We start from the raw sequence: 70,830 nt of genomic DNA on the forward strand, positions 1-70,830 counted from the left end.
ACTTATGTTACATATCCTTCCTACCTTGGGATTATTTTTGCTTAAGTACTAAAGTATCTTTTAAAGATATTTAAAGGATAAGAAAAAATTTCATAATTTAACCCATGGAGTTGCCATTTCTTGTGCTCTTTCTTCCTTGATTTTTTCAACTTGTACCATTTTTCTTCAGCCTAAAAGACTTCTGCATTCGTTTCCTAGGGCTGCCGTCACAAAGTACCACAAACTCAGTGGCTTAACGCGAGAGAAACGTGTCCTCTCGCAATTCTGGAAGCTGGAAGTCTGAAATCAGGGTGTCAGCAGGTGCTTTCTCTGAAGGCTAAGAGGAAGACCCTGTCTCGCCCTTCCTAACTTATGACTGTCGCTGGCAATCCCGGGCAGTCCTTGCCCACGGCATCGTGACCCCAATCTCTTCCCTATCGATGTCATAGGGAAAGGCTCTGTAGTCCTGTGATTAGGGCTCAGTCTCTTTTTTTTTTTTTTTTTTTTTTTGAGACACAGTCTCACTGTGTTGCCCGGGCTAGAGTGAGTGCCGTGGCATCAGCCTAGCTCACAGCAACCTCAAACTCCTGGGCTCAAGCGATTCTACTGCCTCAGCCTCCCGAGTAGCTGGGACTACAGGCATGCGCCACCATGCCCGGCTAATTTTTTCTATATATTTTTAGTTGTCCAATTAATTTCTTTCTAATTTTAGTAAAGACAGAGTCTCGCTCTTGCTCAGGCTGGTTTCGAACTCCTGAGCTCAAACAATCCACCCGCCTCGGCCTCCCAGAGTGCTAGGATTACAGGCGTGAGCCACCGCGCCCAGGGGGCTCAGTCTCTTAATGTGACCTTCACAAGTGCTTCTTGGCCGCCTCCCAAGGAGAAGGGCAGAGGGGCTGGAGTTGCCCCTCGTCCGACCGCGTGGACGGCTGTGGCGGGTGGGAGCTGGGAGCCTCCCTCCCGGGCTGGGCAGGCACCTGCCGGCAAAATCCAGCTAGTTGGGAAAGTCCTTCCCCCAGGGCAGGCCCTGCTAACGAGAACAGAGTGCTCTTGGCAGATCTCAAAATGGTTTCTTTTTTCCTCCCCCTGCTGAAAGCGCTAGGGGATTTCTCTCTCTCTTCCCTGCGAGGTCCTTGGTGAGCTCTGGAGGTAAAACCTACGGACCTGTGGGGACCCCCGAGATTGGGCCCCCCCCGGGGTTCTGTCTCTCAGCTGTGCCCGCACCGAGCCAGCCGGTGAGTTTACGTTTTCCTGCCCGAGCCTGGCTCCAGAGGCGGGTCTTGCTCCCGGCCTCTGTTCCAGGAAGTCGTGATCTGTCTGTGGGCACCTGTCACCTGTCACTCCCCTCACAGGAGGGCACTTTGCCCGTGATCTCACTTCTCCCACAGGTCTAAGGAGAGCTGTTGATTTTTTAGTTTATTCGAGTTTACTGAATTGGTGAGGAGGAGGGCACGCTGGGGCAAGCACAGCCCTCGTGTGGACGGCGCTGACGGTAACCCATGATTTGGCTGAAAGAATTCCGGCAGGTAAAACCCAGAACCAGCTCAAGACAGCCCTGGTAACGTATCAGAAACGGCGTGTTTCCTGCAAGCTGCGCCAGCTTCATGTTCTCAACAGAATTCTGCATTCGAGTCTTCAGTAAACTTTAGGAATATGCTAATTTCAGTTATTGAGAATAAAAGATTAGCATCTCTTAATATCTTGCTTAATATTAATAGAATACTAGTAAGTCGGTCACTATAGAAACTTCAGGAGGGTTCTCCCGACCCTCCACTGTGGGCTCAGGACCCTTCCCTGAGAATCATGAGTGAGACCAGCAATATTCAAATATTTTGGTCTCAGGACCTCTTTTTTTTTTAAATTGAGGTGAATTCATACACAATTAACCATTATGAAGTATGCAGTTGAGTGGCTTTTAGCACATACACAACCTTGTATAACTGCCGCCTCTCTCTGGTGTCAATACTTTTTTATCACCCCAGAAAAACACCCTGTACCGTTAGGTAATCACTCCCCTCATTCCCTGGCAGCCACTGATCTGCTTCCTGTCTCTGTGGGGTAGCCTGTTCTAGGTGTTTTCATGTAAAAGAAACCACACAATGTGTGACCCTTGGTGTCTGGCCTGTCCCGCTTAGCGTAATGTGTCTGAGGCGTGTCCACGCGGTAGCACGTATCAGTGCTTCATTCTTTCCCACGGTTAGCGTCTCACTGTGTGAATACAGCACGGTTGGCTTATCCGTCCATTTGCTGATGAATATTTGGGTCGTTTCTGCCTTCTAGCAATTACGAATCATGCTGCTATAAACCTGTGTTCAAGGTTCTGCGTGGCCATCTGTTTCATCTGCATATACCTAGGGGCAGAATGGCCGCGTCACACGGTAACTTGTTTATCTTTTCGAGGAACTGCCAATCTCTGTGTTGCATAACAGCGGCATTATTTTACATCCTCCCCAACAACGTACGAGGGTTTCTTAAAGTCGTCTTAGTGCGTATGAAATGATACCTAATCGTGGCTTTGACTTGCATTTCCGAAACGACCGTGGTGTTGCTGTGCTGATTGGCCACGCCTCGGGACCGCTTTACATTATTAAAAACGATTAAAACCGTTAAAGACCGTTGAGGATCCCACAGGGCTTTTGTTTATGCAGATTATTATCTAGCAATATTTACCATATTTAGAAATTAAGGCCAAGAAATTTAAAAAATATCATTTATTAATTCTGTTATAAACAATAGTCATAAATTCGTTATATGTTAACTGCAGAGTGATGATATCACATATCAAATAGCTTCTGGAAAATTCCACCATACACTTGAGAGAGAAGGAGAGAGAAAAAGGTAAATAACATCTTAGTATTATCATGAAAAAAAAAAAATGTGATCTCCTAAACCCCCCACCCACCCAAAGTGAGTAATGGTAATTCAATTCCATGTTACTCAAGTAAGAATTAAAAATATATTTTTTTCTAGTCTGAGATTCTTCTCGACTTTATTCAGAAAACACATACTTGAGGGGGTAGGGGAAGCCTGGTTTGTACTCGGGTGGTCACAGAAAAGACAGAAAGTGGCTCTTTTATCTGAATCTTGACCCTGCTGAAAACTGCCCGTGATTTCTCGTAACGCTTTCCTGCCCTTTCAGAAACGAACAGGCTGCTAGCGTAAACTTCTCGTTCATCTCCTTAATCACGTGATGTTGTTAAACAGGAACATCTGAGATAACTGGTTTCGGAGGGGAGATCGTACGCGGGATGTTGAACAAGGACGTTCACTGAAGTCGCAGCTCGTGATGTGAGTTTTTGGCAGGAGTTGGGGGGTTGCGCAGAGCGATGACACAGCCGTTCTCAGAGTAGGGTCCTTGCGACAGCACCATCAGCATCACCTGGGAACTTGCTAGAATGGTGGATTCTCTGGCTCCTTCCCACACCTGCGGACTCAAACTCTGGCGGGCCCAGCAGTCATGATTTAACAAGGCACCCGGGGGAGTCCGACCCGCTGAACCTTTGGTGCTGCTGGAGCAGCACCGGTCTGTGCGCCTTTCCAAGGTGACGTCCTGCCCGTGTGATCTCCCTCCAGCCTCCCTCTTCTTCTTTCTTTTCTTCCATAAACATTGAGTGTATGAATTCGTTTTCAGGGGTTTTAGGCACTTCTTGGGACACGCACACATTTGCACATTGTGTGTCTACCTGTGAACACCAAATTAGTGCGGGCCAAATTCAGAGCATCATTTATAGCGATCCCAAAGAAACGGACTCTTCAAGAGGCCTATCGGTAACGTACAGGTAAACTTTTTGATTGAGTAAAAGTCGTCACCTGGGACCTAGTTTATCTTTCTGTTCCCGACACTGACTCAAGGGCTCGGCTGCCCCGTTTCGGTGTCACCCACAGATCATTCTGCCATGGCCTCTGTTCTTCCTTGGAAATTCAAAACTGGAAGCTCAGTAGAGAGGGCTCGCGTGGAGGATTGAGCCAAAGACGGAAAGGTATCTAGTTACCAGCCCAGAGTTCTCTAAGGAGGTGCATTAAGCAATGTGATCGGGAGAGTGGGCTGTCAGCTGTCGGCTGGGAAAGGCTCCACCTGGACGAGGCCCAGCTCTTACCTTATAAGGTAGAGAGTGAGTGTCCACATGTGGGTCTGTGTGCACCCGTGTGTGTATCTGTTTACATTAGTGCTAGGGTTTTACTCGAGATTTCTAAATGGGGAAGTTGGGATGAAATTAATATAAAGCTACTTTCTTTATACTGTGTAAAGTATGGAGAGTTCCATACCATTCAAGCTTTCATGAACACATCTACATGAAAATAAGGCAGAGTTCTGACTGTTTCACCCTTTTCCTTCAAAGACCTTGGGACTGCTGTTTAGAAGCAGGTAGAGCTCATTCTCTGATGGCACAGAGGTGGCTTAGTGACGGGGTTGCCGTTGCTGGTGTCCTGTGAGGTGACGTCAGAGCATTCTACAACCCAAGAGGTCACAAGAGATGCCTCTTGGGCGAGTGTTGAGCTTTGTTGATTTTGCTTGTGCTTCCTGACTTCTGTTGGTTGGCTGTTCTTGGCTTCTTAGCAGGAAGTTCTTGTTCTCTTGGTTTTCTAGATTGTTCTTCTACTCTTCCTCCTGTCGGTGACATAACAACACCAAGTGTAATACAACACCAAGAAAAATATGGTCCCCACCTAAATCAACTCGAATAGAGCACTCAACTTGCGTCCCAAATGATCCCCTAATTCTTAATTCTACCCCAGGCTACTGGTACCTTCCCACATGCTGAAATCTGACCGCAAGGTCTCTCCGTCCCTCCAGAGGCCAAGACTGGCCGCCCAAGCCCAGCCTCAGCTCTGTGGTTCTTAGCCGAAGGAAGCCCTCCCACCTCCCTGCTGGCCCCAAGGCTAGGTGGTTAGGGGTGGGTAGTGAACTACAGGATGGGCTGTGCTGTGGCTAATCCCCAACGGGGTGTATCACTGGAGAGCCTCACTTTATTGATTTATTTATTTTTGAGGCAGAGTCTCACTCTGTCACCCAGGTTTAAGTGCAGTGGCATCAACCTAGCTCACAGCAACCTCAAAGTCCTGGGCTCCAGTGATCCTCCTGCCTCAGCCTCCCGAGTAGCTGGGACTATAGGCATGTGCCCCGGCTAATTTTTCTTTTTTTTTGTAGAGACAGGGTCTCACTCTTGCTTAGGCTGGTCTTGAACGCCTGACCTCAAGTAATCCTCCCACCTCGGCCTCCCAGAGTGCTAGGATTGCAGGCGTGAGCCACCACACCAGGCTGAGATCCTTACTTTAAATTCCATTCTAGGATATAGTGACTACAGGGTCCCACTATCAACACACATTGAAGGCTGGGAATTGTAAAAGAAAATAAACATCTCAGGACTCCTAAACTTCATGCCAAAGGGAAAGTTAAGCCTGGAGGCTGAGTCACAGGAACACCCTCTTCCAGATGAATATCTATGACTTCACAACCTTGTGTCAAAGTTCCTACATTAGCCAGACCCCTGTCCCGACCAGGCAAAAGTCCTCAGGCATCTTGGAATGGCTGCCGCCTCCACATTGTTCGCAAGTAAACTCTTTCCTGGCCTGGAAACCTTTCTAGACACGCACCCTGTTGTAGACAGGGACATGCCAATTGTAACTCTAGGTGTGGAATCTAAGTCTAGCTCCTAAAACTAAAGTCTGTTTGATTCCACACTGATAATGTCGATTACAAGCTTATCTCCCCAGGTGCAGGACAAAGAAGAGACCCTCTTTCTACACGCCCTCCCCCTTTCGGGAAACGTGTAAGTGCTAAACCTCCTGAAAACCTCTTCAGAAAACAAAAAACAAAACAAGGAAGAAGGCCGGGCGCGGTGGCTCACGCCTGTAATCCTAGCACTCTGGGAGGCCCAGGCGAGTGGATCGCTCAAGGTCAGGAGTTCGAGACCAGCCTGAGCAAGAGCGAGACTCTGTCTCTACTAAAAAAATAGAAAGAAATGATCTGGACAACTAAAAATATATATACATAAAATTAGCCGGGCATGATGCTGTAGTCCGAGCTACTTGGGAGGCTGAGGCAGGAGGATCGCTTGAGCCCAGGAGTTTGAGGTTGCTGTGAGCTAGGCTGACGCCACGGCACTCTAGCCAGGGCAACAGAGTAAGACTCTGTCTCAAACAAAAAAAAAAAAAAAGGGAAGAAAGAAAACCGATGCCTCTGTGGCTTGAGTTTTCCCAGACGTGCCCTAAAACTGGCTTAACAAACCTCGAGTGATTGGGACTCTTGTCTCAGTCACTCTTTTGGTATCAGAGTCATCCCTGACTCACCGTCTTCCTTATCCCTCACTTCTGCTCAGCCAACAAATCTTGCTAATTTGACCTCCTTTATGTCTTTCTTGATTCTTTTTCTCCTTTTTAACTTACATCCCCTGACCTACTTCAAGCTATCATCGTCTCCTCTGTGGATTTGTTCCATCGTAATGCGGTCAAACTGCCACCACTATTTACCCAGTTTACACCCGGCTTCGACGCTGTAGCCCAACCATTGAAGTGGTTGCGCCGCCATCTGCCTCCTAAGGAAAGCGTTCTGCGGTTCTCAGTGGCCCTCAGGACAAGGTCCCACTCCCCAGCCTGGCCCAGTCTTCTAGATCTTCCATGACTATGACATGACGTTGGTGTCACCGTTGCGCCGGGCACTTCACACCCAGTTGTTGAGAACGGCTTGGCTTCTTCCAAACGCAGGTGATCATGCCACGTCACACCCTGTACCTTCCTCCACCTGGCCTTACGCGCTCAGTCACCATCGACTCTAAGGCCGTCTTTGAACCCCCATGTAGGGTCTTCTCTCTTTGCTCTTCTCACACCTCAGTCTTAGGCTTTAACAAATTTTATTTAAAGTTAGAATTTTTTTCTCTTCTCCACCATTAGTCTGCAGGCTCCTGAGAGCAAGACCATGATGTAGTCATCCTTGGGCACCTGGCACAGTGCCTGGCACTTAGAAAATGTTCTATAATTTTTTTTTAAAACTACATGGAAGACAATAGCTGTGGAACAGAAATAATAATAGCAACTAATGTGCTAAGTGATTTGCATGAACTGAAACTCCTAATTTCTATAGAACTTTCTGAGATGATGGAAATTTTTGTACCTGTGGTTTCTAGTAAGGTGATCATATGTGGATATGCAAGCAGGGAACTGAATTTTTAGTTGTATTAAATTTATTTAAATTTCTACTTAAACAGCCACAGGTGGCTAGTGGCCACTGTGTTGGGTAGTGTGGTTTTAGACCCTGCTCCGTCCTTATTTCACTCCTGGGAACATCTGGTTCCTTCCTATTAATACTTTGCTCAGCGCTCCCCCACAGCAAGGTGTGCTGGTAACGTTTAACAAGCAGCTCTCTGAAGATGCCTATTTCTGTGGTATATTCTCCCAGCTGCCCAGTTTCCAACATGACATCACGGAACACTAAGCTGGGGAGGGATGTGTGGTAGCATCAATAGGATTTCCACTACACAGACACAAGAGATGGAAATAACCCTGAGAACTAAGATAGTAGTAAAATGTCGCAAAATAATTATGAAGTGATTAGTTTTAAGTATTTATTGCCCTTGCTTTTAATATAATTTATTGAATTGTAAGTTTATATGCTTTAATTTTTAATAATGGCTGTGCTTAAAACATCAGTTTGCAAAATTCCTGAAAATTTAGCCATCGTCTGTCACCGGCCAGTGTGAGTCTGTTGTGCCACACCATTGGCTCCTAGTCGTTGCCCAAAGAACAAAACAAAACAAAACAACACACACACAGAAACCCCAAACAAAACTCTCTTTGGCTGGGATATGGTTTTCAGTAATTCAAATGTAGGATTTCTGCTGCCACAAGAGGGCGCCACAAGATGGCATTAGAGTCTAGGAAGGAGGCTTTTGGACAAACTCCTTGATGAGAGGGGTCATTTCAAGATTTATGTCTGAGTCTCCCCGAAGATCGTAATTCTGGGAGACCTTGTGGGAATGTAGTTCTTTGTTTCACAACATAAACACTGAAACATTACCACTCTCCAATAGCCTCGTCCTCTGTGTCCGAAGGCCTTTGCTCTTCGAGCTACCAAACGAAAATCCTTGCTGGGTATTAAGCCTTGTAAGGTCTTCAGCCTGAGGAAGGAGAGGCCCCAGCAAGGACTGGGTACCTGCCAGGCGTCAAGTATTTTGCATACTTCATCTCATGGGAGGCTAAAGTGACACCTTGGGGAATCGGTGGACAGTCAGGCATATGAATAATTCCTGCTACAGGAACCCTGCAGGGCTTATCATCTGCATTGCAGTAACTTGCACTTTTTAATAATGCACATGAGGAACATTAGGAGTATATTGCAGGCCTGATGGCCATTACAAGAAGGGAAGAGATCTGGTTTGTTTTTTCTCTGGCTGGGCTAACTATAGGATCCGAGAGCTTTGGTTTTTGTGCGGGGGCAGGACGGGGGGGTGTCTGTCTTCTCAGGGCCTTGCTGGGGAGTTGACATCAGGGTTGGCCAGAGCATACTCTGGCCAGGGTGGGGGATATACTGCGGACAGCCAGGAGAGAGGCATAGTGGGTCTCTGTAGTTTACTCCCTAGAGGGAGGGAGAAATTGGCTTTTTTCAATAAAACTTGAGTTTTTGTGAAATGATTTCACTCTCATGATTCTTCATACTGTTAGCCTAGGGCAGTGGTTCTCAGAGTGTGTTCCCTGGAACAACATCACCTGGGGATCTGTTAGAAATGCAAATTCTCAGCCCCCAACTGAGACTACTGAATCAGAAGCTCTGGGGGTGGGGCCAGCAACCTGTGCTTTAATAAGCACCCCAGGCAATTGTATTTTTAAGCTCTTTAAAAAGTTGACACATAATATTGTCCACATATGTGGGGTATATCGTGATGTTTTAAGACACATATGTATAGTGATCAGTTCAGGGTCATCGGCACAGCCCTCATCCCAAACTGACTCACCCTGTCTTTGTGTTCCTCCAGGTTATTCTGATGCACGTTCAAGTTTGAAAACCAAAGGCCCAGCACGGGGCCGTCAAACCTAGACGCATGTGTACCGAATGCATCTGAGCGGTTTTTAAAAAGTACTAATGCCCCAGACATAAAAGGCTACGTGATTCCATTTACATGAAATGTCCATAAAAGGCAAATCCACAGAGACAGAAAATCAAGTAGTGGTTGCCAGGGCCTGGGGGAGGTAGGGAGTTGGGAAGTATCGGGTTTCCTATTGGGGTGATGGAAGTATTCTGGAATTACTTAGCGGCAGTGGTTGCACAGCATCGTGAGCGTCCGAAATACCACCTTCTATAGTTTGAATGTGTCCCCCAGAGATCACGTGTTGGGAATTTCACCCCAATGCAACAGTGTTGAGAGGTGGGAATGGATTGATGTTGCTATTGGGGGCGGGTTCAGTGTCAGTTTAGCCCCCTCTTGCTCTCTCTCCCTCTCCTACCCTCCCGCCTTCTGCCGTGGGATGACGCAGCATGAAGGCCCTGGCCAGATGTGGGTCCCTGAGCTTGGATTTCCTGGCCTCTAGAACCGTAAGGAATAACTCTCTGCTCTTCGTAAATTACCCAGTCTCAGGTATTCTGTTACAGCTGCACAAAACAGACTAAGACGCCCCTGCATGGTACACCTTATAATGGTTAAATGATGAATCTTACATCAGTTAAGAATGAAAGAGTACTGATGTCGGGCCCCCGCTTAGAGATACTGGCTGGAGTACAAGCACTGGTATTTAAAAGAATCTCTCCTGGCCGATCTAATGGGCATCGGGGTTGAGAACCTGACTTAGTGCCAATAAGACCACACGTGGGTTCCATCACTGGCCGAGGGGATGCTGGTGTGAGCGTGTGCAGAGCTGGGTGGGGAGCGCAGGGCAGCAAAGCTCAGTGTAGACGCTGCCCTGGTTTCCCTCCGGGAGGGGGTTGGGTAGGGAGATCTGGGGCTGTAGATTCAGCCTGCCTGAATCGGGCCTCTGCTCTGCCATCTTGTTCAAGCTACTGAATCTCTCAGGGCCATTAGCTGTTCCAAAGCTTTCTGGGAAGATAAGCGATAATGTGGTTAAGATAAGCATCGGGCCTGGTGTGCAGTGGGCGCTCAGCGAATGTTAGTTTCCTTTGCTCTCCCGTTTCCCTGGGGCTTTAATTCTTTCAGATAGACCCTTTGGGAAGGCACAGGTGGCTTTTCCCTGTGCATGCCCTACACTGTGAGTGGTCAGCGAGAGGATGGGGCTGGGCCGGGCACAGGGTCTGTCCTCTGCTCTCTGCTCGGCCCCCTCTGCTTTTTAGAGACAGGGACTCGCTGTCACCCAGGCTGGAGTGCAGTGGCCTGATCACAGCTAATTGTAGCCTCGGCCTCCAGGCCTCAAGCAATCCTCCCTTCTCGGCCTCCCAAGTAGCTGGGACTACAGGTGCGTACCACCACATCTTGCTAGTTAAAAAAAATTTTTTTTTTTTTGTAGAGGTGGGGTCTTGCTATGTTTCCCAGGCTGCTCTCAAGCTCCTGGCCTCAAGCAATCCTCCCTTCTCGGCCTCCCAAGTAGCTGGGACTACAGGTGCGTACCACCACATCTTGCTAGTTAAAAAAAATTTTTTTTTTTTTGTAGAGGTGGGGTCTTGCTATGTTTCCCAGGCTGCTCTCAAGCTCCTGGCCTCAAGCAATCCTCCCTGGGATTCCAGATTTGAGCCACCGTGGCCAGCCCTGCTCTGCCCTTTGGTGACGCACCTCCTTGGCAAGCTTGGACTCACCATCTCCGCTGCCAGGTGAGCCCACTCAGCAGGAGGACGGTGAACAGCAGGAGGACGCAGCCGGCCACTGTCAACAGAGAGGTCGGTCAGCAAAGGGGCCCTTGGCGTGGCGTCGGGGCAGCAGGAGCCGGGGCCCCAGGGCAGGTGGAGACTGTCCCCAAGGCAGACAGGCAGTGTCTACTCCCCTCCTCAGAACAGGTCCCTCCCCAGAGGGTTTTTAGGAGGGCAGGGCAGGTGCTTTAGACAGCTTCACAGGCCGGGCCTCATTTAAGGAGGCCGCGAGCAGGGCCCGCGCCGGGTGAAAGAAGTGTCGAAACATGGAGATAAACAATAAACACACTCGCGTCTCTTGGAAGTGTTCATGGCTTCCAGATGCTGCCTGGCTGCGTCCTGGCGGCAGCTGTTGGTCTGTGTGTTCAGGCAGAGGCAGCCTCAAAGCCTCCCACCAGGGGACAGCGCAGTGATTCTGGAAGCCTGTCCTCTGCCCGCCTGGCTATGCGGCCCCCTCCTCCAGAGAGAGGCCGCGGGGTGCTGTCCCCCTGCACCGGCTCGGGAGGAACAGGAGGGGTCCTTTCAACCAACCAGCCGGCCGCCCTGCCCACGTCTCAGCACGGTGTGCATTTTGTCCACAAGCAAAGCCACTCACCTGCCACCTGGTACTCTGTCGTGAAAACGAATGTCTCCATGGTCGTGGCTGCTTCTGTGTGCTCCTGAGGATCTGGGAGAGAGGGGGGGAGGCGCTCGGTTACGGTCACCGTGGGGCCCCAGGAGGCTGGCGGGAGTCAGGCTTCTCCGTGGATTGGCAGTTCGGAGGCTGGTGGGCGGAAGGGAGGCAGGTGTTCCACCCTCTGCCTGGAGACCCTCCTGGGTCCTGTGCTTCCTCTTTGTGACGCTTGCTTTGGGGCGTGCAGGTCGCTGAGACCCTGTCCCTGCTCTGGAGGAGGGGGCTGCTGGGGGGGCTCCTCCTCCCCACACTGTGGCCACCTCTGCCCGTCTGTCCAGAGCTGCCTCTGGTGACTGTCTGGTTGGGCGTCGGTGGCGAGCTCCCCGTACCTGTCGTCGTGAGGGGACAGGACGTCTCCCTCTCAGGAAGGTCACCGGGGCTTGCCTGAGACGGCTCTTCACCTGGAGGGGAGAGTAAGCGATGCTTGAGGGCCAAAGACGGGAGAGGGAGCCTCACCCCTACCCGCCTGCCCTTGGCAGCAGCCCTGGTGCGCCCGCTGAGACCGAGGGACCACCCCGTCGTGGGCACATCTCTGGGGATGCCACGTCATGCAGTTCCACCCCACGGCCGCTGGGGGGTGCTAAAGTGACCTCAGCATGGCGGGTGAGAAGGAGTCTAACCCCGACCCTGGCTGTCCGTGTGACTCTGGGCAAGGCTTGCTCTGTGGGCTTCCTGCTCAGCCCTGCAACTGGGAAATGGGCCGCGGCCGTGCAAGTACCGTCACCACCAGCTCAAGCAGAAACACACAAAGGGATGGCTTCTCCCCGCCACAGGCTCCCCGCCGGACCCCGGCCCCACCCAGCGCAAAAAGCCTCTGACCAGTGAGTGCCAGGGTGTCCTGGCTGTGGGGTGCCCTGGCCGTGGGGTGCCGTGGCTGTGGGGTGCCCTGGCTGTGGGGTGCCCTGGCTGCGGGGTGCCCTGGTTATCCAGTGCTCTGGTTATGGGGTGCTGTGGCCGTGGGGTGCCCTGGCCGTGGGGTGCCCTGGCCTGTGGGGTGCCCTGGCTGTGGGGTGCCCTGGCTGCGGGGTGCCCTGGTTATCCAGTGCTCTGGTTATGGGGTGCTGTGGCCGTGGGGTGCCCTGGCCGTGGGGTGTCCTGGCTATGAGGTGCCCTGGCTGTCGGGGTGTCCTGGCCGTGGGGTGCCCTGGCTGTCGGGGTGGCCTGCTGCAGGCAGACTGAGGGATAGCAGTGTGGTCCCAGAGAGCCCAGGAGGAACACACGGGCATGAGGAATGCGGGTGAGCAAGGAACCAGGAACACTCGCTGGTCAGCGTAAGGAACTCTCGATTGTGGAAATACCACTAAGGTTTCAGAGCGAAGACAGCAGAGGACCCCGGCGCAGGCGGGCTGTGCACGTGCGCTCGAACAAGCCCTTTCTCTGCACTTTGCACTCCGATCCAAGCTGAGAAGGGGAGTTACCCAGGGGGCAGAGCAGGGAGCAGCGCACGAGCGTGGATGTACGCGGTCACCAGCAAAAGGAAGAAACACGTGGTGGACGAAGGACTTTTCCTTCGAACGTGGGCAGTCTCGGTGCCGTAGGGACGTGGCAGAATCTCAGGACTAAGCCGGGAGGGGCAGCACGTGGGGTGCTGTGGAGCCCTCAGGAGGCCCTCCCTCCTCCTCCACCTCCAGTCACCCCCCCTGATTCAGGGTACAGGGGGGCCTCAGTCGGAGGGGCCCCCAGAGCTATCTGGTCTGTTTTTAGAATGAGAAGAAATGGAGGCCCAGGGAGACGGAGTGGTTCGTCCAAGGTCATGTAGCAGGTGGGGTCAGGGATTCCACCCTGGCCGGCCCGACCTAGAGAAGTGGCAGAGGGGACGCAGGCGGGGGCCGCCCTACCTGGAAACTGGCTGGGCTCCGTTTCATCCACGCACGCGAGCCCGGGCCGGGTCCACCTCGTCTTTCCGTCGGTCAATTCGCAGACGCTCTGGGCAGGAGCTCCCCGCCGAGCCCTGTATCCCTGGGCGCACTGGTAGTGAACCGTCTGCCCCACCACGAAGTGATAGATCCTCTCTGCATCCTCATGCTCCCACCGCGGGGGCTCCCTGCAGTGCCCTGGTGGAGGGGAAGAAAATTCCGAAGGCGAGCTGGAGAGACCGCGCTGGTCCAGCCCGCCTCTTGTAGAGCCTGGACCATGGTTCCTGTTCCTTTGCTCATTCGCTCTCCCATTCAGCCAGCGCGAGCGGGGATGTCTGTGTGTCAGGAGCTTTGCTAGGCCCTGTGGGAAGGCACAAAGACCCCGTCACTCCTGCAAGGTGGGGACAGTTGATCGGGTGAGAAAGGTGTGTCGCTGAGGAGCAGACGCTTGCAGGGGTGCACAGAGCTGGCCCTTGAGGACAGCGAGGTTTGGGTAAGTGGACGGGAGCGGGAGGGGCGGTCTTGGCTGAGGTATTAGGACAGGCTCCAGCCAGTCTGCACCAACAAAGCATGAAGATGACCTTGGATCTCCACTGGAGAGGTCAGAGGCACATTCTCTGGTGGCAGCTGGTGGCCAACTCGGGACCATGGCAGGAGGACGGGGTGGGGGCCGGGGGGAAGCCACAGGAGGGGAGGGCAGGGCTGAGGGAATCTCAGAGAAATGGAGAGTGATCTTTGATCAAGCCGTGCCTGCAGCTTGCCCCACGAGCTCTACCAAGACCTCTAAAAATTTCCCAAGCCCAGTAACTTTCCACTCGCCCGACCGCAGCCCACGCCTGACGGACTTTTGGCCTCAGAGATCATGTCCTGTTCCAATTCAATCTCAGAGTCCCGCGTGCAGCCTGGTCATAGGTACCCGCATGTGCCCTCTGACCCCAGCCTGTGAAGCTGCACACGTGCTCTGCCTGATAGACCCTCCAGCCTCCAAGTCCCGTGCATGTCCTGCCAAGCCCTCTGCCCCGGTGGGGCACCCGGTGGCCCTGCCCCAAGCTGGCTTCTGCCACGTAGTGCCCTGCCCGTTGTGACCGCACTTGTGTTTTCATTTCAGAACGAACTGCTGTTCGACGGCCAAACTATCCATAGCTGTCCGAACCTGTCTGAGTGGGGTTTGCGTTTTTCAAATGAAAACACCAGACTAAGACAGTCTGTGAGGCAGCCTCGGCCGGAACGCGCCAGTGACCTCCTGGGTCAGGACAGCAAACCCTGTCCTCTCCGAAACCTTCCGACAGCGTGGAGGGCAGTGCGGAGAAAGTGCAGCAGAACGAGCTACGACGTGGGTTTGGAAACACGGTCCCAGGCCAGAGCTGGAGGGCCAGAGACAAAAACATCACGTTGCAGTAATGTCCCCAGGAGCAGGCTTTAAAAAAAATAATGGAAGTTGTGAACAAACATAAGCCCGTTTGACTTAAGCTATCAGTAGAAAGATCCCCCGGTAATCCAGGAGACCGAGGTCCGATCCCATCCTATCGTAGGAGCTTGGCCGTCTTTTAGCTTCACTTCCCTCTGCCTGACCCCGCGGCCGGGGAGGCGCGGGCAAGACTCTGTACAATGCAGTTCTTTGTAGGTTATAAAGTCAGCCTAGGACCACGGGGGGCTCATGAAATCAGCAGGTCCTCAAAAAGCTCCGTGTTTCCTGGCGGGCTCTGTTGCTTCTTGACATGGTGACCCAACGTAAGCGCAACTCGCTTGGGAACGCCGTGGGCAGGCGAGAGGCAGGCGCGGGGCTCGCTCACGCACAGCAGTGTGACAGGCACGTTTGCCCTGCGAGAGACACCGTGAAGGAAGTAGTTTTGCCTGCAGTTGGTTCTTGTACTTAGGGGAAAAACAGCATTTCCTTGAGGGCAGGGGCTGTTGTCACGCTCCTATTTGTACAATATCCTCTGTGGGCAGGGTCTGGCACACGGTCGGTCCCAGCACATGCTTTTGAGCTGAATTGAGTCGACGTCCACACGGCCAGCCCCCAAACCAGGAAGGAAGCCCAGACCCCGGCTGGCGGCTGTAAGAGTGGTTTGCAGTGCTGAGCAAACAGCCTACAAACGCTGCACGCTAGTTCTGGTTCACAGGGTACCCTGGGACGAGGGGGACAGAATGTGCGTGCTTACGGGTGGTGGGACAGACCCTCCTCCTTTGGGGAACACGTCACTTACACGCAAGCGGAGAGCCAGCTCCCTGAGTCAGCTGGGGACAGGTGTTCAGGTGCGTCTCTTACCTGGAAGGCTCACTTGGTCCACAGGCTGCACTTGGCTTTGCATTTCTGTGACTTTTCTTTCTTTCTGTTCTTCAGGTTGAGGGGTAACTCCTCTTGTGTGCCTAGAGGCTAGAAAATATGAGGGAAATGAAACAAATAACCTCACAAATGCTTAAAGTGGAAAACACCGCTCACGTTTTCATTCACTCGAGAAGAGTCTGTCTCGAGTGCCCACAAAGTGCCTGGTGACATCTGAGTGCTGGGGCTACAGGGATGAACCCCATGCCCGCTCTCCCTCGGGGGGGCCTGCCCACGCCCCGCCCGGCACCGGCCTCTTGGTATTCACGTGCATGACGACAATGCCTACAACACGTTTCTGAAAGAAATGAAAGATTTTCGGTAGAAAATCTTCTTTGCATATGCGTGTCTCACCAAGATGGGATCCTTTCTTGTCACTAATTCTGTCAACGTTGAGCGTGGGGACGCGTGACAGCAATGAGACATGGTCTGACCTCACAACTCACTGCGTCCTTTGCTCCCCAAAGCAGCTCAGAACACGTGAAGCTGGAGAGATGCGATTCTGAAGCAACATTGGCAAAGGAGTGGAGAGGACGAGCACCCCAGTGAGGTGGGGACGGACTTCCAGGTCAGGATGAGGGACGGGTGTACCGGGAAAAAGTCAGCGACATGCTTCAGCAGAGCATGGATCTTTGGATTCTGCAGTCCACGCGTGTTTTGGATGGGACAAAGGACACTGAGGCTCCCTGACCGATGCCATCTCCAGCGCTCAGAAATAAAAAGACAAATGAACCCACCACGATTGACCACATTCTCCTATCACAGAGTGGATAAGAGACCCACTGGGGAAATGGGGCTCCGTGCGACAGCTTTCAGGATTGAAAAAAGAAAATTCAGTGGCAAAATTATGGTCTCAGACCAATTGATTCCGCCTAACAGAGAGGCAGAGATCCCCCAGTGGGATTGTTATGATTTTTAATATTCTCTATGATAGGCTTGTATTCTGCTCGTTCATATTTTTACATTTATTTTTTTCAAAATTTTGATAAAATATACATAACAAAAAGTTTAACCATTTTTAAGTGTAAAGTTCAGAGGCGTTAAATACACCCGCATTGTTGTGAGCTAGAATTATGTTTTAATTGCTTAGTAATTATTAGTGTAATGTCTGCCCACTGCCTCAAATATAAGTACTCAGAGGCTGAGCCTATTGGATCGGCGGTGCCTAGAGCGGTTCTTGAACTAATAGACATTCACATTTGCTTAGCGAGGGAATATTCCAGGGACTACTCAAAGGAGCTATCCTGTCGATTGGGCTGGCCCATTTGTCTATGGGGCGGAGGGAACAAAAGCTGGGTTCAGGCTCACTCTTTGCTGAGGTTCCCTTTCCCTCGGTCGTTATAAAAGGAACCACCTACCAGTGCTCATGCATTGGCATTTGTTGTCCCAGGAAGAGTGGCTGGAGTTTCCTGTGCAAAGCAGGTAGGGTGACCCATTTTTTATCCTGCGGTAACCTCTCTGGCATTCACAGTTTAACGTGGTTCCCCTCTTGTAGGCCAAGGCTTTGAATGTGGCGTGTGCGACCTCTGGCGGGTCATCGTCACAAAGCTCTGCAAAGAAAAAGGAGCATCTTAGGAGTTCAGGAGGCCCCGGGCAAACACGCGCACATTTAATCATGCAATGATTTAAGCACACATTTCTCCACTTTATTTAAAGGATTTATATAGACCCCACTTTTTCCTAGAAAGGAACGAAGACTGCTACGTTTTTCTTTAGAAACCTGTGTATCAGAGTGGCTCAAAAGTTAGCTTCAACCAAATTCTTCTCTAAAGTACAATATTTTTCAAACTAAATGAGTAGAAATTAATGGAGTTTTATTCTGAAGGTGCCTCATGTCAAACAGAGGGAGAGGAGGACCAAGGAATGTGAGGAAAGGAAGGAAGGGAATATGTGTAGATTTAATTGAAGGACAAAATGTGTCTGTGCAAAGTACTTTTCAGGAAATAAGGACTGTCAGCCTTCTATAATTAATGATTGTGCCATTTTTTGAGAAATATATATAAAGTGGTGCTCAATGTCTGGCAAGTAGGAAATGTGTGTTTCCCACCCGCCTTCCCACCTCTGAGTTGCCAGATACATTCTGCTGCCAGAAAGACCTGATCTACTCGTAGCCCCAAACAGACACTGGTGTCCCACTAAGGACACCAGAACCAGCTCCCAAACATCCAGCTATTAAGGGGGAAAATGGAGCTGGTCTAATCAGAAAAATAATTCCCTTGCATACTTTGCCGCAAGTTTTTTATGCTTCAAGAGGTTATTAGATCTTTGGGAAAAGGCCCCAGGCTGGATAAAGGAAGTGGCTGAGGGGATTGAAGAGAGCCTCTCCAGCCCCCGAAACATGCACGGAGCCTGGGCAGGGCTGGTCGCTGTCCTCATTGCTGTTGGTTGGCCGGTTGCTTATTAATCACCCACGCTGAGTGAAGCTTCTCTGTGTGCTCAGACTCTGCCCGGCACCTTGTCGTCCCGAAGGCTACTCCAATCAGTGGCTCTGGACTCTCCTGACCCTCCCAAGAACTGGAGGTGGGAGAACTTGGACAGCTTGGCTCATCTCTCACCAAGCATGGACTAAACAAAAGCAGGCTGAGTGGGCTCGGTGGGCCAGCAGTTACAGCAGAACAGGTCACACAAGACCCAGTCTGTTCCGGCGATCGTATAACAAGGCGAGAGAGGCAGTGCGGTGGGAAGGGGAGAAATTCTAGCTCTACCAGCTTACTAGCTATGTAGCTTTATTGTTTTTAATTCCTAAAGCTTGGACTCCTTTTCTGTAAAATGGGTATAATAACAATTATTTTACGGATTTAAAGACTACATGAAATAACATAGTAAGGTGTGGCAAATAATAGGCACGGAATAGATGCTAGTTCTGCTTCCTTCCTTCTTTTCACTGTCTGGGAGAAGAGAATGGTGTTAATAATTCACACAGAGATTGGGCCGAAGTTTACCTGAACCTCTAACTCCTGCGAAAACATCATTTCTGTCTGAAAGAACAGTCTTGCTAACAGGCTAACAAGAAAATAAATTTCTAACTTGGCAGCTACTTAGAGTAGCATAAACCTGCTTCTGAGATTAGTAGCGGGACTATCTCTCCTACAGAGACACTTACCTAGCAATTGAAAGAAGCTGAGCAGACAAAAGAAGACATAAATCCTCATTAACATTCGCCAGAGCTGGTCAATTCACATTCCAATGGGAAAGAAAGTTTCCGGGAGAGGGGAGGGAAGGGTAGACTGTCTGATGGACTGTCATCAAAATTCAGTGCCTGTAAAAAGGTTTTTTGAGTGTTGTTTAAGCAGCCTTGAAAAAGTTCCTGGGCGGACAGCAGGAGTACGAACGTCCCCTGCCTCCTCAAGAAGAGACGGTACCAGAGGAAAGAAGAAACTGATTTCTGCTACCCGTCTTCTGTGTGAGAAACAGAAAAGGCAACACAGCAGTTTCTCAGGTGTCTTCGGCTAACCGGGCTCCGGTCAGAGCCCCCACCCTCCTCCGCCTGCCCTAACAGACGGTCACAGTCGTTGGCTGCAGGGCCGGCCTCTCCGTATTTCTGCGGGTGCGACCTCTCTGTCCTCGAGAGCGAGAGTAAATAAAAACTCTGACTTCCATCTATCAGAATCTTCGTCTGGGCAGTCTTCCTCGCCAGCGTGTGGACTCCACACCCCAGGGCCCTGGCCGACCGCACCCTCGGCCCCTCGGCCGGCCCGTGTTACACGGCGGCGCCGGCCACGTTCTCAGCATCAGAAGGTGAATCTGTTGCCAGAGCAAGGTGCGGACGATGCCTAGAAAGCAGCGAGCACTTCTGCTTCCGGCCGCGGCAGAGGGCCTGGAGCCGACACTTACTTTTCTGCTGAAAGCGACTAAAAAACCGGACCCGGTGTGTGCCGCGAGTGTGCCTTTCTCTGTGAGTCATTTTTCCTCAACACGATCGGTGAGTCGCACACTTAGCAATTTTTCGTTTCCAATTATTCTTCGGCACCAAGGGTCCACGAGGCCGTCTTCACCTTCTGTGTCACACTTTCTCCTCTCCCTGACGAGAGCCGGTCACACAGCAAGGGAGACCGGGCGCGGGACAGGCGGGACGGTGGCCCGACGTGGAATCCAGACTCCCCTTATTTGGTTTCGCCTCGCGCCCCGGACCCCGCTCTGCAGTGCGAAAGCGGTGCCCGTATTTTTCACCCCTTCGTGTTCAGAAGGGGAAATAGAACCAAGATGCATTTTGCCCTGAGATCTTTTTGCGTCTCTCAAGTTACCCAGAAATACCAACCCTGGAAGGAGACGGGGCAGACGGCCATTTACCCGACGCCACGCTGAAGAACGACGCCCAGGTCGGCTGCTCCGCAAACGCAGGCACGACGCCGGGGCTGTCCACAGCAGTGTGGACACACGTCGCCGGGGGTCTTGCAGGCAGGGTCTGACAGGACAGGCGTGGAGGCTCAGACCATTTCTGACGAGACCTGACAGGCCGCACTTGGAGTCGCAGAGTCCAGAGCGAGCGAAGCCCTGGCCGACGCCTCCCCTCTGTCCGCCCCCTTCTTTTTTGTTGTTTTTTTTCTTTTAATGAGTTAAGCCTGGTAGGGAGTTCCTGTGGGCGAGAGCTCTCGGGCTGGTCCAAACACTGTGGCTAAATGGTGGGGAGAGGGAATGTCGTTGGGGTTAATTCTGCGATTACTGAATGTTTATTACAAGACAGACCGGCACGCGATGCTGCATGAGACCAAGGACGCGCTCTTTAATAAGGAATCACAAAAGAGGTCTAAATGTGTATACATAAGGTAAGCTTCTTTTTTTAAATTTCAGAATATTGCAGGGCACAAACGTTTTGGTTACAGGAATTGCTTTTGTACAGATTGAGTCAAAGTTATAAGTGTTCCCATCCCCCAGATAGTGTGCGTTGTACCCCTTAGGTGTGAGTTTACCCATCCCCTCCTGCCCCTTCCCACCTGCTTGATTTCTGTTGCATTTTACTACCATATGTGCACATGAGTGTTGATCTATTCGTTCCAGTTTAGAAGCGAGTCCATGTGGTTTTGGTTTTCCCATTCTTGCGACACTTCACTTATTGGTCTCCAGTTCCATCCAGGTTGTTACCCTTTTTTTAATGGCTGAGTAGTACTCCATGGTATACACACGCCACATTTCATTAATGCACTCGTGTATTGATCTGCCCCCTTCCTGAGGCCCCGTGGGCCTCCAGCGCAGCACGAGCAGGGACCCTCGGTCCCGGCTGCGTCTGCGCCCGGACAGTTGGCTCAGAACCTGTGAGGCCGCAGCGAAAGCTCCTCTGGCTGGAGGGAAGGTGGAGGGGTCAGAAGCGTCTGTGGGCCGGGTGATTGTTGTTGTTGTTTCTCTGATGTTCAGCTCATCTGGCTCTTGCGGCCTGTGTGAGCTGCATGAAAGGCAAAGGAAAGGAAGGGGCTTCAAAAGGATGTGGACTGAGTCTGAGACGAGATTCTCCGCTCTGTGGGCAAATCAAGGCCGCGCTGTTTTAACCATAGCTCAGCCAGCACCCAGCAAACGCTCATCTTTGCGCCGCGTCTCTCTCCATCCAGCAGAGATGGAAGGTGAAGATTAGAACAACTCACTGCGCACAGAAAGCGTCTAGGTGGCAAGTTACTACACTTTACAGAGGACATAGCGGTGCCTTGGGAGCTCGGGTCACCTGGCGAAGAAATGATCTGGCTCTTGCCCTGCAGCGGTTCCTCTTCTGTGTCAGATCCAGCAGGAACTCCACGGACACGCCTAATGTCACAAGTTGTCCCCTCTTTCCTTGGGAAACCCTTGGGAAACCAGCCGTTTGGGCCTTACAGCAGGTGAGTGTTTTTGGTGCAAAATAAAATAACATAGAAGACGTTGAATATTCCTTTTAATAGTATCATAGACTCTGAGAACTGGAAGAGACCTCGACGATCGTTTAGATCAACCTCCACATTTTGCAGATAAGGAAACTGAGGCTGGGGTCATTCCATGAGTTCGGACTGGAGCCAGGTCCTCTGCCTCCCAGTTCTATGTTTCTCCATCACACAGAATCATAATCTTCAGGAGAGACTGTGCTCTTCACCCACCCGTCGAAGGCTCTCTCTCACCGAGAGGCAGAGCTGTGCCTAAACTATCCGGCTGATGGGAGGTGTTGTGTGATGTTGTGGTTTAGTTCAGATCACTATCTTTGAAGAAGTCAGAGCGCTCAGGCCCTCCCTTGGGGGTTATTTATATAATAATAACAACGATGTCTGAGACCTGCCTGCATGCTGCTCCTTGGTATATATCACCTGCGGTGCTCACTACAGCTCTGAAAGATGGATATTGTCACCCTGCTTTACGCAGCAAGAGACTGTGGTTCAGAGAGTTTAAGTAAGTTGTCCAGACCGCCCAGCTCAGGGTGGTAGGACAGGAGTCACGCGAAAGTCTATTGCTGCCCTCCTTTCTGGCTTTTTAAAAGATCTCACTTTTACTTTCAGGAAATTCTTTCAAACACCAAACCTAAACATGCAGGAAGAAGCAAGGATGAAGAGGACAGAAGTGTGAGAAGCGTGTAGAAAAGGTTCGTGGAGGCAATGCATTCTGTGGCTGTTTGTTATTTGAGAGCAGAGTTAGAATACTGATTAAATCTGGACTTTGCAAAGTCCGGTTTCTCGTTAAAATGTTGAAAATTACATCTAGCATGAAAGAGTAAAGTGAATAGCTTACAGATTCATGCAAAAAAGAAATAAAATAGGATAAAAACTTATTTAAGTCAAGGGAGAAAAATGCATAGAAAGAGAAGATTAAAAATAAAGAACAAAATAAGAGAGTGGAAATTATCAAAATATGTCATTAATAATTCCCAATGTGAACACGCTAACTGTGTAGTTAAAGAAAAAAATGTTGAACTGTACTTTAAAAATATATAGTTAGATGTGTATAAGACACACACTTAAAGCATTAAGGTTCCTAATGCTTGAGAGTAAAAAATGTGCAATTACAGCCCAAAAGAAATTTATATTAATGTCAGACTTCAAGACAAAACCATGAACGGAAATCCAGAAGTGAGTATATATTATTAAAGTTTCAATTCTCTAGTAAAACATAAAAATTCTATACTTGTATGTGCTCAATAACATTGCTTCAAAAAATGAAAAACAAACATGAGGAAAACATAAAATTTATCTATTTGTATGCACCCAATAACAGAGCTTCAAAATATACAAAGCAAATACTGACAAAATAAGGATAAGTTTACAAATCTACTATCATAATGAAAAATTATAATCACGTCTTCCTTTGTGATGGATAGATCAAGCAGACCAAATAAATTAGTAAGAATAAGCAAAATGTAATAAACACAATTAACCAATTTGATATAATGAACAACTATGGAAAACCATTCCAACAACAGCAGAATCAACTCTTTTCCCAAGCACATGTGAGACATTTATTTGGTAGGAGAGGCGTTGAAGGAGATTCAGGGGCAGAAGAGTGGGTACTATGGTGTAGAAAAATGGAAATCTAGATGATGACTAAAGAAAAGGAAAATAACAATACGAGAGGCAGGATGAGGCCGGTGCACCATGAGCAGCTTGTAATGACTGATTCAAACTCTTAATCTAAATGTTAAAGGAATGAATAAGTAAAGAAAATAAAAACAAAAAAGGCTTAATATGAAACCAAGGCATCTCTAGAGCATCGTAAGAGCAGTTCAGACAACAAGGAGAGCTTTATCCATGCTAGCACCAAAGGACAGCAGTCTCTGGCTCCGTTGAAGAAAGACTTGGTTGAGGACCTTTTCCTGGGAGAAGCCATTCCCGGAGGTTGCGATGGGAAAATGGCGGCTAACCGCGGGTTGCTGCACTCAGATCTAGTCTTTGGGAAGAATATTTTCGGTGGTAGTGTGCAGTCTTCCCCTAATGTCTTTTGCTACTCCAAAATCCCACCCAGGATGGCACATGTCATTTAGTTGTCACATGTCCCGAGGCTTCTCTCGGCTGTGACAGTGTCTCACTTTCCTGGTTTGTGATGACCTTCTCGGTTTTGAGGAACACTGGTCAGATATTTTTGTAGGATGCCTCCCTATGGGATTGGAATTTGTCTAATGTTTTTCTCATGATTAGACTGGGATTAGGAGGATGATGGCTTTCATGGGATCCTCAAAGTCATCCGTGACCAAAAACATGTTAAGAAGGAATCAGTGTGGGAGTTTCCCAGAGTCCTGACTTTGGAGTTTTTACCATGTCCCAAGAGCTGTTCTAAGCCCTTTGCATATATTAACTCATTTAATTCTGACAGCAACACTATGAAGTTAAGATTATTATTGCCATTTTACAGATGTGGACGCTGAGGTAAAGAGCGATTTGTTAAGTTGCCTGAGATCACTTATCCAGCTCACACAGCTAGGGGACCCACAGTCCCAGAGCTGGGATTCTCTCCCAGGCAGCCTGGCTTTAGAGCTCTTGGGGAAGACAACGGTACAAAGAAAAGGGAGGTATGACGATAGATACAGTGGAAACCTAAAAGAGAACAAGAGACTACTATGAAAATGTTTCGACAAATTTGAAAACAGATGAAATGGGAAACTGTAAAACTATAGATGGATAGGTAAAAAACTAGATTCAAGAACAAATTGATTTAAGAAGAAGAATAAAACTTTCACTATTAAAGAAATTAAATCAGTCATTCAAAGAAATCAACCCATACACGAACACAAAGTTTTACCGAAATACCATCTGTTTTATACAAACTGTTTCAGAGAATCAAAAAAAAAAAAAAAAGGCAAGTCTTCCTGATTCCTTTTATGGGCTTAGTTTCATCTTTCTGTTGAGCCTGTGCAGGACCATAGAAAAAGGAATATCGTAAGGCAGCCTCACCTATGAAAATAGATGTAAGAATCCCGAATAAAATATTTGCACCAGATTCTAGCAATGTGTTAAGGAAAACACCCATTCTGACCAATTAGAATTTATCCCAGCAATAACAAATAGTTTAACATTAGAAAGTCTCTTGATGTAATTCACTACTTTTACTGTTTAAAGGGGGGAAAATCATATGGTCATTTTAATAGAAGAAAAAGAACATCCAATGATGACTAAAATAATACCCATTAATGACTAAATGAAAAAAAAAAACTTTAAAGATAGTAGAAATAGCAGTGAACTTCCTTAATGAATAAAAGGTAGGCCCTGAAAACTTATGGCAAACACTTACAGGATACCTAAAAGCCTTCAATTTAATGGCAGAAGTATACAATGCCTACTTTTATCCAACATCATATCGAGCATCCTAGTCAGTGCAATGAAACAAGTAAAAGAAATAGGAGGAATAAAGAGTGGATAAGAAGAAATAAAAATGTCATTTATAAATAATGATGTGTGCTTAGAAAACCCGGGAATCTACAATTATCCAAAGGCTAATTTTCCATCATACATAAAGAACTCATACCAGTCAATAAGTAAAAAGCAAAACACCCTGTAGAAAAACAGACAAAGGACATGAACACGTAGGCCACAGAGACCAATAAACTGGTGGAAGCATGCCCAGTATCCCCAGTACTCACTGAAACCAAAGATAGTGATGATACTTCATTTCATTTCAGCAGATTGGCAAAGATGTCAAGATTTCTCGATGCTAAGTGATGGTGAGGAACATGTGAGGAGTTTGGGCAATCTCATAAATTACTGATGAAGGGTGTAAATTAGTGTAGCTACTTCAAAGAGCAATTGAAAAATATCACAGTAAAATCGAAGCTGTCCCTGTTCTAGGACCAGCAATCTATCTTCTAGGTATGTTCCCTAGAGATATTCTTGCACATGCGCACGCGTTCAAGGCTATTTAGCACAGCACTGCTTGTAACAGGGAGAAATTAGACACCCTCTAACTGTCCATCTATAATGATACAATGTAATAATACACAGGAGTTAAAAAGCATAAACAAGTATCAAGAACAAATCTCAACAACACAGTGTTGGGGGGGAAGCAAATTGTGAAAGGAAACATATTACATATTTATGTATATTTAAAATTTAAAAAACAAACCAGTAGTGTATATTGCATTAGAAGATACACCCCAAGTTTACGAGAGTAATCATTTGAGAGGAAGAATGGATTAGGTTGGATCCAGAGGGAACGTTGCTGTATCTGTAGCGTGTTTTAAAACTAAGCAAAAAAGGACACGAAGCCACCAGGGTAAACTGTAAACGCTTACTGAAGGCTGATGGCAGGCACATGCATCTTTGCGCTTTTTAGTAATTTAAAAATATTTATAGAGCAAATGGCTTTTCACTGCCAACCCGCCAAATCCTCAGATAACTAATTCTTTCCTAAGTCGCCTTCTGCAGGAAATAAGGAGTTCAGGGCTTTTTTTTTTTTTTTTTGAAACACAGTCTCACTCTGTTGCCCAGGCTAGATAATGCCATGGCATCAGCCTAGCTCACAGCAACCTCAAACTCCTGGGCTCAAGCGATCCTCCTGCCTTGGCCTCCTGAGTAGCTGGGACTACAGGCACACACCACCATGCCCAGCTAATTTTTTCTATGTATTTTTAGTTGTCCAGCTAATTTCTTTCTATTTTTAGTAGAGACAGGGGTCTCATTTTTGCTCAGGCTGGTCTTTAACTCATGAGCTCCTGGACACAATCAGGCTGGTGCCAACGTGCCCACCCCCTCATCCCCTAATCCTCCCGCCTCAGCCTCCCAGAGTGCTAGGATTACAGGCGTGAGCCGCTGCACCCTGCTGAGTTCAGGGATTCTTCCCTACAGTTTGTGGCTATGGAAATTGATCAGAGGAAGCAAACTCCCTGTCCCCCAACTTGGCAGCCCATCCTCAGTGGGAAAGTCTGCCTCCCGATTTTATTTATCAAGTTGACTGTCTCCATCCTCTCTGTCCTCAGCGGCTGAACTCAACAAAACAATTAAGGCTGGAGCATCTTCCCAGAGAAGGCAGTAAGAGGATGTTGAAAACGGCATAATTACAGTGATATAAAATCTAATATATGCATAGGACCAGAACAAAAAAATGGGATTGTGCAAAATATCCCTGGCAGGGTGGGTACTTCACCCCCCACCACCCTCGCCCGCTGTCTGGCTGGAGCGGCACCCACAGGCCACGCGGGAGCCTTGTCTGGCTTCGTAGCACCCTTCGAACGGGCCGCGGTGGGCACTGTGTGAGGACTCGGGCGTTTTGGCAGCGGCACTGCTGACGCCCGTTAACGTATTCGCTCAAACAAACGTCCACCCCAGCTCTTTCGCTGAGCGAGCACCAGCGCGGAGGGAAACTAGGCAGAAGCACAGTGCCTGTCACTGAGGGGCGGAAGGGAAGTTGCTGTCGTCAAAGGCACCCGATTCCCTGGGGCAGGAGAGGGAGCCCATCCCAAGGGACTTGGACACATTTCTGTAGTAATTAGCACTGACCGTCTGCGAGTTGCTTGTTATCTGACCCACACTTTTTGGGGCCTGGCTGGGTGAAATAGTCAAAGTTTCCACAACTGAGAATGAGTGACTCACGGGGTAGGACCCGTTTGGAGAACAACCGTGCCTCATTCAACGCTTGCTACGAGAGAAGTGGGATTAGGGGGTCGGGGATCTAAGTATTTTCTCTTGACTTGGAAGGGAAAGGGAGGCAGGGACCACAAACGTCCCTCCACACAGCCGTCTCTAAACTGCCACGTTGTGGGATCTCAAACGCTTCAGTAAGTGAAATGTAGGGTGTCGGTTGTTTCCTAACCCCAGGACTCGTCTCAGTCGCTAACAAGCTTCGGTGCACTAAAGAGTTAACCACAAGCTCACCACAGACTGTCACCCTGATTAAAATTAAAGGGTTATCAGATTTAGAAAAAGGGGGGGAGGGTAGAAATAGATTCTTTTTCTTCCTCTGAAATCTAATAGCAGCTTTCCCTCAAATTTTTGAAACCAATTTCTTGGGACAGAGTCCTATTTTTAGCAGAAATATGCTAAATCGGTGAACCCCACCCACCGTCTTCTGCAAGGAGAGAGAGACTTCTGTGAAATCGGGCCATGGAGCCGAGGAGATTTTCAACTCGACGGAATTTCCCCTGAGATTTTAAAGAAAGACCAGATAAGTAAGCACAAAGCCAGGCAGAAACTCAAGACCAGAAGGGAAACAGAAAAGAAGGAAAGAGAAAAAGTCATCGGAAGTGATGGCGACCCCGGGAGCAATGCCGCGAAGTGGGCGCCAGGAGGGGCTGGGCACGTTGGACCAGCCTGATTGTGTCCAGCGCGTTAAGCCAAGTGTCCAGAACTGGGCCCCTGCCCGGGGCCCCTGGCGGCCAGCTCTGCCCTGCTCCTCGCCCGCTCCCGCGGTGCCTCTTTTCCTTCCAGCTCTCGAGAATTCACATTCAGCTTTAAGCAAGACACCAGTTGTACCCACTGTGCATCTCTGACGGGGGTCAAACCCTCCCCTGGAGAATGCAAATGTGGAACCGTGGGCTGCAAACCATGGCAAGTGGGCGCATTCACTGAGGTTCTGGGGTCCTGGGTGCTTGGGCTGCTGCCCTGCTTGGCCGCCCACAGAGATTTTGCACAGGGACAGGCTTTTGGCACCGTTTAACCTACAATCTTAACATAACCTTCGCCCTGCCTTTCCCTGCTTAACATAAAGGGTCACTGGGCCGTGTGGACACAACTGACCCTAGCAACAGCTCCCGCACTGACAGCATTTCCATCCCAACCTGGCGCCGTGCGTGGCGCCTGACGCGGTGGAGGCCAGGAGTGTGGCCTGTGCCACGCCAAGCGCGCAGGACGAGTGCGACGGAATGAGAGGTCGGCGAAGGCTGGCGTGTCACCCCAGGGGTGTCCCAAGCTACAGCACCCAAGAGAAGCCCAGGAGCCAGCCCAAGGGAGATGAACTCGGGGATGGCTCAAAGGGCGACTTAAAAAGGGAGACCAAGGCCTTGCCTGAGAAGCCCAGGCGGCCAGTGACACCCGTTGGCGGCTTGCTTCCTGCCCACTGCCGCGGGCGCGCGGCTTCTGGCCAGGTCGGCCAGCCCCTCGCTTTCTTGCGTGAGTGAATTACCGCTTCGCAACCTCAGTTTCCTCATCTGTAAGATGGGAATGGTGACAACAGTCCGTCTCCTTGGTTGTCGTGGGGACTCTGTGGGACCGTAGGGGCAGAGCTGCCACACGGGGCCTGGCTGGCTGGGCAGGCATGTGACCGCATGGCAGGGGGCAGACGCCGCAGTTCCTCCGCGCTGGCCCCCGAGAACCCACGCCGAGAAGTGGGACCCGCGACACCCTGGGAGAGGGAAAGTGAAACCGTGGTCTGGGTGGTGACAGGCGGTGAGAGCGGCGGAAGCCAGAAGTGACCTGGGCGACCAGGGAAGAGCATCAGGCTGAAACGCTCGCCCCGTGGTCTCCGGGCGCCAGCAGGGTGTCTGGGGAAACTGCCCTTTTATTCTAAAAAGGCTTTTTTCCTTTTTGTAATTGTTTGTTTTGCTTTCAACTTAAAATAAGGAGTTTTCTTGTTACAAAGGTTCTTTCTGTTCTAAATCAGGCTCTGAACAGAGGTGTCACTACCGCAAGGGCCGGAAGCAGATGCCACACCGGTGCTCAGCTGGGTTGCAGGCTCTGCCTGGTGTCAGCGCTGGGGAAGCCACCAAGGCCTGCCCACGGCCTGCGCGATGTCACGCACGCCGCCGGTGTCAGCCCCAAAACTCCCGGGAAACTCTCGGAGCGCCGGGGCAGGAAGAGGCTGACATCAGCTCATACCCTGGGGACTTCAAACAAAACTTTCAGAAATGAGTCCTGTGCCCTTTACTTGGTAACATGATAAACTGATCTTTTTCTGAGAAGATGAGCCAATTTGCTTCAAGGGGCTCATTTTCATGGGGAAAAAATATGTATAGATACAAATTTTTTTTTTTAAAGAAACACAACTGCTTTGCTTAAAAAAAAAACAACAACATAATAATGTAAACTGCACGGATGAGGTTTCTTCCTCCCTCCCTGCCTTCCTTCCTCTCTCGGAGAGGTTGTGGACGTCTAGGATGGGAGCATGGTTCCCACGCGGCCGCCCTGGCTATAAAGGATGCGTCTAAGATACTTGGGGGCAGGAAGAGCCATCAAACTGCTTGTTATTAAAGGAATTTAAATACTCCCACTTGAAATACTCCCGTTTTCTCTGTAAAGGAATTTCTTGAGCAAAACAAAACTCCCCATCTTCTATGTTATTCTAAATTCAAGATTAGTGGTGTCTGATTTTAATAATTTTCATAGTTAAGGATGACAAAACAATGCTCTTCACTCTCCTTTCTGCTCCAGATGTTGCTGTAAATGAGAGGCGGCGCCTGACCCACCACGTGCTGGGTCTTGCGGGAGTAAGGAACGTCCATCTGTGTGTTCTACGGACTCTTTCTTTAGACGTGTGTCTCGGCACTTAGCTTTGTCACAGTCGTCTGTGTGGTCTCTTTCTCTCCTGCTGGGTGGTGAGTTCTGGGAAGTTAAGGACTGGATCCGATTCACTTCTGTGTCTCTAACCCTGTGTCTGACGTGTAGTAGTTGCTCAATAAACGTTTCCTGAATGAACCCTGTTGCTCCCCTCTTCCACCTGCTCACCCCCGGCCCATCTGTGGCTGCGACTGGTACAGCAACATTTTCACTCAGAAAAACCTCACAGGAGAGAAAACTACGCCCTCCAACCCCTACAGGCACACACCTATCCTTGCCGTTGTTTTTTATTGCTGAGAGTACAGAAAGCAGCGAGCTTCTGAAGGAGGCATCTATTTTAGTCCCAAACAGAAAAGAGTGGGTGATTCCGTGGGCAGACACGGCAATTCCTGAATGTGGTGTGGTGACTCATGCCCGGAGGTGCTCAGAATTTCCTCTGTTTTGCGGCTGCCGGGGCAGACGCAGCTGCTCTGCTTTCTCTGAAGCACCGTCCAATGCAAGGAAGACAGGCCAGCTGCATGGGGGGCAGGGGGGGTGGGGGCTGGGGGTGTCCTACGGCAGCCCAGCCGTGGTCCGGGCTCTGTGGGCACGGGAGCAGCGAGGCGTGCCGCAGAGCGCACCGACTTCAGCTTTGTGGGAAGCAAAGATCAGCTTCCCGGTGAACGCGGCACACGGCGTTGACAGTTAGCGGCCGTGAGAACTGCAGCAAAGCACGGGCTCCGGGACGAGACCGTCTGGCTCACAGCCCGGCTCCTGAGCGCTGTGTCGTGTCGGAAAACTCGTTTAACCTCTGAGCTTCAGTTTGCCAGATGCAAAGTGGGGATGATAATAAGACCTGCCTGTTTTGAGAACTAACTGGAGTAATACAACGGCTTAACGTGACACCCGAAAGCACTCAGGCAATGAATATTAGCTCTCACTGCTCTCAGGAGCATTCGAGACGTTGGTTAGAACAAGGCTTAAAGCACATACGCCTCAAAGAGAAAGCAGGTGTCAGCGTCGGTGCCGGAACCAGCTGTGCCCCCTGCTCCTCTTTCCTTCGCTCTAGCAGGTTAGGAGACTGGTCTGTTCTCCATGCTCCTCAGGGTAAAGGAACCAATTATTATCCTTTAAAACACACTGCTCTGTGTTCTATTGGGAAAACCCAATTACTGCTAGTCCAATCGCACCGGCTCGTTTTTCCACTGCGTCCAGCAGGAGGTGGGGGAGGCAGCAAGCTCAGCTGGCCGCACCTTCCTCCCCCGGGCACAGGACGCCAACGCTTCTGATCGGTATCTTGCCCTTCCCCTCTCCTCCCTCTTCCTCCCAGCACGGTGACCTTCCGGTCAACCTCTGCCCATTCCACGCACACTTTGGTGCCTCAGAGTTCTCTGCCAGCTGAAACCCCCCCCTGGGCGCAGGATGCCTGGAACTGGGGTGGGAGCTGCAGGCGCAGCTGCTGGCCAAAAGCCCCGGGAGTTGGTGGCGTGGGTGTGGGGTGCAGGAGTGGCTGTCGGGAGCCAGGCCCAGGGGTGCTAGCCTTGTGGTTTGTAGGTGGCTGGGGCTGGGTCGGGCAAGAAATCTGGATGTAGGGAAATAAGGCCCAGGACTTCTTTGGCCATTATCCGGTGGTGTCATGTGGTGCTGGTGATGCTAATCAATATTCCATCGTATCAAGGAAACCACGAGAGACCAGCAACACCTGCAGACACTGGAGGATTAAAGGGAGCTGAGGAGCACTTGGGTTCTTTTTATCTGAGCAAAAGCATTGGTTTCCATGGGAGAATCACTGGCACTTGAGCCTCATTTTGCTCAGCACATACACCAAAAAATGCACCTATATTTAAATATGGCTCAATATGGCTTTTCAATTGTCCTGCTAAACTCCTCAGTCTTCAGTTTGCTGCTCATGGAGCATGGCTCATGTATACAGCTGTAGCAAAATCATTAGAAAATATCATCCTCCAGCCCGTCCTGATGTTCAGAAGCACCGTTCGGAGCCAGTACGCCCCAGCCCCACCTTCTCCGAGAAGCCTTTTCTAACCCTCCCTGTTCCGATCACTCACGGCATTCGTCGGCCTTGCTGTATCGACTTTGCAACACGGGGTGTCGCAAAAGTCGCCGTACACAGGGAAAATGGGAAAATGTAGCTAAATGTACTTTTATTTACAAAATATTCATTACAAAATCTTACAAACTTTTTCCTTTGCATGGAGACTTTTTGTTTTTTTCTTTGAGACAGAGTCTGGCTCTGTTGCCTGGGCTAGAGTGCCGTGGCGTCAGCCTAGCTCACAGCAACCTCACACTCCTGGGCTCAAGCAATCCGACTGCCTCAGCCTCCTGAGTAGCTGGGACTACAGGCATGCGCCACCATGCCTGGATAATTTTTTTTCTATATAATTTTAGTTGTCCTGCTAATTTCTTTCTATTTTTAGTAGAGATGGGGGTCTCACTCTTGCTCAGGCTGGTCTCGAACTCCTGACCTTGAGTGATCCTCCCACCTCGGCCTCCCAGAGTGCTAGGATTACAGGCGTGAGCCTGCATGGAGACTTTGGGGACACCCTGTATTTGATCTTTTCCAGACTGGTTTTCCCATTTGAATCCCGGGTTCTATGTGGGTAGAAGCAATGCATATTTCTGCTCTCATGCAACAGCCCAGCTACTGAACACGGGGTCCGTGCACCAAAGACACAGGCCTCATGCGGGAACCTGTTTGCGCCAGAATCAAAATCTTCTTTATGACAAAATTCCCAGGTGATTTGTAAATGCATTAAGGTTTGGAAAGTGCTGCTCTAGTGCACCTATTCTTGGTCAGTAGAAACAAAATAATGGAATCAGACCAGCCACGGGCATCATTATTCTGTCTCTCTAAACCGGTGATTTTCAGCCCTAATTGAATCTTGAATGATTTGAGAAACTTAAAAAAAAGTTATTGTTGTGTTTGGTTCTGCTCCCCAGAGAGACTAGCTTGATGGGTCTTAGCCAGTCTTGGACATCACTTTTTAAAGCATCCCAGGTGCTCATTCTGATGCACAGCTGGCGTTCGACCCCTTACTCTAAATATGTTTCCCAGTGGGAATTGTGTTCTCTTATTGAGGAAGGCAAATCCCAGAGTAATTGTAAAACTGATCAAATAGCCGAAAACTATCTGAGTAATCCTAGAGCGGGAAATACCTAAAATTTCTAGAGATGATTATATAATTGTTTTCCCCTAACTGAGTGATTTACTTGAAAGCTTGGCGGGGGATTCAGGGATGGATGCTGACTCATGGGCAGACACTCCTGGCTTCTCTTGGGAGGCTTCCAGATGGGAATCTCTCCGCAGATGTTTCGCCTCCACTGTTAACCCACGAGCAGTTTGAGGACAAGGACTGGAAGCTTTTTCATCCCTGTGATCCTAGTGGGTGATGGATGGACAAAGGACTGTCACTTGGAATCAATTTAAGGACATGCAGGGCATTCTGGACTGAAATTTAAGAGGCTCGGACTCTAGTCAACCCTCTATTTGAACTCTTTCAGGGATGAGGGGCTTATAACTTTTTGAAGCAATCAATCGAATTAAATCTTCTTTTCTTTTCTCTCGGGGAGTGGCCTGGGATAAGGAGAAGAGAAACAGGCTCCTGCTCATATAAAACTTCTCCTGTGGGAAACAAGGGCATTGTCTGAGGGCAAAATTTCCCTGCACAAGCAAACAGCAGAAGGCCTCCCCAACGGTTAGTGTTTTTGCTTGACACCTACAGCGGCAGCAGTTATACGGGAGGCAGGTCACACTCCAGCGTAGCGCGGCACCGTTTAAGAGCTGGAAATAACCTACGACCAGCCGTTAGGCTTGGTCTGTTGACACTCAAAGGTTGCTCAGCCCTGACCCTGTAGGTAGGTCTTCAGTTGGGAAACTTTTTCATCCAAAAATTCCCCAGCTTGAAAATGCCTTTTAAGCAGAGCTTATTTTATTTCCTTTTCACAATCCCTGACACAGTGGGGATGGGGCTGGAAGGAGTTTCAAGATCTCTGGGTCATTGTTCTCATTCTACAGAGAGAAATCCATCAAAAGTCACGTCCTTCGCCTGTCTTCTCTTTCTTCCTCCAACAATGTCGCTAGGAGGTGCCTGGGCCCACTTTCTGCTTCTTGCCAGGTTTATTGTCCTCCTAATTCTATCCCCCGCTGACTTCAGGTGAATTCTCTGCTTTTTGGTAAAGTTTCCACTCACCGTGGGGCAATGAAGGAGCAGGGAGTCAGCCCGAGCGGCTGCCGTGCTGAGGGAGAGCCTGCCTTGACGGTGTCTATGGCTATCGGAGGAACGGCTTCAGCAAAAAAATCACACAGGAGTATTCAGAATACTCAAGGATTTGGCTGGAAAAAAAAAGTCCACGACTACTCTTTGAGCTGTGGAGCCCATCAGCTGTTTTTTATTAGCGTCTCTGACGCATTAATGAAGCCCACGCTCTCAGTACAGAATTAAAAGCCAATTCTTTTTCAACTCTCAAAGCTAAAATGAAGCACAGGCATAGGCGACATGTCCAACTGCCTAGTGGAGACACCTTGCTTTAGGGAAAGTGGTGATGGTTTTATGAGGTGTCCCATTGCACACCAAAGCCCCATGTCTCCAAGTTGCGGATGGAAGGTGAACAAGGTAGCGGTGGTAAGAATACTTTGGGATCTAGAGACATTGAAAGAGTAAATGGGAAAGGTTAAAGCTTTTGTGTTTTAATGACAAAGGTGAATGATATTTCTTAGGTTCCTCCAAAAAAAAAAAAATGACAAGGTGAAGATGTGAAATCCCAGTGTGGGCAGTCGTCTTTACAAGAAGGGATAATTAGACAAACATTTCATCATAATGGGTTCCTGCACTATGTTGTTTCTTTTTAAATTTTCGAGTCTAGGGGATACAGATCTGATCACAGAATTCCTAGAATGAAAGAAAGATGATCAAGGGACGTAGAAACTCTCAGAATTTCCACACTTCTGAGAAAAGCGCCTTCAATAACGTGCCGTTTTGGCAACACCAGGAGAATTCTCTTTCTGACCACATCCCAGGGCCCACTAATACGGAGACTCTCAAAGCCCGAGTTGACTAATCCACCCCCCATAACCCATCACCATGTTAAATGGTGGCTTTGGAAATTTTCAGAATGAAAATCTGCCTTATGAATCAGCTAGAAATTGAATCTGTTGAAAGTCTGATTTCGTTAGAGAGCTCTTACCCCTGAGGAGTAAGAAACCTTGTTTATTTTAGGACTGGGTTCCCTTTGGAGGAAAAAGTCTGAGGTGAGATGACCCCTTGCCCTGGACTGGTTCCTGGGCCACCTGCCGATCCCGGAAACTCAATCCTTGGCATTCTCTTTGGCTGCTTGGTGCTCATTTACGTCTTGGTTGGACTATTTTAAGAGCCTCATGACCTGTCTCGGTGCACCTGACCTCTCTCCGCCCTGTGCCAGAGTCGTCTCCATAGAGCTCTGACCCTGTTTGCAGTGAACAGAAAGAGAACAGGCCCGGGAGACTGGTCTGAGCCCTGGCTCTGTCCCTTCCTGTGTGATTCTGAGTCTGGGGTTCTTCACCGAGGGGTTCATGACATCCGCATTGCAGAGTGGTTGTGAAGATTACACTAAGACGTATGTCTGGCACATAGAAGGTACTCCATAAATGGTCATTTAAAAAATTTTCTAGTATTGCCTACCAAATGAAGTTAAAAACTTCTAACTTGTTATCTGAGGCCTTGGACCATTCATTTGACCTCTTCCTAACTTCCCAGTCTTAATTCCCAATCTCCCCACATCTCCATCAATGTAGGAGCCACCTCGGACCACGTGCTGTGTCTGTGCTCATACGGCCCTTTCTGTCTGGAGTCTCTGCTCACGGAAATAAATGTGCAGTCCCTCAGGGCTCTGTTGTGCCACCTGTATGAAGCTGACTCTGACAGCCCCGTGGTCCCTTAGACCTTATCGCATTCTGACTTGTATTACTGTTATCGTGTCCATGCCTTTCTCCTGCTCCCTAGGTTACAAATCCCTTAAGGATCAGACTACGTCTTGTTCATTTGTCTATTTCCTATAGTGTTGAAAAGGGGCCTAAGAGGTATTAGACAGATTTTTGGAGAACTGAGTGAATGAAAGAGTCCCCACGATACTCCACTCACCCCGCTGCCACCAAGACCATTCAGATTCTCAGATAAGTCACCCACAGCCAGAAATAACACGCATTGACTTGAAATGTGTCCCCCAGAGATAGGGCATGATGATTTGTAAAGATTTTGCTTTTCTGGCTTGGACTGACTCAGCAAAGACCCCACTGAACAGAAATCACATTCCAGAACTTCCTCAGATCATTCTCACTTTAACTCCAAAGTGGAAACATTCCTACACCCAGGCCGGTGCATAGCCCAACACGACTTGGCCACTTCCCACAGACTAGCAAACAGACTTCTTAAATGCATCATCATATTTCACTTCTTAAATATTTTTTTTCTGCAGCCAGTTAGCATTCTATTTCTTGAAATCATAGACTTTCAAAAAAAAAGAGAAATTATAGACTTTCATATCTTATCTGTCCTCCTGGGTAAGCAAGGGAAGACATTATTAGAAAATTCACACTCAATTAGGAAGAGTGGTTTGAGGTAGAAGTTGGTGGTTTTTTATTACTTTAAAAAAAAATCTTTGAGAAAACCCATTTGAAAGGATGAATGAAATTCAAAATTTGCATATACACACACATACACATACATATACATCATATATATGCACAGGCGCATAGGAAAAAGTAATGTTCTAAAAGTGAGTATGCTTACATTTCCTGAAATTTCTGCAAAGTTGCACTTGTAAGGAGCTTCCTCAGTCTTATTTTCTGAGGCAGTCAGAGTAAAGTACACATTCGTGAAGCCGAACTTTTCTGAGATCTTAAATTATCCCAGTGTTTCATATACAAGTTACCAACATCTCAGCCAAATTAACCTGGACTTAGATTCCTGACAGCTTTTTCTCTTACAGCTGGGGGATGAGGGGTGCTACAGAACAGGAAATTCACAGGAGAGTAAAAGAAAATTTCTTGAGGAATCTACTCATCGGTGTCCAGTTAACACCCAGATATCGTGCCACTCTATTCATCCAGAACTAACTGTCAAGGGCTGTGACAGAGAAGAGAACCCAACAGAGTCCCAAGCCCTCTATACAGATTGGGGCACCAAGGCCTGACATGAGGTCAGGACAAGAGCAGAACCCAGAATCCAGCTCCCTTCTTGGAACTGTCTGCTTGGGTGACCCTCTGGTTCTGTGGCTAGGGAGAGCCGAATTCCAAGAATTTCAAGGTCACCCGTGGACTCTTACCTGCCTTGCCGCAGGGTACCATGATGAATGTGATCACTCCCCACACCAGCAAGTGTGGCTCCATCTTCCTGGCCCTTGGGATGAGCTCTGGCAGCCAAAGGAGATCTTTTTCCACAGAAGGCCAGCTTTCCCGTCAGCCTCTTCTCTGCATCGTGCTGGGAGGATGTGGATAGAAGGCTCAATCCCCTTGTGCCGTCATCCTTGTGGGTCCATGTGGTCTCTGTGAGAGTCAGGAGCTGCTCTCTTTGAGTATTAGACTGGTGTGTTCAGCCAGGAAATTGTGCCTCTCACTCACTTCTCTGATCTCAAATATAGGAAGTGTTTTTTTGATGACAATATAGTTTGCGGTAATTTTTCAGACCAGGTCTTTTTTTTTTTCTCTCAAGTTCAATTGCTGGGAGGTGTGGGCTGGGGTTGGTGAGGAGGACTGAGCTTCGTTTATGAATCTTTTCTTCAGCTTCACTCATAAAAGGAAAGGGAGATTCCCCTGCCGTTGAAGGAGCGGTGAACAAGCACTTCTTGGCAGTGGTCTCATCTAGTATTTTGTAAACTGAGTCTTCCCCCAGCTTTGCAGCTCCCCGGGGAGTCAGCAGGGGCCACATGGGATGGGGGAGCAAAGTCATGCCAAGACCGCGGAGGAGCAGGTGCCAATATTCAGATAATCAAGAAATAAGCAGTGAACTGATACTCAGAATTCATGAATAACCTCCTAAGATTTATAACCAGTACTAGCCGTAATCATTCCACCATGGGATCCTGGGTTCCTGAAAGTGTGTTGTCATCTTGTAAGATGTTTTGCTTTTAGATTTGTCCTTCTCTTAAAAGGTCATGCTAAAAGTGGGCTTTGTTTTTAAACTTTGGACTTTTTTTTTTTTTGGTAAAATTCAATCTTATTTATTTATCAGAGCTCTTTCTTCTGATTTTCGTGAAATGGTTGACTGCGCTTTGCTACCCAGAAATCTGTGTCCATTAGCAATCATATAGTTACAGGAAAATACAATTTAAAAAATATTAGAAAGCAAGCAAAGATATTGACTAGAGGAAGACCATCTGGGCAAGCAAAGGAATGCATGGTTCCAAAATGGAGCACATGCTTTCAGAAAGGCAACTACCTACCTCTAAAAAGAGACCTGGAGTTCTGAAAAGGAACTAAGAGAGGTTTTCAGGCTAAGTACCAGAGTTCACAGAGACAAATAGTGAACTGATCCCTTTCTGGGAATGGGATACTAATCAAAATGTGAAAAGATTCTCTTTTAAGATTCCCGAGCAGGTATAACCTCCTTGCTAGGAACATTTCCAACTGTGTGGGTGAAGCAATTACTATTATTCCCAGGGTTTGTCCCAGTTATTAAGCTGAGGGTTTTTAATAGCTACAGTTACCATCGTATAAGTTTGAAACAAACTTACAGAAAAATTGGAAGAATAATACAAATATGATGTTGGCTGTGGGTTTGTCATATATGGCTTTTATAATTTTAAGGTGTGTCCCATCTATGCCTAAGCATTCTTATCATAAGACAGTGCTCAATTTTGTCAAATGCTTTTTCTTTGTCTATTGAGAGAATCATATAGTCTTCATTTTTGCTTCTATTTATGTGGTGAATTACGTTTATAGATTTGAGTATGTTGAACCATCCTTGTATCTCTGGGATGAAGCCCACTTGGTCATGGTGAATTATTTTTTTGATGTGCAGCTGAATTTGGTTTGCTAAGACTTTATTGAGAATTTGTGTATCAATATTCATAAGGGATATTGTTCTGTAGTTTTCTTTTTTTGTTGTGTTCTTTCCTGGCTTTGGTATTAACATGATACTGGCTTTGTAGAATGAGTGGGGAGTATTTCTTCCTTCTCATTGGTATGAAATAATTTTTGCAGTATAGGTGCCAGTTCTTTGTAGGTTTGATAAAATTTGGGTGTGAAACCATCTGGTCTGGCACTTTTGTTGGAGATTTTTTGTTGCTGCTTCAACTTTGGTGCTTGATATTGGTCTGTTCAGGAGTTCTATTTTTTTCTGATTAAGCCTAGGGAGTTTGTGTGTTTCCAAGAAATTGTCCATTCCCTCCACGTTTTCAAGTTTATGAGCATAGAAATTTTTATAGTATTCAGAGATGATGTTTTGTATTTCTGTGATATCAGTTGTGATTTCTCCTTTTTCATTTCTGATTGAGCTTATTGGAGTCCTTTCTTCTCTGTTTCTGGTTAATCTAACAAGAGGCCCATCAATTTTGTTTATCTTTTCAAAAAAACAACTTTTTGTTTCATTAATCTTCTGTATAATTCTTTTGTTCTTGATTTCATTTAGTTCTACTATGATCTTAGTTATTTCCTTTCTTCTTCTGGGTTTGGGATTGGTTTGCTCTTCCTTTTCCAGTTCCTTGAGTTTATTGATTAGATTGTTGATTTGTGACCTTTCTGTCTTTTGGATGTGGGCATTTATGGCTATGAGTTTTCCTCTCAGGACTGCTTTTGCTGTATCCCACAGAATTTGATAATTTATTTCCCCATTATCATTTTGTTTGAAGAATCTTTTGATTTCCAACTTTATCTCCTCCTTGACCCAACCGTCATTTAGCAATAGGTTGTTTAGTTTCCATGACTTTGTAGAGATGAGTGTTTCTGTTGGAATTGATTTCTAATTTTATTCCACTGTGGTCTGAGAAGATACATGGTATAATTTCTATTTTTTAAAAATCCGTTGAGACATGTTTTCGTCTAGGATGTGATCAATCTTAGAGAATGTTCCATGAGCTGATGAGAAGAATACATATTCAGTAGTTTTGGGGTAAAATGTTCTATAAATGTCTGTTAGGCCCATTTGTTCTAGAGTTATGTTTAAGTCCATTGTTTCCTTGCTGATTTTCTGTTTGGAGGAATGGGGAAGAATTGAAACCATTCCCGCTTAGAACTGGAACCAGACAAGGTTGCCCTCTATCACCACTTCTATTCAACATAGTGCTGGAAGTCCTAGCAAGAGCAATCAGATAAGAGAAGGAAATCAAGGATATCCAAACATGGAAAGAAGAGGTCAAATTATAGTTCTTTGCTGATGATATATCTAGAAAACCCCAAAGATTCAATCAAGAGACTACTGGAATTGATAAATAAATTCAGCAAAGTCTCAGCTCATCCTGGGAATAAAAGTTGGTGTCCACTTCCTGTCCCCCACCCCACACAGTGTGGAACCAAGGCCAGCTAAGGTGTTGGGGTGGCAGGTAATGGGGCGGCTAGAAGTTAGAATATTCCAAAGAGAAATGTTGAGTCAGAGATGAGGGAAGGAGGAGTGTTAAATATTTTCTTTCCCTTCTCTTTCCCCTTCTCTTCCTCTGAGCCCTTCCTTGCTTTGAGGGAAAAAACAGATCTTCCAGACTCATCTTGTTCGTTCTCTGTCCCAGCCCTGGAATCAGCCATCTTTCCCAAGTGACCTGGTTCCTTTAAAGGAAAACGATCTTTAGAAGCCAAGCTCTGGGCACGAGGTGTGCTCATTGCTGTTGGGGCAGCACTTCCCCTAGGCTCTCCCAGTGGGCAGAGCTAGAGAATATATGTGTGTACACACACAAATACACACACACTCACCTTTATAGCTATGTTCATTTCTATACTCACCTATATATATCGAAGATCCTAATTCACACTGATACATCACAATACCCCGATTCCAATCTAACACTGTAGGGTTGAATTTTTAATTTTTTCCTTTTTCTGTATTTGTAACTTCCTCCTCTGACAGTGGGAAATTTGGCTTCCACTATCCCTCGTAGATTTATTTGACCAATCCTCCTGTGCGTGACCAACTCTCATCTCTGCTGGTTTGCACTGCAGATGAACGCTGCCGTAGTTTACTCACCTTGAGATTTCCAGCTGATGTTTCACTGCACTATGCAGAGACGTGAGGGGGAGGGAGAGGAGGAGAAAAAGGTGGATCCGTCTTGTCTTGAATTGTACATAATTGTACATAATCCCATACTGAGGCTATCCATACCAAAGCTTCTGCCCTTACTGAGTCTACAATTAACACGGAAAGACACCTAAGTGTCACTTCCTCCAGGAGGCCCTTGCTAATCCTTTATACTCTATCATAGCACTTGCCATTGCTGCATTGTAACCCACTGTTTCTACGTCTTTTCTTCTAGTTGCTGTTAAGCTTTTTTGGGATTAAGAACCCTTTTGAGAACCTGATAGAATCTTTGGTTTCCTCCCTTGGAAACGATGCACGTCAGCACATACCCTTACTGGGGAAGTTTCTGTGGGAAGTTTCAGGAGCGTCGTGGGCACTTTGAACTTCGGGGGTCTAAGGATCTCAGTTAAAGGTGCCCAACCGGAGACCTCTAGAGGACAGGCCTATGTCCAAGGTATATGTGAACTCCTGTCACCTTAACACAGTATGTAACACATATGAGTGTCCAACTGCTATGTGTTAAGACATATGCACATAAAAATATCATTAGCATATCTTAAAATGATCTCAGACAAATTCTTTGTGAGACAAATTCAAAGTTTTGTTTCCAAACCTGTTGCAAGGAAATAAGTTCCAAAAAGTCCAGTTGAAAGGTTTCTTTCCTGGTAGAGATTTTTTTTTAGGAAGCAAAGGTATCTAGATAACATGGGTAGGTTAGAGTCAAGAAAGGAATATTTGGTTAGAGGTAACTAAGTTCCTCAAGGGACGGATGGTCAACTGTGCAAGCTGAGACCCACTTTATCAGGAAATTGCTCAACCCTGTTACCAGAAATATGTGGTACTTCCCAGAAGAAACTGCTCATCACATCAGATAACAGATTTCTGACCCAGACCGCCTTACCTTGGGTGTGGGGCCATTTTCTTTCTACAAGGTGGCGGATGCTAATGATCTGATGAGAAGAGCAACTGAAATCTAGAGAAGGGAAAATTTACTGAGCTGACACGGTCAGGAAAGGGCTGAGTGTGGTCCCTGAAGGATGGATGTGGCCTTGGTAGGTAGACCCTGAGGTGGCAAGGCGTGGTCTACAGCTGACCAGAAGTGGAGTGGGCAGATAGACAGTAGAAGCAAAGGGTAGAAATGTCAGCCGGATTCAGAGTGGGGGGGACCTTGAAAGACAGAATAAGATGTTGGGGCTTCAGCCACTGAAGATGTCTAAACAAGGCAGGATTTAGCCCATGCGGTGCCATAATTAACCGGAGCAGGTGTGGTGTGCGGGGCAGGTAAAGGTGCAGGGGAGGCCGCGGCACGGAGACGCTGAGATGCTCTCCAGGCACAAATGGGAAGGACCCGAATGCAGTAATGCAAACTGGAACAACAAGGAGGCCTGATGGCAGAATTATCTCGCAAAACAAAATTGCAGTTTTTACTACCTGGGTGCCGGCAAGAGGTGGAGAACAGAGGTTGTGAGCTTTGCCAGGGCAAAACTTCACTGATTTGAGTCAATGGAATGGCTCGGTGAAATCCAGGGGTGAGTGGCTGAGGTTCGGGAGGACAGAGAGGTGATGCCATTTACGGGGGGGAGTTAGTCTTTCTCTTGGGTTGTCCTCTCATTCCCACAATGTTGGACGGTCCTTGAAGACAGCGTTTATTATCCAGCCTGCCCTAAGCCTGGGCTCCCCAATCTCTCCCTCCACCAAACTAATGAATAGTTAGCTTGCTTGCAACACAAACTGTTTCCGCGTGTTAGAGTCTAGATTGGGGCAGGGGGAGACATAAAGAAGAGGGGAAAGGTGGTGAGAAATCAGATACCTGCTTTCACCTTCCCTCCACCTCCCCTCGTGGCTCATCCGTGGTCCTTTCGATGATGCCCTAGTCCTGAGTGGCGCAGACATGCCTATAAAAGGAACGGTCACGGATGATTGAATGCGGAAGCAAAAGGCAGGGAGGAGGGTGGGATAAAGAGTGGGGAGGTAGGGGAGAGGTGAGCACAGAGGAACGGGGGGTCTGGCTGGGGAAGGGCATGGTAGCTTGCTGTCTCGTGGCTGCTGGGGACAGTGTCACAGTGGGGACTAGAGATTGCTCAGATGAGCTCTCTGCCCGGACCCCTTATGAACGTTTTCAGGTATTAAAACCCTAGTTCTCCAAGCCCCGCTTGGCTTGGTGGGCATGACAATGCAGACTAGAGGTGCCAAGGGTGAGAACGCTTGCTCTGTAGAGAAAGACCAATGCTGGCCGGAGGAGGGACAAAGTGGGAAGATCAGAACAACTCTGAAAAAATAAGCAAGGGCTCAAAAGAAAATTTTAAAAATCCTTTGAAGATAATAGTTTGCAATTTTGCTTTGCAATATTAACCTTTTCTCCCACCATCCTGTAAATATCTTGAGTAACATTCCCATTTCTTGTTCACGCATTTTGGAGTCCAATGAGATTGGGGCATGTGCTCAAACGCAGAGCGCGGCTTCCTCTGAGCCGGGATGACAGGGACCGCGTGGTTCCTCCTTTTTCTCTCCGGCTGCTGTCCTGTCTTCCTGACCCGTTCATCGGTTCATCATTTACTTGCATCTTCACCAGGGAAGCCCAAAGCAAAGACAAGGTGGAACCGAGATGAAAGAATTCCACTTCTGCCATGCAAACCGTGCACAAGTGTTGACTGGCACCTGCAGCTACTCGAAGGATTATACCAGGATCTGGGGGAGATCCGAGAAGTGCAGACAGACACTTTGCTTGCAGTCTGCTCAAAGAGGAATAGAATGGGCCCTGGAAAGGGAAGTGGCCGATCATTTCCACAGGGATCCTTTCAGCGAGCAGCCTGCCCTGCAGGACCCGCGACACCACGTGAAAGCAGCCTCGCCCTCTCATCTCGCACTCTCTTTTCTCTGGCAGAGCGGCGTGCCGAGCTGTGGTCTCAGCCAAAATCCGAAGGGAGAGAACCCGCAGCTTTCTTGGAGGGTGGCGGTGGAAGGACCAGGGTCGTTGCAGAGAGCCTGCTGTTTACATATTTGACGTTCTTGTTAGGTTTACTAAGAGGTCATTTCCCCCCAGGCCTTTCTGTCTTAGACATGGAGCTGAAATGACCATTTGAGGTCCACAGTTAATTTTTTATGTGGATCATGCACTACTCTTTTTTTTTTTTTTGAGACAGAGTCTCGCTTTGTTGTCGGGGCTAGAGTGCCGTGGTGTCAGCCTAGCTCTCAGCAACCTCAAACTCCTGGGCTCAAGCGATCCTTCTGTCTCAGCCTCCCGCGTAGCTGGGACTACAGGCATGTGCCACCATGCCCGGCTAATTTTTTCTATATATTTTTAGTTGTCCAGATTATTTCTTCCTATTTTTTAGTAGAGACAGGGTCTCACTCTTGCTCAGGCTGGTCTCGAACTCCTGACCTTGAGCGATCCACCCTCCTCAGCCTCCCAGAGTGCTAGGATTACAGGCGTGAGCCACCGCGCCCGGCCAACTTTTTATGTGGATCATGCACTCTTGAGCGCATCCTTTAGTGTAATTCAACTCAATGCATTGCTAGGATCTAGGAACAGGATGCTCCGCCCAGGGCCTGGGAGATGCAAAAATAAATGAGGAAGGGGATGCTGCTCCCAAAGAGCCGGTGATCTAACTGTGGGAGTTGGGGGGCAGGGGCAGAGAAGCCCCAATTCATTGCACACGCATCTGACAGACGGACAATCCCAAGAAGAGCAAATAGACGGACACAAGCGTGCCTAGAGCATGCGGGTCTTCGATCCTTGTTTGTTAAGTGGATGGCAGATGAGCAGATGGCGTCACTGTTCCTGGTGCTTCTCGTCGTGGGCAGGCACGTGAGAACAGTTCAGATTCTGCCCCGGTTGGCACTACACAAACAGGCCTATTTCTCTCAAGCCGGTGTCGAGAGAATGTTGCTGCTAATTCTACGAAATCTACAGGTGCATCCTGTTATTGAGGCGCGGCACTGAATTTCTGCAGTTTGTCGTTTCCACCAGATTTTACTAGATGTGGCAGGGGGTCCTGTGGAAAACCGAAGTCCACTGTGAATCAAATAACCCTCCTCTCCTCAAACGTCTAGCTCCCAGGGAGCTTTCTGACTTGTGAATTGCCCCACCCATAAAACACTCGGAGAGAACAGTTGCTTTAGATGAATCATAAACTGAGCCCGCCGTCCCTAACAACTCAACATCCACTTTGCTGTTGTTGTGCGGCTTATGGTGACATGACACTTGCTGGGTCCTGTTGGATCCCACAGATACTGTCAAGAGGTCAGGTTCCTGCACCCCTTTTCCATTCGCGTGTGGATGTGTTTGCTGGGTGGACAGCTGCAAAAGCTCCCTCTTCTCTTCCGTCACCATCCTGGCTCAGGGATGGATGCTACAGTTTCTCTCTCAAGCCAGCACCGGGAGGTGACCGAGGGTGGCCCAGGGCAAGGATACTGGGGCTCTGTCTGAGCTCAGGGGGCTGTGGGTGTTTGCGGGGAGGTGAAGGGTCCCTGTGCCGCTTTTTGTCTAGGCACCTGCAGAGCTTTCTGGCCGGCTTCCCTGACTCACATGCATCTCCCCACTCCTCCACTATTCCCGCCCACTGCTTCCAGTTTACCTTCCTGAAGAACGCGATCTTCCCCCCTCCCTTATCTGAAACTTAAGTTTTAGGAATGTCCATAATGTCTTTGACATTAAGCCCAAATTCCTTAGCCTGGGATTCAAAATCCTTCATAACCTGCCCTAGCCTATCGCTCCAATATTAATTCTCCACTATTTCCCTCCATGCTGTCTTTGCTGCAAAAGCCCCCGAACAAACAACAAAGCAAAACAAAAATCATCCACTTTTCACCGTTCCCCCGCCATGGCCTCCTCTTTTCTTAGTTCTCTCTGCTAAATCCGTAAGCCCCAAACTCACCTGCTCTTAAAGACCCAGCTCAAAGGTTACCTGGGAAAGAAGTCTCACCGCATCCCTCCGTCTGGAAATGTTCCCTCTCCGCTGAGCTGGTACCTTATCCAAGTCACAGTGATGCTGAAAACAATCACGAGCACGGATTAAGCGCACGACAGGCACGTGCTGGGCGTTTCCTACGCATCATGTCGCTGGCTTCTCGCAGCAGTCTGATGGGGCAGGTGGACCATCACAATTTCCATTTTACAAACAAAGACATTGTGTCTCACCGCGGTTGGGAAATGCTCACACTCGCACAGTCCCTAGGAGTGGTGCCATGGCTAGGTCCCCAGGTCCATTCGAGCCTTAAACATGCCACCACGCCATCACTCTCATGGTATTTGCCAATTTATGAGTGTGTTCCAGCTCTCCGGAGACACATCCGATCACCCCAACTCAACTGTGTGCATCTCTAGAGGATGCACGTGCCTCTAAGTCACCTTTCATGCCTGGCACTGAGCGCGGCTCCTGGCACATAAAGGGTCCTCAGTAATTAGGGGATGAATGAATGATTGTAGGGAGACCCTCTCAGAGCTCTGGTTGTGGGAAACATGGTTAATTGGGGCATCAGCCTTAACTGTGTTTCATCCGGCTTTTCCTTTGTGGACTTGAGTTTGAGGAAAAATCACTCGATTGTGGCAAGTGTGTCTTTGAGTCCAGAGTCCGTGATTACGCAATATATTACAGAGGGTTTGACTGAAACCTCCGGCGTCAGTAGGCAGGAGTGCTCGGGTCTCAACCGTGAATCCCAGGAACCGGATGCAACCAGCCTGCTGGTGTAAACCCTTCTTTTAGGAACACGATGTGTTCCCTTGGGCTCTGGACGTGCCTTTTTGTGGCCCCCGGGGCCCAAGCTGAGCAGCCTTGTCTTCTGAGCACATGGATAAGGAAAGTGAGGAGGGAACAGAATATCTTGCTTATTTTAGGTTAGGAGCAACTTTGCCCCCTCCATAAAAACCACGGCTTCTGCCCCATTTTTCCCCCAGAAACTTCTGCTGTCGAGCTTGAGAAAACAATACAAAACAAAAACAAAAACAAAACACAAAACAGGGACTTTCTGGGTAATGAGGCCAGAAGATTATTTCATAACAGGCAAACTTTTTTTACACGACATCTGGAGGGTTCAAATAGAACCGAGGAGCCAGCCACCTGCCAGGGCGTCTGAAGAGCCCAGAAGTGACATTAGCAAGTGGTTAACTTCATGGAATCCAAATATCTGTTTCATCAGTCATGGCCAGAGGGGGTATTAACAATACCCAGAATTGACGAAATTCATTTTTTCTGAGAAGTTCAAAACTTTTTGTTTGAGTAACCTCATTTTTCCCCGCCCCTGCCCTCTGCAAAAGGTTCAGTTTCTTGTTTGACAGATGAAGAGATTGCGCTCTGCTGGGACTACGTGAATTTCACCCATGGTGGAAATGGAGGAATTTCTAATGTTCTCGCCTTTTTCTGACGATCCCATCTCTCTCCTGTCATGACCCAAATTTCCCCATGTTGGCCACTTGTCTGTCTGTTTTATACAAAAAAAGGGAATTCCTCATTTTTGGCTGAGCTCATTCTCGGTGCTCTGTGACTGTGGCTGTTTTTTGAGTACCTACTGTGTGCTGGGCGTGTAAGTCTCGGCATCACAGTGAGAACAACACAGACTATATCCTCGATGTTAGTACGGCGCTTACGTTCTGGTGAGGAGGACAGACAAGCAAACAAGGTAACGTGCCACAGTGACAAGTGTTGCAGAGAAAAATAACTAACGCAGGTAATAAATTCCACCAGGCATGGGGCTCATTTAGGTGACGAAGTCGGGAAAAGCCCCTGTGGGGAGGTGACATTGGGTGGAGCCGGGATGAAGTGAGGGAGCAGCAAGCCATGCCGCTATCTGGGGGTCGAGCTCCCCTGAGCCAGGAACGAGCCTCACGTCCCAGGAGCAGCAAGGTCAGGGGCTGGGTTGTGCAAGGATTTGCCAGGTCAGGAGTTGGGGACTTCATTCTGAGTTCACGGGAGGCTACGAGAAGGTTGAGGGCAGAGGAGAGAGTGACGGAGTTATCACGGTTGTCCAGCCGAGGTGACAGCGCTGAGGTCCGAGGCCACAGCAGTGGGCGTGGTCCGCGGTGGCCACTTTGGGGATGGACTTTACAAGCAGAGCCCATGTAGCTTGTGTGACCGATGGGTGAGAACAGAAGAACCAAGTGGGACTCGGATTTCTGGCCCGAGTACCCAGTGGAGGGTGCCGCTGGCTACCGGGGCAGGGAAGGCGAGCGGGAACTGGTTTAGGGTGAGGAGGGAGAGGCCGCGGCAGCCGCTGGCTAGTGGAGAGACCGCGCAGGCGTGGGGTCGGCACCCCATCTGCGCGTTGCGCTCTGCAGGGAAGCAAAGAACACAAGGCGGGAGCTGGAAGCAGTCGTAGGGGCTAGTGAGGCTTTTTTAAAAAATGGACTTTATTTTGTAGAGCAGTTTTAAATAAATCTTCTCAAAGACAGAGCGTCGTAAGGAACATTTAGTTTCATTTAACAGAAATCCACTCAAAGGAAAGAGAGAGGCCAGGTGCCCAGCACTTTGGGAGGCTGAGGCGGGAGGATCACTTGAGGTCAGGAGTTCGAGACCAGCCTGAACAACATAGTGAGATCCTGTCTGTACAAAAAAATTTTTTAAAAACATTAGCTAGGTGTGGCGGCGCACACCTGTAGTCCCAGCTACTCAGGAGGCCGAGGCAAAGTATTCTTTATTATGTTAAGTTATTTTTTCCTATTTCCATTTTATTTAGAGGCTTTTTTTGGTATAGTTTTTGTCCTTTATAAAGGAATGCGATTTTTTTAAACATAGCTGTCACAATACTATCTAATATGCAGACCGAGATGCTGAAGAGACCCGGAGTTTTTCATGTGAGCAGCTAAGGATGTCCACCTGGGCCCCACTGTGGGGCCAGCCGTGCAGTCCAGTCATTCTCTTAGTTAGGATTTCCCTGGACTCCTCAGACACATGACGCCTTACAGGAGCCAGTGCCCGACTCACCTGCAACGTTTTCTAAATTGTAACTCTGTCCTTGTCCTTTTGAGTTTGCTCTTTTGTGTCAGTCCTGCCCTTCCGTCTTCATTCTGTTCTCAGCACGTCTTATCTGATGTGCTACTTCCACTTTGACCTCTGCTCTAATTTGCTGAGCGCAGTCCGCCCGTGGCTCACCTCCTTTTTCCGTCATATCTCCCCTTAAATCTCTGCTTTGAGCTCTTATTTTATAGGCGCCACTGCATCAGTACATTTAAAAAATTCATGACAACATACTTGGACCGGGAGTTCTCTGACCATCAGGATCTCTTTCTTATGCTATTTTACTTTCTTCCTTTTTTTTTTCCTTTTCTTCTCGGTCTAACTTTGTGTTGATCTGTGTTGGGTATATTTTTTTCATTTGTATGAAAATTTCAATGAGTCAAGTTCTTCCTAAACTTGCTCTCTGCAGGGTAGGGAATATCCCGGGGTGGTGGCCCGGAGTAGCCGAAATTCTTGGACACAGGGAGCAGGTGTGTGGAATCTGTTCTTCTGCCTTTCTTTCTTTCCCTTAGAACCTCTTGGCTGTGTTCAAGCCTCTCCTGCGCTGTGAAGGGCTGTGACGTTCCGGTGTCAGAGGTGCTCAGAGCACCTGATTTTCTTCCCCTGTGTTTGGCAACCCTTCCCCACAGTCCGGAGTCGGAGACACATTCTGGTTAAAGACTGAGTTCACACTTCTGTTTTTTATCCTACCTGTGTTGAGAAGACAAAGACTGGTGCCAACTCCATTTTTCCCCTTTAAAACTCGAGGGCTTGCTAAGCCCTGGTTGTGATAGTCAACGCCAGATGGAGTTCTTAATTTCTGCACCATCAGACTGATCTAGAAGGAGTTTCTAAGAAATTGGACTCAGAAATTGCAAGATGGAATTCGAAAAATCTAGGGAATCATCCCAAACATTTAAGTCATACTGGAATGTTTTTAGAAATAAAAATGTTATCTTGGACTTACAAATATATTTCCCTGTATGGAGACGGTGTGTGGCAGTGAGCTGGGCTCTGCCCATGTTTCTCTGGTGGAGAAAGGCAGGTTCAGAGGGTTCGGGTATTTATGACCTTGGGCAAATAACTTCTCTAATCTGTCCGACTACATAGAGCCCTCGGGGGGAATAAATTAGATAGAATATGTGAATCACTCACCCCCAGCCCAATGCATAGGAAGTGACGGATAAATGGCGTTAGTTTTCAGAGTGGGACCAGGGGCGAGTTCCAACGGGACCTCGGGGACTAAACTCTGCAGTGCCAAGGACACACCTGCTGGGAGCATCTCTGTCCTGCTCATTAGTTAAATCACCTTCTCCTCGCTGGGCAGCTTGTTGTACTAAATAGCACACTAACCTCAGTCAGACAGACCCGGTTCTCATCAGTTCAGTTCTCTCCTAGTTGTGTGACTTTAGCAAATTCCCTAACCTCTCCCAGCCTCAGTTTCCCGTTCTGAAAAATGGGCATAATAACCCCCGTCTCATTGAGCGATTGGGATAAATGAGACGCTCTATGTTAAAATCGCTAGCACACGGTTGGCAGCGGTTCTCCTCCACCGTCCCAGGGATGCTTTACCCCCATGCTGGGCTGGTGTCACCGCTCTTGATGACACTTGATCCACAGAGGGAGGGGGCGTCACTTGAAAGGTTTACTAATCCCTCGAAACCCTCAGATCACAGATAAACTCATTTCCCGATCGTGCCACGTAAGCCAATGATCCTGCTTTGATGGCCCGGTTGCACTGTGGGGACCACATTAAGGTTGCCACTCAAAGCTGTACCGATCAAAGCGTTGGAGCAAGGCTTGCTCGTCTGCCCACGTTCTCTGGGATGGCACTAAAGGGCGCAGTGAAAACGACCCCGGTCCCCGAGGAGACCTCACTCACAGATTAAGCTCTTGGTCTCGCTGCCTGAGGAGTGGGAACCTCATAGCTGGAAAAGGATAAAGACGTTTTATCATTTTATTGACCGTTTTAGGTATGTACACACGGAAACTTGGCATTTAAAAAATATCCACCCGCAAGCCATAAAGCACCCACAAAATTACATTTAAAAAAAAAGTAAATTTCTTATTGAAAAGATTAGTGTTCAATCAATCAGTGCAATTTAAAAATTTATGAACATCTTGTCAAATAAGCAGAACAGACATCAATTGGTGGGAGATGGATTAAAACTTTTTGAAAACTTCAGAAAATTCTACATGCTTTAAAAATTGATCATTTCCTTTATTTTATTATGAAAGCAATGCAAGCATATTACTGACAAACAAAAAAAAAATAAGCAAAAACTTAAAGAACCCATGTAATCCCACCTATCTAGAGAAAACAAATATATTGGCAAATAATCTTTTAGATACTTTCTCTGTGTATATTTATATATTTTTAAAACAAAAATGACATCTTTCCATATGATTATTTGTCTCCCAACGTAATCGAATAATCGAATTTCACTAAACCATTATTATTTGTTCATTAATTTGTTTCTAAATTTTTGCCATTATGAGCATTACAGAGCAAGAATAACTGCAGAGAATGATTTATTTGATAGAAAGAAATAAAACCTAAAAAAAAATTCTGAAAAATGGACAAAACTGCTTAGAGATATACAAGAGGAGACAAGATCATTCTCTGTGGTATATCAAAAGTATTGCTACACACAGAATCCTTGGAAATACCCATTTTTGATCAAATCGTCATCTTAAGTAGTTGTTTTCCTGCCAGGCCCCCACCCCTTTATTCTGTCCTGCCCACGTTCTTGTCCCCGTCCATTCTGCATGCTGTGGAATTTCAGCCAGCCTTCTCTTGCCAGCCCAAACACCTTATTTCTTTCTGGAACATCTGCCCTGCTGATTTCCGGTTTTTCATTAATTCTACCATCTACTTCCTGCCTGCCTCCCTCCAGCTGCTGAGTCCGGCTGGAGAAGATCATACGACCTGTTTATCCAGGTGTCACTATCCCCAGACCTCTACCTTGTCCCTCTGCCAGACCCCCACCGTTATGTTGCCTAATAGTTGCGTGGCCTGGGCTGTACTCCTCCATCGTGTTAAGCATCAGATTCTTGGTTTATAAAGTGAAGGGAATATTCATTACCGTTGACAGGAAGTGGAGGCAACAGTGATGCTTCTCACCTACTAGGACGTGAGGGAAGTAAGATTTCCTCCCGAGAGATAAACTAGAAAATTCCCAGAGAATGGGTGTGACTGCATCTACGGTCCGTAAACCAAAGTTGTCTGTGAAGGTGTGATTGCATCATTTGGGAACGGATGCACAAAGCTCCAGCCAAAAGGGGAGAAGGGGGGTGGCTCTAAACGGACTGCAAGGTGCAGATGAGGGAGGGTTGGTAGACAGTAGGTGCAGCTTGGAGGGAGTCCCTGAGGGACTCAGCATCAGGGCCTTTGCACGCCCACCTGTGCTTTGATCAGGGGGTGGGAGAGACCCGGTCTAGACACCTTCTGTCTTTGCTCTTCACCCTTTTTCTGTGTACACACTGTTATTTTTGACTTTTTTCTTGATCACTTCCTTCTGCTTTTCAAAATTTCATTTTGTCCTATTTCTACCTTTTTGCACAGGTGCTTAATTCATTTAGTTTATTCTAACTTTTAAATTAATACAAAAATTCAAAACCACGAATTTTCCTCTTCATGCTGTTTTAGCTAAATCCCATAGGTTCTGCTATGTCATTTTCTAGGTACAATCTTATTTTATTTTTTTTTTCTTTTTGTTCCAAATGTTATTTAAGCATTTAAAATTTTCCAAGGATGTCCATGTCTCTATATTGGGGCTAAAAAAAAAAGAGAGAAAAAAAATTTTCCAAGGAGTGGGATTGTTTTATTTTCTGTTTGGTCATTAATTTCTAGTTTTATTGAATTGTGATCAGATAATATTATCCATATGGTTCTATTTATTGGAATGTATTAAGATTTTTCTTTGTGACCTAAAATATGGCTAATTGTAAATAGACACTTAAAAATATAATGTCTGTTTCAAGGTACAGAGTTTGATATATTAGATCTATCATAGTAATTGTTTGTAGGTCTAGAACAATCCTTACTTTCTGTGCCCTTAATCTGGCAAGAATTGTACCAATTATTTCTGTCCATTCATTCCTCTGATGTTTGCTATGAATAATAAAATAAAGGTAACATTCATTACTGTTGACAGGATTATGTTATTTGATGTACACATTTCCCTATTTTTTCTTCAGTGTGAATTGTGCCTCTTATGCTTATAAAATGCCCCTCTTAATCTTATTTAATGCTTATTGCCCTGAAAGCGACCTTGCCTAAATTGTTTATAATCCATGATTTCTTTATATTTGCATATTCCTGGCATATCTCTTCCAGTTTTGTATTTTCAAACTTTCAGAATCACTTTATTTAACTACATTCTTATATACAATACAGAGTTGCATGACGGTTTGTGTGCCAGTCTGAGCTTGCAGGTGAGCTTATGTCGTTTACGTTTATTCATGTGAGATGTTTGGTCTTAGTTCTGGCATATTGTTTTGTTATGCTTTCTGTTTTGTAACTTTTCCAAACATTTCGCTCTGTTATTATGTTTGCTTTGTTGTGGTGTGTGTGTGTGTGTGTGTGTGTGTGTGTGTTTCTTAATCATTTGAAAGGTTTGCATTTTTGTTCTGGGTTACCATCATAATTATATCATCCCTTGCCGTCCTTAATCCTCTATTTCTTTAGACTGTCTAGTGCCTCCCTGCTATAGTTCTTTTCTCACCCTCCCTCCCTGGTCCTAATCACCAGATTTTAGTTGATTAGCTTTCTTGGTATGTTCCTTTGGACTAAGATGTCTACTTAAATCTCTACTATTTGAATAATTAGCTTGAAATATTTTTGACACCAAATTATGAATATGAAAATGATATTTACATGAAGCCTCCTGTTCTCTTCCCCTCCCAACTTTTGTCAGTTACATCATTTTTAAATTGCAAGGTTTTATAATATTCTTTTCTATAACCCGAATCTCAGCATGTTTCCATAGTCTTACACTTAGTTCAGTGCTCATTGTCATTCTTTTGCAGCATGTTGCCCATAGAGATTTATTTTCAGTTTTTTGCTGATAAAGGACTGGTTTTGAATGAATGAGAACCAGGGGCTGGGGGAAGGGTTCCCTCCCTCTTTCCCTCCTTGGAAAATGCAGCCTCAGGCCATTTCTCCTTCTCACCACTTGGGGTCGCTGCCACCCGCCCCAAACCTACGGAATTTCGAAAAGGTGAGCCAGGGCGACACCTCTTGGTGGAGGAAGAGGACGACGCCAGAGGGGAGCGAGCAGTGTGGTCCTCCCGCCGGCAGGAGGCAGTGCGGCGAGGCGCGCGCGGCGCAGGCACAGACACAGAGGCAGAAGCCGGCGCAGGCGCAGGGGCAGGCGCAGGCGCAGACGCGCGCTCCCGGCAGCCCGCGCTCTTGACCTCGCGCCGCCGAGCGCCCTGCGGACTCCGCGGAGAGTGGGCGCCGCCGTGGGCTCCGGCCGCCGGCGGGTGTCCGCGGAGTGCCGCCCGGCTCCGCGCTGCCGCCGCCGCCGCCGCCGCGGCCCATGGGCAGAGTCGGCCGGGCGGGCTGGGTAAGTCGCGCCGCGGCGGCCCCGGGCGGGGGCCTTCCCGGGCGGCGCTGGACGCGAGGCCGCGGCTTCAGGCCGCGCCGCGAGCGAGGGGCGGGGGCCCGGCCGGCGGTCGTCTCTGGCGCGGTCCGGCCCCGAGCTCCCGGCCCGCCGCCGCCTCGCTCTGTGGGACTACGGAGCGTTTCTTTCTCCTCGGGGACCACGTCCTGGCGAAGCTGCCCGGTGGCCAGACCCAGCATCCCCGAGGGTGTTCCCCGTGGCCCCGCACAGCCGCCCCTCTCCTTCCTGGGCCTCCGGACTGGGGTTCCGGAAGTTGGCATCTCTCAGACGGGCGCCCACCTGGACGGGGGAGGCGGTCGGGAGTCTGGCATCGCCTCGGCCCCTGTTTCAAAGCGGCGTCTTAGCGCTCATGTCCGTTCCCCCGAGCAGTTTTGAACTTCATCTCTTGCCCGGACGGTGTGTTACGAACAGAGGATGCAAGTTGAGTGAGGTTCTGTCCCTACTCTCGAGGAGTTTGATGAAAATCCCGGCCTGGGTTGATCAGAGGGACTAGAGTGGGGCCGAGAAAGGCCTCAAAGCGGAGGCGGTGCTTACACTGAGTCTTGGAGGTACTTGGTTAGATGTGCGAGATCGGGAAAGGTTCCCTGCAGAGAAAGTAAGTGCAAAAGTAGCAGAAGTGAAGCCTGGTCGTGCATTCTGGAAACTGCACGTAAAGCAGAGAGGAAGGATTAAAGAGGGAGTAGGTCCTGCGTTTGGAAAGCGAGTCAGGCCGGATCGCGGAGGTCCTTTGAGAAGTCTGTAAAGGAACGCCCTTGAAAGCACCTGTTGCCAGAGCCAGGCGCATGGGTGGAATATTAGGATATTCTGCAAGGGGGCGAGATTCTGCCTGTGCCCGGATGGGTGGATGAGGACTGTCTCCTTGCAACAGGTGGAGTTCCTAACGGATGATGCAACTCTGTTTCCACATTCTTGGTGGATAGAGACCAAAGACATTTTGAGCATAACAACAACTTCCAGGGAGTATGGGTAACAAATTAGTAAAACCGGGAGCTTTTTATTTTTAGAGTTTATTAAGCAAGGTGCCACATGCTGTGCAGTTTAGAACAGAGAGAGTAGGTGGTGAGATTGTAGAATTCTCTGGAACCAAAAATAGCCTTTGTGGAGAATTTTGAGAGAATTGTTGTACACTCCCAGACATAATTTTGTTTAAAGTGAGTTTCTTTTTACTTGATTTGTTTTAAATTACTTTTCTATTCTCCTCTGCACGTGGATTTTTCAAACACCTCCCCCCCTCGCAAGAGAACAGATGATCCCAGGCTGGTAATCCCTCCGGCCTCATAATAGTAAATAGCGAAGGATGTTCTGTTACCCAAATTACTGGTGAGTCTAGTGGACTTTGTTTGCAGAACACTCTTGCCTATGGTGTTTTGGTAATAGCAGAGTATGAGAATGAATGGAGATACTAAATTGTGACAAGGGTGTCAGAGGTGGAGGTATAGGAAAAATTTTTTAGAAAGTCATTGTAGATTATATACATGAGGTAGATACCTTTTTATAGCCATGTTTTTTGTAGACATCAAAGTGCGCCACCACTCCTATTTCTTGTTCCTTTCTGTGTCTACTTGCCATATTCTTTAGGCTTCCACAGAGGCAGGCCTTGTTTTGTGATGCATAAATATCTGCTTAGTGATTACAAAGGTTTTTTCCTACCAGCTCTGCTTCTTTAGGTGCTTAGAACTCAGGCCTTGAATCATTATTGGTTGTATGGTGGTAGCAGTTTTTCTCCCATTAATTATGGTACACGATTTAAATTTTACTATACTTAAATTCCACTTACTGTAAGTTATGTCCTTAAAAAGCAGATCTCACTGTTTCATAATGTGATTTAAATAGGTGCACTAACATTTCCGTCCGTTCACTAATACATTTCAAAAATATTAATAGAGCACTTGATGCTAAGCTAAAGATAGAAAGATGAAGCCAAAAACAGCCCCTACTTGTGGGGGGCTTATGGTATAGTAAGAGACAAATGTGAACCCCACTAGGCAGCATAACATGTAAAGGGTGCTATGATCTGAGTACGTGAGGGAAAACAAATTGGAAATTATTGGTTTTATGTGGGGGTAGTAGCCACTAAACGCTTCTAAGATGCTCTTAAAAGAGAAGTAGGTGGAATGCTTCCAAGAGACTTGTTTTTTGTTCTTTTTCCTGCCAGTCGCACGTTTAAAAAAATACTTTCTGGCTTAGGTGCAATCTTGAAAAGCCACCATTCTTTCTTCTGGCAGAACCATGTTTCTTCTTAAGAATAAAGCATATATGAAAGATGGGTTGATCAAAAAGTGGTGTTGCCACAAAAAAGAAGTAAATAGCGAATATTTTAAAGATGTTATAAAAACCAGTGGTTTGTTTGTATTTACATTTGTTCCCATCTTCTTGTAGTATATTCAAATGTTAGAAAGTGCTGCTTTTTATTACCTGGCACCAGACTCATGACATAACTGTTATATCATCTAAGTGATATCTCAACATTAATTAGGTTAAGTTTGTGTTAATTTACTTGTTAACATTTCAGTGGTTGCAGTGGGGAGAATTAGTGAATAAGCTATTTTATATTCATAAATGCTTAAAACAGCTAAAATAAAAAATAACCACTTTTTAAGGAGTAAATGCACTGCAGCTAGGTAAATAAAACTGTATAAAAGGATCTAAGCAAAGAAACAATGAGAATAGGATTCAGGAAAAATTATATGAATGGGTTGGGGGAGCCATATGGTTCAGTGTGGTTTCTCGTCTAGATCTTTTTTTTGGATGGTGAATTCACAGGTGCTTATAACATTATAATAAATAAGAGCAGGCCACACGTGCGTGGCTGGATGAGGATAGCGTGTCTTACTATGATTAATCCATTTCTCTGAACTTAAAGTTCAGTGAAACTCAAAAAAAACGAATAAAGCTCTTCTACATTTACTGTGATGCAGAGATTTGATTTTATAAGCTCTGCGTTACAGAAAACTAGTAGATGTTGGTAAATGACATCAGTTTCTAATATTTAAAGTGTTTTTGAAGGTTTAAAAGGAGAAATTAGGAACTTTAACGAACATAAGATTCTGCTGCATGATGATTTCTGAAGCTTGCAGAACGAGGCAAATCAAATGGAATTGTCAACAAACCGTCTTAAATGGAAGTGGAATCATAGGAGATGTGTGGTCTCATAAAACTGGATTAATTCAATGTCGAAGTTTTTGTTAAATAGATGGACAAGCTATGTTGGCAGCTGAGATCTACACTGCTTGATAATTAACCTCAAGATACAGAGCAATATTTCTATCAGAGTTGACTTTTCTGGGTAGGAAGATATACTCGTGTCAGATAGTGTTAGTTACCTCATCCCCGCACCCCAGTGCTACCTCTCTGCCTATTCTTTTTTAAGTTTTTTAAAAATTGTGAAATATGCATAAAACTTGCCAATTTAACGCATTTGTAAGTGGACAGTTCTGTGGCATTAAGTACACTCGCCTTGTGCACCCATCACCCATCTCTAGAACCTTTAGCCTGTTGTTTACCTCCCTGGTGGAACCTGTGGACCTTGCTTAGTTTCACTGTTGATTCGTGTGGCTACATAGACTTCTTTCACTATTAATATTTTAATAAGTGCTTATTAAATGCTTAATCTATGCCAGAAATTAGAGATGCAAAAATGAATAAGTTAATCTTTCCCCTCTTAGTTTAGTGGGCCTTTGGTTAACCTGTTTCCATTGGCATTAGCGTATTTGTAAACATGTTTGATGAAGTTCTCAAATTTCTTATGAAGTGATACAGGTTGACTATTTCTTATCTGAAATGTTTGGGACCAGAAGTGTTTTGGATTTGGGTTGTCTGGGGTTTTTTTTAGCTTTTTGGAATATTTGCATACACATATCTTGGGGATGAGACCCAAGTCTAAACATGAAATTCATTTACGTTTCATATACACCTTATACACATGGCCTGAAGATAATTTTATACAATATTTTTCATAATTTTGTGCGTGAAAAAAGTTTTGACTGCAACCTTTCACACGAGGTCAGGTGTGAATTTTCTGTTTGTGGTGTCATGTTGAGATGCTCAAAAAGTTTTGGATTCTGGGGGATTTTGGATTTTCAGATCAGGGATATTCAACCTGTACTGAGAAAAGTAAATTATCTGAAGTGGAGTTCAGTTTGGTTTGCAAACAAATTTGATTTGTCTCTATGTTCGTGAGTTCCCAGAAAGTGTCCTTGTTTATATTTGTTCCTCAGAATGTATTGGTCTTCCCCTGCCCTTGTAAGAATGAAGAAAGAACAGAAGAACCTGTTGTTTACTGGGGTTTGGTTTGGTGACCAACTGAAGGAGGAGGCTCAAAAGATGAAGTTAGGTGAAAGCTGCATGGTCATTTCCGAAGTAGCTTTTTGGGAACCACGGTCCTAAGCTGGACCCTCAGCATTGTTGTTGCTGTTGCTCTGCTTGGGTTTTTCCAGATTAAAGCTTAAGGATACATATCTAGATGTGAACAATGAGCTTTAGATTCCAGGTGAGCTAGGAGAGAAGTGCACCAAAGCCTCAGAAGCCATTTGGTGCAGTGGTCTTCCTTCTGGTCAAAGTAATTGTTAGCCAGAAATTTTTTAAAAGATGGATTGGGAGGGCTTTGTAAGTAGAGCATAAACTGCATGTTTGGCCTCGTTTCCTGGTTGGCCTCGTATCCTGTTTGGCCATGGATCAGACAGTGATTTTAGCCTGGGGATAGAGCAGGACAAACTGGATTGAGGTTTTCTTGGAGTTTACAGTAGAGTGGATTAAACTAGGTTCTGAAGTAGACCCCTAGAACTTTGAAGGCGTAGTTGTATTTCAGCCACGTAAAAAATGGAGTTCATTGCTTTTTCTTGGTTTGGCCTCAGTGCCTTAATCTGATGTCACAAGGCATCACCAGATTCCGGTACCACTTAAACTGTGGCATTGAGGGCAATGGGCCTGCCCCGTCGGACACGCTGCTGTCACCTGAGCTGGTGAGTTGTTAGAGAAGCCTCGGTGGGGAGGAGAATCATAGACATCCCTGTGTTCGTGTTTATGGAGTCGCTGGAGCAGCCACCAGTACCCAGACCTGTGCTTTTATAAGCCCTGCTTGTCCCTTGCCTTGGGGGACCTTGCACTAAAAATCAAAATGGAGAGGTTTTAAGTAATCTGAGGGTTCATGTCTGCAGGCACGGAAGAAACTGAAAAGTGGCAACGGCTTTGTGGGGCGCCGACTTCAGGCAGGGAGTTAATCGTACTTAAGACCAGAGCAGCTGGTCCTGGGGAATAAAAGTTGGTGTCTACTCCCTGACCTCCATCCCTCATAGTGTGGAACCAAGGCCAGCTGAGGTGTTGGGCTGGCAGGTAATGGGGGGGCTAGAAGTTAGAATACTGCAAAGAGAAATGTTGAGTCAGAGATGAGGGAAGGGGGAGTGTTAAATATTTTCTTTCCCTTCTCTTTCCCCTTCTCTTCTTCCAAGTCACAGAGAAGCAAAGCAGGCTATGTGTAACTCAGTTCCTATGGGAAAATGCTTCATGGGCCCCTGGGAACTGACAGACTTTTTAGAATGTATCCATAAATTGGGAACTATGTTGCTAAACATTTATCTGCAATTTGTGGATTTCAGTTTAAATTTTTTTTTCTCTTTCTGTCTGTGAGAGATTGATTTCTTTTTTTTTTTTGAGACAGAGTCTCGCTTTGTTGCCCTGGCTACAGTGAGTGCCGTGGTGTCAGCCTAGCTCACAGCAACCTCAAACTCCTGGGCTCAAGCAGTCCTCCTGCCTCAGCCTCCCGAGTAGCTGGGACTACAGGCATGCGCCACCATGTCCGGCTAATTTTTTCTCTCTCTATATATTTTTATTTTTTTTTTTTTTTTTTTTTTTTGGTAGAGATGGGGGTCTTGCTCTTGCTCAGGCTGGTCTCGCACTCCTGATCTTGAGCGATCCACCCGCCTTGGGCTCCTAGAGTGCTAGGATTACAGGCGTGAGCCACCGCACCTGGCCGAGAGATTGATTTCTTATTTTAAGAAGTGGGCCTTGTTAGTGGGTTTCGGAATGTTGAGGGTTTTTTTGAAGGTGGCAGTTGGAATTTACTAGTGAGGGCCCTGGAGTTAGCCTACCACCTGGGTAGGAAGGGGTCTCCCACTGTGACCTTGGGCCTGTTAACCCCTTTAGCCCCAGTGTCCTCATCTGTGAAGTGCTGGGCTTTAATGGTATGTACTGCAGTTACTGTATTTAACATCAAGCCTGGGCGACAAGGCTTAGCAGGCTTACTTCTTGCTATTGTTATCATTTATTCCTCTGTTCTGCGACGATACTGTGTTGCTCACACGTAGGTTGTTGATTGCTTCTTTGTAATCACTGTCATTAAAGATTATAAATTTCTACTTGATGGGATATGAGAAAGTCAAAGTATTTAAGGTATAAGCTGTCTACTCCCTGCTTAACAAACAATCATAATTTACAAAATTACAGCATCTGTGAGATCATTTCTGTCATTTTTTTTCTTTCTAGGAGTATGTTTAAATTTTTTCTTTATAGAAGAGTAGCTAATTGTGTTAAATCAACCTGGTAGTTTGTGTTTTTGTGAGTCTTCTACATTTTGCCATTGAGATGAATAGAATTTTAAAAAAATTGGATATATGTAGTTAATAATGCCCTGAATGTAGACCTTTCATCTTACTTCATTATATGCTGTAGAACCAAAGGCTTTCACTCGCGAATCATTTGACCACATGACCTTACAGGTGGAAAAATTAACTCTAGAGGTTTATTTTAAAATAATACATGGGTATAGCTTCATGCACTAGATCCCTGCATTGGTGACAACAGAGGTCTCGGCCTCTGTTGCTGAAGGGTCCTAAAATTTCACTTTAACGTGAAAAACTTCGCAATCGTTACTGTATTTTGCATTCTTTAATCTCCGCCTCCCTTTCCTTTCAGCATTAAACTGAAAAAAAGATGTCCCTGTACGATGACCTGGGAGTGGAGACCAGTGACTCGAAAACAGAAGGCTGGTCCAAAAACTTCAAACTCCTGCAGTCTCAGCTCCAGGTGAAGAAGGCAGCTCTCACGCAAGCCAAGGTAAAGTCAACCCCGGGGGACGGCAGGGCTCTGCAGAGTGGGCTCCTTGTTAGGCTGCAGGTTGCTCCTTTGCCTTTTTATTGGGTGGAGAATGTTACACATCTATGGGGGAGAGGAGTGAAGAGTGTAAAGTCACTTTGCTGCTGCTAGGAATGGGGGTATTTCACGGGATAGTGATGAGGAAACAGTGCTCTTGACAGCGTGTTTAGAGCACGCATTCTTAACAGAGGCTACAGCCCCCAGTGGGGTGAATATTGGTCCTTCAGGAGTGAAAACCTCTTGCTCATTTTATGTATCAAACACGGATATTAGTAGAAATACCTGAACAGGTACACAATGTGTCTGTGGTGTGAAAACTTCATGGGTGGGAAAATGTATTAAAAGGCTCTTTGATGCAGGGAGGCAGTAGTGAAAAAAGGCTGAGAAAAACTGCTTTGGAGATACATAGTAAAACATTTACTGATAAAATGATTTAATTTCTGGAATTTACTTCAAAATAATCCAGTCCCTGGCAGGAGAGGGTAGGGGTTGAACAAAGTTGACCTTGAGTTGATAATTGTTGAAACTGGGTAGTAGAGACTTAATAATTCATTAGTCTGTTCTCTTTAATTTTATGTTTGAAATTTTCCATAATAAACAGTTTTTTAAAAGTTTTAATTGTTTTTCTTTTTCCTTTACCCCATCATCAATAGATACTTACATGGAGGCACTTACATTCGATCGTCCAGTATAGTAAAGGGGTTTTAGGATTAGGTTACCCACAGATAAAGCAACACTGTCTTAAAATTTGCGTTCATTTTGTCAGTTTTGATTAGGTTTTCTTATCTTTTTCAAATTCATCATTACCAGATTTAAATTTTTTTGATGCTAGCATTTCTTTTTAAATAGACAGAATTTTGTCTTTTTAAAATAAGCTTTGATCCCAAATAAAAGGAAGGTTATCAAAACAAATCTGTTTTTAATTTTTTTAAAATTAATTTTTAAAATATATGTAGATTTTATGTAACTTTAGCTTTCCATGTAAAGTATATAATTAAGGCATTATGTTCCAATGCCAATACCATTTCTTATATTTGATTCTTCCTGAACCCTTTTCTCTTTTCTGAAATGACTAGCTTTACCAAGCAATTCTAATATTTAAGTTATTATAAACTCAATTAGACTTTGAGTAGACATCATTAATGGATAATCTGAATTCAATGGAAGATAGCAAAATAGAAAAGCAGAAGTCAACAAAAGATATGTAGAGAGATATACAGTATTAAAAACTGCTTGGGATAATTTATTACTAACTTAAAAACTGTCAGCTTTATGGATTATTTACAGCCAATTTTTAAAATCCTAATTTGTTTCTTCTGGTCAGTGTACTCCTCTGTCACTTTCTGTGTCTAGCCAGTGCATGTTTATAAACTACAGGTTTAAAACTAACTTATGTAAAATACAGTTGAGAAAATTCTTCAAAAAATAAATGCATTAAAAAGTTATATAATTAATTTATGGATTACATTGGTTTTCTGTACCATTGTTTTACTCACATGAAAAGTAGAATTAGTTGCTAATGAGCAGGAAATTATGTTTTTATGTGAAATCTAGGCTCTTAGATACGCACTTTAGTACTTCCTTCTGTATGTCTAACTTAACTGCTATATACAGTTAGTATTGTTTTTTTTCTTAAAACGAAGATACATTACATTGATTCTCATAGGCTGCTTAATTACTTGGAGTACTAGATTGGCCTAACCAAACCTGTAAAGATATTTGGTAGAGAAAATTTTACCTGTAGCTGAAAGATGGCGCTGTGGTTCCATTTGTGTGTCTATTTTAAGCTTATACAGTCATTCCTTGGTGTATGCACAGGATTGGTTCCAGGACCCCCATAGAAAGTTTGTTGCAGAGACAGAAAAAAATCTTTGTTGCAAAGAATTTTAATTTGAAACTTCAATCCATTTTTCTTGGTTTTGATGATTTTAGAGCCAAAGGACAAAGCAAAGTACAGTTCTTGCCCCAGTCATTGACCTAAAGCGAGGCGGCTCCTCAGACGACCGGCAGATTGTGGACACACCACCGCATGTCGCCGCTGGGCTGAAGGTGAGCCCAGCCCTACCTTTGACACCGCTGTCTGTCTGTACACGTCACTCTTAACAGATGATCTCAATGGACCTTTGAAATCTAGGTTTCCAACTTAATTTTTGCTTTTGTTTTACCAATTTTAAAATGTTTATTTAAAATAAAAGTTTGTTATGTTAATAGAAAAATCAGAAACTAGAGATACGCAAAAGGAAAAACAAATGACCTTCAGTCCTCCCTCCAGAAATTAAAACTTTATGCTGTGTAATACCTTCCCACTCTGCCCCCTCTAGCTTCTGTTCTCCAACTTGTTTCTCTCACTTAATATGTTGGGACTGTCTGGGTCAGAAAATCCAGGACTGTACAGTCATTTTAATGGCTTCACTGTATTTCCTTTATGGATGTACTATAATTTATTTAATTCCTTTAATGCTGAATATATGAGTTTCTAATTTCTGCTATCACATACAATGTTAATACTTATTATTCTGGATTAAAATAGAGAAAGGAATTTAAAAAAAAACCCAGCAAAACCCTTCTACCACCCTAACCTTAATTATCCCAGTGATTTTACATGTGCTTAAAAACCAGATAGGGTCAGTTCCCTGTAATAGAAACTAGATTAATGAGGATGAAGATCTGGAGAAGGATGATTCAAAATCATAGTTAATCATAGACAAAATGAAGTACAGATGAGTCATTAATATATGAACTGTAGTTAAAATGACACCCACTATTTCAGTGTACAGTTATCTTTCCACAGATGGCATTCAGGTAATACGACTATGGTAGTTTAAACAACACCGTGCATTGTACACAACTGCTTGATGAAAAATGACCAAAAGAGTAATAATAGACGATGCTGTTGTTCTTGACCGTTTCTTAGTAAGGTACTCCTGCCAGCTCCCCCAGCTATTAGAAAGGACCCAGTCAGGCTGAGACACAGTCACAGCTCCATGACCCTCTCCCCCACCGTATTTCGTGTCCCTGGCTGCTCCCCGTCTGTCTGAGGCAGGCTGCGGCTTAGCTGTAGGTAGCTGTTCTGGCCAGAGGAGCTGGTGCTGCTCCTGGGGACTAATAGTCCTTCAAGAGGGAAGACACCACACCGTGGAGGTATTTTTTGCTGATTCTTATTCATTTAACATTTTTCCCCCATAAATGTACTACCTATTTTTTTTCTTACTACATCTAACCAAAAACTAGTTCATCATTTCTTCTGTAATTGTGTATTGATCTTAGTACCAATGATACTGTTCTCCCCCCCCATTTAATCAATAAGCGTTTTTCCTCCTTGCTACATAGTTTTCATGACCACTTTCTTTTTTTTTTTTGAGACAGAGTCTCACTGTGTTTCCCGGGCTAGAGTGCTGTGGCGTCAGCCTAGCTCACAGCAACCTCAAACTCCTGAGCTTGAGCAATCCTACTGCCTCAGCCTCCCAAGTAGCTGGGACTACAGGCAGGCGCCACCATGCCCGGCTAATTTTTTCTATATATTTTTAGCTGTCCAGTTAATTTCTTTCTATTTTTGGTAGAGATGGGGTCTCTCTCTTGCTCAGGCTGGTCTTGAACTCCTGAGCTCAAACGATCCACCTGCCTCAGCCTCCCAGAGTGCTAGGATTACAGGTGTGAGCCACCGCGCCCAGCCCATGACCACTTTCTAATTGTAAAATATTCACATCAAGCAAATGGGTCATGATTTACACAAGTATTCCCTAACTACAGACCCGTCTAGATACGCTTTTATGTTGTCGTCATTAATGGACACTCCAGTGAACATCGTTATAGAAGGCTTTCTGTGCACTTAGAGTTCCTTTGTTAGGATGGATTTTCCGAGGTGGCATTAGGAGATGGGTCCTTGTGTGGCCCGTCTGTTTCAGCTCCAGCTTGTTTCCAGCGGCACACAGCATCACCAAAATGGCACCTGTGTTCACCCCACTCCCCTCTCCCAGCAATGGGGGTATTAACGTTTTAATTTTTTAAAATTGAACAAACTGCTTTATTTTTTGTAGCATTTAGAAAAGGAATGATTCATTGTTAAGCTTAGCAGGTTTACAAAGTAAAAGTTGTTTCCTTTCAAAGTTTGAAATGACCGAGAATTAGCCTTCATACTAACAGTTTGTTCTGTTAGACACACTGTGGTAATAGCATCATATAAATTCTGTGGCCGATTGTTAGTTTCTCTCGGAATAATAACTGAAAGGAAATCTTGTTCATGTGCTTTTGTGTTTTAAAATGTCTTTTATGTAAATACAAGTTCATAACTACCCTTTGGGGGCCCTACATTAAATGAATTTTCCAGTGGTACAGCCCGGGAAGTGATTATAGTTATTTTTCTAGTTGCTTGTATTCATTGGATCATAGGGTTTTCTGATTTTTAGTCATAAGGAAATGATGACGTATTTGTTTCACAATGCAAAGTGTCAAACCTAACAGGAATATAGGAATTGTTAGATTTTAATCTGTTGATATGGAACATAAAGCTGTCTTGATCATACCAGTTTTGTGTTCAAATACAAAATATATTCACAAACACATTCTCGCTTTTGCTACTGTTGGGCAGTGTACCTCATGAAGGAGGTACAGACTGGGCACTCAAGGACTGTAATCCTAACCTGTGCTTGTTCAAGGTATCTGTGAAGGCATCTTACTGTTAATGGATAACAAGGGAGAGTTTGGTAAGAAAGCTAACAGGACAAAGTGTGGAGGGTTAGGAAAGCTGGCTCAGGGCTAACAGTACCACGTGTAGATCGAGGCTGCCAACCTAGGGAAAACTCCCTTTCTAGTCATGTGTTTCCTAGTAGGCCGTACTCTGTGTCTGTTGTTTTTCTAATTTCTTTGTTCCATTACCTCTTTTCTCTCGAAGAGTAGTCCAAGTTTCTGCATCTATAGAAGAGAAAACACAAATGTCACCACCTGAGCCTGATCTTAGTGAACCTTACAAAGATTATGATGCGGGAAGGGAATTACATCCACCTGTGTCAAACTCTGTCCCGGCAGTGTGGCCCACCTAGGAGGGGATGTATGTTCCAGAGGATTTTAAAAGAACAAGAAGATGCTTTCTAAAATCATAATATATTGCTCTCTCCATGTAATCAGAATCTGAAGTTATTCTATTAAATAATGACTACAGGAATGATTTTGTTCATGAATTATTTTGCTTTTTAAATTTTCATAGAGATATGCATAGAGAATACCTAGTCAGTGTTTTACTATAAAGATTTTTTTTTGCTTCAGAATACTAGTGTCTTAATTTCTGTTGGTGATGGCAGTGGGCTGGGTGGGTTAGGTAGACTTCAAGGCCCCTTTTATCTCCCACGTCCTTTGACCTTAATTCTATGAGCAAACTTGTAAGATGTGAAGACGGCTTTCACTCTGGTGTTTTTACCTCCTTCAGGATCCTGTTCCCAGTGGGTTTTCTGCAGGGGAAGTTCTGATTCCTTTAGCTGACGAATATGATCCCATGTTTCCTAACGATTATGAGAAAGTAGTGAAGCGCCAAAGAGAGGAACGACAGAGACAGCGGGAGCTGGAAAGACAAAAGGAAATCGAAGAAAGGGAAAAGTAAGGCTTCCTTTGGATCTGGGGATATTTTGCAGTTGAATGTTTATTGGAATATTAATGAATGAACTGTTGTGCTGTCTGTAATGCTGAAGTTAGTTGTCGGGGCTGATTTGAATGGTCAACAAAGGAATCAAATTGTTTTTAAGATTTGTAGTTGTTACATCCCAGCATGTCAGCAAACTTCATCTATGGACTCGGAAACCACAGTGTATATTTTGGGTGAGTTGTTAGAAAAATAACGTAGAAACCTGGTGTTGAAGACTTGTTTTGTATGCTGTGATTCTACTATGCTATAATTGAGCGCTCCAATTTGAAAATCTGAAATCTAAAATCTGAAGTGCTCCAAAATCCAAAATTTTCTGAATGCTGACATGCTCAAAGGAAATGCTCGTTGGAGCATTTCAGATTTTGCATTTTCAGATTAGAGATGCTGAACTGGTAAGTACAATTCCAGTATTCCAAAATCCAAACAAATCCAAAACACTTCTGGTTCCAAGCATTTTGGATAAGGGATACTCAATCTGTAGAATCACAACTATTAAAAATACTTAAAATGTTGTTCTTAACTTTACTGTTTTCGAGCCAGGTAGAATTTTTTTTAAAGCTTATATATAGCTTTTATTTATGTTTTTGAAAAGTTTAGGTAACAGAATTTATTTTTATTTCTTTGTAAAATATTTAATTTTAAATATTAAATAGTTAACAGATACTAAAATATACTGCTTCCCATTTATTGAATCATTTCATGAGTGGAAGAGTATTCTAGAGAATTGAAATTATTAAACTATTACTGTGTTGATCTGCTTGAAAATCAAAAGAGGTAAATGTCAAGAAAACTTTGTTCTTGTTAGTTACACTCATATACCTATTAAATTTGTTCAGTTTATCTTTTGAATTTTTGTCACTTTCCATACTTTTGCTACTTGAGTCTTTAACCAGTTTTCCTCCCACCAGCTAACAGTTTATTGTGAAAGAGGATTTGGGTATTTTCTGGCCAAGAGGAAGTCGCGGTGCCGCCCAGGTCCACAGGCCTAGGTTGGTTTGTCTGTGGTGAATGTTTGCGTTCTTTGTTTTCACAGGAGGCGTAAGGACAGACACGAAGGCAGTGGGTTTTCAAGGCGACCAGATCCAGATTCTGACGAAGATGAAGATTATGAGCGAGAGAGGAGGAAAAGAAGTAAGGCAGGAACATGAATACGTTTCCAACGTGGTCACCTCCACTACTGGCTTGTCATTTCAGTTTGATAAATATGTCCTTTGATATTGATTTGGGAAATTTTCTCTCTGAATCCCAACAATCCACATTTGCGTGACAGTTTTAATTTATATTGTGTTTTCACGTGTCTTCACTCTCCTTTGAGCTTCACAGCCACTTTCTAGCATTTATTTATTAGATATTTTTCAGAATAGCTTAAAATCTATTCTGGCACTTTTCTTTACCTGCAGCTTTTCTGAGAGCCGTGTGGCCTCTAATAAAAAGACTTTACATTTGACTGACCTTGTAAGTTAGGGAGTAGCAGCAGTATATCCGTTGTTTATCTTGCAGTTAACAGGTTGATGTTCCTATTTTAACCTGATTGGTAGTAGATTTCCAGTATTCACCCTTAATTTTTTATACTAAGTAGAATTATTCTATTTTTAAGACTCAGTAATCACTCTAGGTCTTAGCGACAATGTTAATAAAATGATCAAGGAGATATTTCAAAAGAAATATAAGAAGGTTTTACTCAGGTTCATATTTGTCCTTAAGTATTTCATGTTGCCTGGTCTTATCATAATGCATGGACACTGGCTTTAGAATAATTTCTTTTGTAAAGAAACGTTTTATGCTGATGCAGCATGATTTTGTAATCAATTTTTTAAATTTATGTTTTATTATTTTTTTATTATTATTTCATTGGTGAGTAAGCCATAATACATATGTTAGGGTCCGTACCTAAATGAAAAATTCCTTGCAGCCTCCGCTCGAGTTCTTCCGGTTGTCTGATAGCAAATAGAAATGATCTCTCTGATCGTTTTGGTTTGTGTTTGCCATTCTCGGTGTAGGAAACACTAGCAGGAGTAATGACAACACGTGGCAGGTTCTCAGCAGCCAGAGGGACCCACACTTCCAAATGGGTGTCAGTTCCGTGGCTTGTGCCCTGGCAAAGGCGCCTGCGGTGTGGTGGGGGCTTGGCAGCGCCAGGAGCTGGGCCTGTTCCGTTTCTGTCGATTCACCCCCGATCTCGGATGTGACAGTGCCCGAGGGCTAACGCGCTCTCAGTGAATAGTTTCAAGTAACTGCCAGTTCTGTGGGTTGTGTTTTGCCTTAAAATTTATTTGTTCACTCTATTCTGGGGCTCTTGAATGTGTTTTATGAAAAAAACAATTTTGTCTGTCTGGGTATTGCCAGTTTTCTACATTTTTAAACCCAGCTTCAGGTATGTAATTGTTTATGTGTTAGCAGGAGGGATGAAGTAGCAGGTCTTTCCCTGTTTTAGTTTTTCTTAGCGGGTGGGTGATGTGACACATGGTGTCCCTGGGAGCCTGGCGTTGGAAACCTTTCCCTGCTTCATGTTTTGCAGGTATGGGCGGAGCTGCCATCGCCCCACCTACCTCTCTGGTGGAGAAAGACAAAGAGTGTAAGCAGAGCTGTTCTGCGGCTTTAACCCAGTCGTGGGGAATCCTAGCTGGCGCCCCACGTCTCCTGAGTTTAGAGGAAAGTGGCCTGGAAATCTGTCGTCTGGCTGCGACTCCCAGCACCGCCGTGAGCAGGCTGCTGCCCCTCTGCCCTCCTGCTGGGACCTTCCTGTGCCAGGATCTGAGGCTTGGCTTTGTACACAGTAGACCCATCTCTATTTCATGCAGTTTGTTTTGTTTCTTCAACATTTTGTATTTGTTGGGAGTTAAGTGAAAACAGCAATAGATGATTTGTGGTATTTTTTTACTCAGAGGTTTAGAGGCTGTTATATTCCTGACCTTCCACAAGGTGGCAGTGCCGTCCTCGATTAGGTTTTTCTTCCCTTAGTTTCTGTTTCAGCATGAGTCCATTTTGGTACACCCGCCTGCCCTGCTCCTTCTCCTGGTGATCTCTGCCACCTGGATCCCATGCTCTGGCTGGGCCGTACCTACACTCTCCCAAGCACATTTAATCATTTATGGTACTTTTCAACACCTGTTGCGCTGTTTATGTTATCTTTTTAAAGAAGATAATGTTTAAAATATTGTTAAATACCTATTGTGTGACAAGAACTCGCAAACAGCAGACCCTCATTGAAGCCAGTCTCTGGGAGTGGGGCCCAGGCACCTGGGCAGTTTGAAAGCTGCCCGTTGGTGCTCATGTGTAGGGACGGTTGAAGCTGCTGCTCTAGCGTGTGGCCCCTAACCTCAAAGGCCTTTATGGTTTGTGAGGTTAACGAGATGGTGACGTCAGAGTGTTATGA

The 70,830-nt window shown here is 46.3% G+C and overlaps 2 protein-coding genes across 3 annotated transcripts in view; one reads left to right on the forward strand and one right to left on the reverse strand.

The window, feature by feature from the left end:
- Positions 1-4,307: 4,307 nt before the first annotated feature.
- Positions 4,308-37,499, reverse strand: IL2RA (interleukin 2 receptor, alpha). The gene is made up of 8 exons (XM_012664926.1): positions 37,277-37,499; positions 16,979-17,170; positions 15,564-15,671; positions 13,277-13,492; positions 11,768-11,839; positions 11,361-11,432; positions 10,715-10,781; positions 4,308-4,588 (listed from the first exon to the last, which is right to left on the reverse strand). The coding sequence occupies exons 1-8, from the start codon at positions 37,338-37,340 to the stop codon at positions 4,564-4,566; spliced, it is 816 nt and encodes a 271-aa protein (XP_012520380.1). The 5' UTR covers positions 37,341-37,499; the 3' UTR covers positions 4,308-4,563.
- Positions 37,500-54,460: 16,961 nt separating this feature from the next.
- RBM17 (RNA binding motif protein 17) overlaps positions 54,461-70,830 on the forward strand; it is a 23,516-nt gene continuing 7,146 nt past the window's right edge. For both annotated transcript variants that reach the window (XM_012664940.1, XM_012664941.1), the window contains exons 1-6: positions 54,461-54,673; positions 61,640-61,780; positions 63,752-63,868; positions 67,242-67,408; positions 68,488-68,585; positions 69,973-70,029. In XM_012664940.1, coding sequence (XP_012520394.1) covers positions 61,658-61,780; positions 63,752-63,868; positions 67,242-67,408; positions 68,488-68,585; positions 69,973-70,029 — 562 coding nt within the window. In that variant the 5' untranslated portion in view covers positions 54,461-54,673; positions 61,640-61,657. The remainder of the gene's footprint in view (positions 54,674-61,639; positions 61,781-63,751; positions 63,869-67,241; positions 67,409-68,487; positions 68,586-69,972; positions 70,030-70,830) is intronic.

The sequence above is a fragment of the Propithecus coquereli genome, unplaced genomic scaffold (genome assembly GCF_000956105.1).
Source record: "Propithecus coquereli isolate 6110/MARCELLA unplaced genomic scaffold, Pcoq_1.0 Scaffold94, whole genome shotgun sequence".
Lineage (NCBI taxonomy): Eukaryota > Metazoa > Chordata > Mammalia > Primates > Indriidae > Propithecus > Propithecus coquereli.

Excerpts from the sequence above, each read along its gene's own strand:
- IL2RA (XM_012664926.1), bottom strand. The coding sequence starts at position 37,340 with ATGGAGCCACACTTGCTGGTGTGGGGAGTGATCACATTCATCATGGTA. Across the intron at positions 11,433-11,767 it reads CTGTCCCCTCACGACGACAG|ATCCTCAGGAGCACACAGAA; the intron begins GTACGGGGAGCT and ends CCTCTCTCCCAG. Across the intron at positions 4,589-10,714 it reads CTCACCTGGCAGCGGAGATG|GAGGAAGAGTAGAAGAACAA; the intron begins GTGAGTCCAAGC and ends TGTCACCGACAG.